Source organism: Aedes aegypti, chromosome 2, assembly GCF_002204515.2.
Source record: "Aedes aegypti strain LVP_AGWG chromosome 2, AaegL5.0 Primary Assembly, whole genome shotgun sequence".
Classification (NCBI taxonomy): domain Eukaryota; kingdom Metazoa; phylum Arthropoda; class Insecta; order Diptera; family Culicidae; genus Aedes; species Aedes aegypti.
This window is the reverse complement of record NC_035108.1, coordinates 252870740-252942828: the sequence shown is the minus strand read 5'-3', so window position 1 is coordinate 252942828 and position 72089 is coordinate 252870740. Positions and strand designations below refer to the sequence as shown.

Here is a 72089-nt window from a genome sequence, read left to right as displayed (position 1 = left end):
TTGACTCAACAAAGCTATTATCCAAATTAAACTTTACGCTCTCAATCGACAATTGCGTCAGAGAAATTTATTTACTTTAGATCGTTATCGTACAAACTACGCCAAATTTAGTCCTCTAAATCAAATGATATCTGTTTACAATGAGCACTGTGAAATGATTGATCTAAGTATGCCCCGGACCAAATTGAAATCATATTTTAACTCACTAGGAAATCTTAGAATATAAGAAACTGTGTAACCACAGACAAACAGACGTAACACTTAGAACAAATCTCGATCAAAATCATAGTCACGAGGACATTTGCGCCCAATGCTAAAATTACTGTATTTGGCCGACGAGCCAACAGATGGCGGTAGTGTGCAAACGTCAAACGCGAACAAAAACGATGCGAGCGCTGCGGGTGGTGGATTGACCAACTACCATATTTTTGAATCGATCGTTAAAAAGGTGGTCGTTGGACAATGATGAGAGTGTGACGTCTGTTTGTCTGTGGTGTAACTATGTAGTCTACAAATGATTGACGAAATAAATAAATAAATAAATAATCACAGTTCGAAGTGAATCCAAAGTGCCAAGCATAGCATACGGCTATGTGATGCGTGTATTTTTTCGTCACGCTGTAGAATTGCACCCCTTTGCAATGGATCATCAAAATAACCATAACGGCCGCTATGGAAAGCATAGATAGCGCCACCGTTGCCTTGTGTGTTTGACAGAACAGCAATTCTATCACAATGTTAAATCCCATATACAGTGGCGCCTTTGTTTTGATGAGGTGAGCACTGACAAAAACTACCTTCAATGATCCCTTGAATCGAACTAATTCGTTTTTTCATTTATTTATAGGTATTTCACTAAACAGCGGGAATATTTATTATCATTATGTAGGAATCTTTGAAAGATCAGCTGAAAATCTGTTAAAAACTGGAATTGGTGGAAATATGTCCAAAGAAAATCTAGAAACCGTACCCTGAACAAATTTTTTCCACCCTGTGGAAATTTTCGATTATGTATTTCGAATCAGAATTCACTGCGAAGAGAACGTAACTTAAGGTGAAGATGAATCGAAGTCATATTTCAAATTTTCAAGAGCACAAATCTGGAGAACTAAACTCCTGTTTAAGGTGAAAACTTAATCGATTGGCAACTAGCTGGTGGTGACCAATCGATTAAGTTTTCAGCTCAAAAGGCTGTTCGGTTCTCTTGTGCTCTTGAAAATTTGAGGTTTGGCTTCAATTCATCTTCACCTTAAGAGACTATTTTGGTTGAGAACGAGTCCCTATTTTTAGAGAGCTGCTCCAAGCTTTGCTTGCCCCTTCTTACCATAATTATAATAAATAATATTGTATAAAAAAAATCCAAAGGTAATCTGTACAATTTATAGCTTAATTTATTACAACTCTATTCGTTCTTAAACATAAATACGTACATAATCTGTTCGCAAACCTTACTCTGAAACAGCGCAGTATTTGATAACGAAGCTTTGCGAAGCTGGGTATCTTAAAGTCGAGCCATATGTTTTCCACAATTGTAATAATTTACATTATAAAATAAATTAAAACACCACAACCGTTAGGTATACCGTGAGTGTGACCCGCTCATGCTGTTCATCGTGGCCGACTGATTGTGTACGGACGAATTCTGGGTGAGACCCTTCTTGGCGTTTAGAATCCGCAGCAACATATCCATCGCGTGTGGCAAGAAAGGCCGAATGGTATTCAACTCGACTATCGTAATGTTGTCCAGCTTCACCATTTCGCCCTCGCCCTTGATGAACATGTCCGTCGTCGTCCGTAGCTTGGCGCACCGAATGTCCCAAATATCCTTGATTAGGGTTTTGATTTCATCCGACTGGGGAACGTCTTCCGGTGCTGTGTTGAGAACCAGTTTTGCCTCTACCATGTAGTGTTCACTGGGCATTTTTGTGAAATTTCTGCAATATAAGAGATCATTCTTCAATCGAGTATCTAACCGTTACATTTACCCAGTGTCGTAGCGTGCAGTTGGCCCCGCCAAGGGGCGCCAAAATTAGTGGATTAGGATTATTTGGAGGAGCACTTAAGTAGATGTTCGCCAAGTGCGCCATGAGTAAACGTTACGGATTTGCTAATACAATCTATTCATCAAACCTTGAGCGTTTTTCCTCCTCCTTGATGTCTTCCAGCAAATTGATGTCCATCCAAAGCGGAGGAACTATCCGGCACTTTTGCTGTTGCCTCAGATGTATCGCAAACCACAGCGGAATGTGCAAGGGTTGGCCTCCCCGGAATGGGCCAATGGCACCGGATATGAGGTAAATCGGATCGTGATTAAAGTTGGGTATCACTCCAATGGTTGTGTTTTCTCCGACAAATTCAAGTTCATCTGGTTCCATTGTTAAAAAATTAAAGTTGTTAAATTTATATATATAAAACTATCTAAACTGAAATTGACGATCTTTGTGAATAAACTTCGCGCCAGTTTGAGCCAGTCAAAACAATGAGCATAATTTCCATAAAATTGACAGCATTTTCAAGGGCCATTCAAATGTTGCGGTCATGGTCACTTCCACGCACAGTGGGCCAGACTAGGAGTATTTTTAAAGTTAAAGTCTGTGGAAGTTATATGGAAAGGAAAACATAATAAGGCAATCCATGAGACAGCTGCGATCAGCTGGTTTTTTTTTTGTTTACCATGTGCTTTTGACGTTTCGCGATCGGAGTGACTTTTCGATTACAAAGGAAAATGTGAAGCTCCGATAACACTCGCATGATTTGTTTACTCTTTCATTTCGGTTGCATTCACACTTTTAGCTGTCAGTCCTATCACGAAAATTCCTCATGGATAGCCTTATACCTGGTAAGTAGTGGAGGAAGTGTAGGGTAACGTATATAATTTGGACATGTATATTATTTGGACAGGCTGGTCGTTCTATGCTTTTTTCCTATGAGATGGTGAGTAGACCTATTCATATTTTTAAAAATGTCTTGAAACTCCCCAGTCAACCAATACTTTGATTTTCTTCTTTGAGCTTTAACAATTCATAACTACCGAACGAAACATCAAAATGTATCGGAAATACCTCTACATAGTAGTTTATCCAATTCTACGAACTTTTGTCGAACACGATTTTAATATTGGAGCAAGATTTAACATTGTTTGGTTGAGGTTTGTATCACAACTTTCTTGAAAATCTCTTTTTTCGGGAAGTGTTTTCAATGAAAAGCGTGCCTGTATGAAAATTTTGGATATTTAATTTCCAGTTACCATTTATCTTACGAAAATAAATTGTAAAAAATAGGCAATTATGAAGCAAATTTGGTCGGGGTTCTGCTAAACCGCACCAAGTGCCAAAATCTTTATTCCGAGATATTTTACTTTAAAGTTTTTTCATGTACTAGTTTATCGCGGATGGTAATTTTAATTTTTTTATCGCTCACATGCGATTAACAGTGTTCAATAAGTACACCGAGATTAAATATACTAGTAAATCATCAAAAATTAACGATGTAATTGGATTTCATTAAACAATATGAAGCACTCAGTTCACTCTGGCTGAACAAAAATAGAAAAATATGGTTCTTGGTCCGGTATGGTTGAATGTGTTTCATAGTTTTCAACAACACAAGTAAAATTGGAGACAAATTGACTCAAAGTTCTCACGTGTTCATACATAGATCCTAATGATCGAAGAAAACCATGAATTCGCTCTGCCAAAGCGCACCAAGTTGCTCCCATTTGGTGCACCTTTGCTGATCAAGTTCACAGTTCAATGCGTGAAGTGTTCACCAGGAATCACCATCTTTTCAGATGTACATTGACCTGCTGATGTTTTTCTGCAATATAAAAATAATCACAGAATCTAAAAGTTGTTTGATTTACATCACCATCGGATAGAACATCAGAAAAAAAGTTTCATCGGGATTCGAACTCTTGCCTTCTGAGTAGTAATCTAGTGTGCTACCACTAGGTCATCTTCACTTCTTAAAGGAATGGTGATAAACTTGAATCAAGTAATGTGCAGTTTTTCTGACGGGGTTTGATGGCGATAAAGCCATTTTCTGAACAACTAAAGCGCACCAAGTCCACCTGAGTTGTTCACACAGTATCAGATTAAATTAATTCGTTTTTTTTATTACGGCTTCTGTGTGATTTGATAAACATATTATATAACAAGCTAATGCAAGTATTTATTGCATGTAAATGCCTTTACTTCATGTCTAAATGTGATTTTCAGATAAACAGTACTTAGTGCGGTGTGGCTGGATAAAATTTGAAAGAAAATAGATCACCGGAGCAATATTTAATTTCAATTAATCAATTGCTGCCCAATTTCACTAGCCTCTATTTCTATGAGTTGCTTGGAATGGATAAATTGTAAAAATGTAGAAGGGAGTTGAAAAAAATATAGCTTTATATCTGAAAAATGAATGTCCTCTGATGACGTGCGTTGGTTTATGGTTCGCTCTGGCTGATCAAAATTACAGTTTTTCTTGTCCACCCAAAGAAAATTTTTGATCTAAGATTACAAGGGACTGTTCAAATTACTTGATATTTTTATGGTAGAAAGGTAATGATTATTTGAGTCCTCTGGTGTAAAAAAGTCAATTGGGGAAAAAATGGCACTTGGTGCCCGGATAAAAACGTATCATTCAGTGAATGGAATAAACCATTAATGTACAATATAACGTATTGGATACAATACAGCGTATTGTAATTGAATGTCGAAGCAATATTATTCTTGTTTGGATATACAATTCAAAAACAATATAATATATTGTAACAGAACATTGTATTGTTTTCAATTGGTTTTATACCTTACAATTTTTGTCAAATTCCTATTTTCGCGTAAAACAACTGTTGCTTTTTTCTATGTAGCTTCGCTGAAAGAAATAAACAAAACAAGTTAGTTAAATAACAAGAAATGTTAGGTGAAAAATATTCAAAAAGTAAAAATAAGTAGTTTTTTAGAAGTCACTTGACATTAGCTGTAACGACGAATGCAACCATGATACAGTTCGTTGAATTGTTTTTGTATTGTACAACAATACACGAATTGCTAATCAAGACAATACATGAACATTATATCGTATTGTATTTTCAAAATGTTTGTATGAGAAAATATCTATATTTGTATTGTTACGATACTTAACCACCCATACATTATATTGCAAAAATCTCATATACCATACAGTGAACTGTTCAAAACAATATATTGTACTGTAATTGTATTGTCATTTTACATATACTGTATTGTTTTTCCAATATATTGAATGGTACTGTTTCAATACGTTATATTGTTTTTGTATTGTATTTTTTATTCGGGTGCAGTTTAGCAGAACCCCGACCATTTGTAAATCCACTGTGGGTGAGCTAAGAGCAAGGGGGACGAACCTGGTGTAGTGGTTAGAACACACGCCTCTCACGCCGAGGACCTGGGATCGAATCCCATCCCCGAGATAGTCATTGACAAAAAAAAGTTGTAGTGACGACTTCCTTCGGAAGGGAAGTAAAGCCGTTGGTCCCGAGATGAACTAGCCCAGGGCTAAAAATCTTGTTAATAAAGATAAAAAAAAGCTAAGAGCACCACCGTGAGCTTTAACGATCAACGCTCCGTCATCGTAATCATCGTCATCATTGATACTACAAAAGCAGTTTTTCTGTTCAAAACTAAAAATTTTTCGATGAAAATTTATTCACTGTGTTTCAGTTGGAGAATAGAATACAGTGAACACATTTTCCTTTAAATTTAATTGATTTTGAACGAAAAAACTGCTTTTGAAAACTTCGAAATCAATTACGGATCCTGCCCTCTTCTTCTTCTTTCTGGCGTTACGTCCCCACTGGGACAGAGCCTGCTTCTCAGCTTAGTGTTCTTGTGAGCACTTCCACAGTTATTAACTGAGAGCTTACTATGCCAATGACCATTTTTGCATGCGTATATCGTGTGGCAGGTACGATGATACTTTATGCCCTGGGAAGTCGAGAAAATTTCCAACCCGAAAAGATCCTCGACCGGTGGGATTCGAACCCACGACCCTCAGCTTGGTCTAGCTGAATAGCTGCGCGTTTACCCCTACGGCTATCTGGGCCCCTCTTAAAGAACACAAAAAATGAACACGTTAGCACTGCCTTTTCTATGTCGATGATGATGATTGTTTTAAAATCATTCTTAATGATCAGTGAAATGCGATCAAAACAATCATCACTCCGAAAGAAAAAGCAATGCTAACTTGTTCAATTCATTCGTTTTCGGTACATGTGTCATGCATGATTTAACTATCATCAGGTTGCGATGTGGTGTTCGATCTTTGGGCATTTATTGTAATTCATTGCCTTAAACAACATGTAAGCTGTTGATATTCAATCAATTTATAAATGTATTATGTTTGATTCTCGTTGACTAGGGCCTGAAGAAATAATGCCAATGGGTGTTTTATATACCACGTATATTGAGAAAACTATAATTTCTGGGTACTGTGGAGAACAAATTTGGATCAAACAATGTTAAAACTCACGCCGTTCGACAAACTTTAACAAAATATAATTAGCTTTCACTTAGTGGTAATAGCAAGTGGTTTTGATTTTCCACATGCTAGTTATGATTTTTCCAAGGATTTTTCAAATCTTGAAATAAGCCCAAAAACACATTTGCAACTTGAAGCATGCTGAAATCTTTATCATATGAGGGCCCATTCACAAATTTCATAACGCTGAAGGTGGTGGGTGGGTGTTTTCGAAATGTTACAGCTCATACAAAGTTTGTAGAATTTCCATACAAAAGGTGTTACGAGGGGGTGGCTGGGTGTCAAATATGCCCATTTTTGGCGTTATGAAATTTGTGAATGAACCCTGAGCTGAAAATTTGACCAGACATTGTTCTTGACCGGTAGATTTCCAGACATTTTTTTAAATATGAACAGGTCTAATTGTGAGGAATACATGTACGGGAAATCATGTATTGCATTATTAATACACTATGCTACTTATTAATGATGACCATTTTCATAACAATTACAAATTGGCTTCAAAAATATAAAAATTGTAAATTGTATCTACAGAACATCTGTGAAACCTACGAATGCGCATTTCAAGAACATACATTAAATGCAATAAAAGCGCTCAGATTTAGAATTATAAAAAGTTTGAAAGTGGAAACATGATTAAATATGTCTAAAATTTGAGCTAAGTTCATCCAAAATCTTAACATGAGTGTATAAGCAATAAATCAGGTGATGTCCAAAATAGATTATGGTTTTTGTTCAGTTGATTTAATTTGGCCATCTGATGAAACACACTGGAATGTCGCATGCATGCATACTTGCAGGCGTTTTTCGTGGATCTGATGATATTTGCTTGCATTAAATGAAATTATTGATTTTCACTAATATACACATCCAATAAGCGAAAAAATGCACAAGTCACATGTAAACTCTTACAGTATTATGATATGATCATCTTTTCAAAAAACCATTGTATGGATATTGTGATAACGCCTCCGTCCAAATTATATTCACATGAGGGTGTCCAAAATGTATGTTACACTCAAAATAATCCACACGTCATTAGTACGTGGAAACATACGTGATTTTTTTCCATTCCACTTTTCACGTAGCACTTACGTGGATCATAGGTAACACAGAATGAACGCATGAACACTTCAACATCGTCACTTCCATCGAAGTTTCACGTAACAGCTACGTGAATTCTCCCGTATCTTTCACAAGCCGTGCTAGATGATGTTCTCGTAAAATCCATCATCAATTTCCATAGTAATTACTCTGCTTCATTTCAAATTTCATAAGGTTTATTTAAAAGGATTTAATTATTTGAAATAAAGTAATGTATTATATTAAATCAATGACATGGTGCTCAAATTCGATGCAGCCGTAGTACCTAGGTAGTTCTGACCGAGTTACTAGGTGCTTCGTTGGGTGGTGGTGCTCTGTTCAGTAGGTGTAAACGGCTATACAGTTTGGTACCCAGGTTGTCCGAAGATCCAGATTTACACAGCTCCTGCAGAATCACACAATGTCGGTACATTCGATAAAACAATGCAAAAAAAAACAGGGGGGGGGGGGGTTGTGTACAAGACACGACCGCATGACGTTAACTACGCCAAGTGATTTTTTGCTTTTGAATTTTAGTCGATTGCCATAGTCGATTGCCATGCAGCTTTCCTTTAGTTCAAACTCTAACATAATATCGTAACGGTCGCAACATTTTAGATTTTCAATTGACATCCAGTATATTGCCGTAAGACTGCTTTTATAGTGTGCTTTCCAACCCACGTGTTTGAACGTGTTTGGTTCCGTAAGAAAGGGGTCGACATTTTCACAATTTTCGACAGTCTATCGTCAAAAATCAAATGTTTTCTTAATTTAAGTAAAATGTTGTATAAATTTCCGTCCGATTGGTGGGAATATATTGAAAATCTACCGGTAAATGGCTGAATTATTAGTATTCAAAATCTTACATAATTTCGTGAGGGTCGCAACATTTTAGATTTTTAATTGACACCCAGTACACAGACAAACAGACGTAACACTTAGAACAAATGTCGATCAAAATCATAGTCACGAAGACATGTACGCCCAATGCTAAAATCGGTGTGTTTGGCCGATAGGCCAACAGATGGCGGTAGTGTGCAAACGTCAAACACGAACAAAAACGATGTGAGCGCTGCGGGTGGTGGATCGGCCACCTACCATATTTTTGAACCGACCGTTAAAAAGGTTGTCGATGGACAATGATGAGAGTGTGACGTTTGTTTGTCTGTGCCCAGTATATTGCCGTAAGACGTAGTTAACGTCAAAAGAAGAATGAGTGAAGAAGCAGAAATTGGTCTGCTTTTATAGTGTGCTCTCCAACCCACGTGTTTGGTTGCGTAAGAAAGGGGTCGACATTTTCACAATTTTCAACAGCCAATCGTCAAAAATCAAAAGTTTTCTTAATTTGAGTAAAATGTTGTATAAATTTCCGACCGATTGGTGGGAAAATATTGAAAATCTACCGGTAAATGGCTGAATCATTAGTATTCAAAATCTTACAAAATTTCGTGACGGTCGCAACATTTGGTGCCGCAACAGGTGCCGCAAAAACTCTCCGTTCCAATAATCTGGTGCTGATTGGAATGGCAATTTAGCTTTTTGCAAAAAAAGATTCGCTTCCAAGAATAACTTCATCTTCACCATCTCGAGCACAACAAATGATGAACGTAATATGAAATGTCAAATATCAAACCACAACACAGAATGAACTACCTATCGAAATGAATCTAAGTGGGGTACGTGATTTTCACTCCGATCATAAACAGTAAATATTACTGAAGTCTCATTTCATCCTTACCAACGGCTAGATGATTGTTACCGTTGTCAGGTAATTTAAGGAAAAGTTCATTTTATAGAGTTCTACGTGAATTTTCACGTAGCATTGACATGTGGATTTTTGTGAGTGTAGATGTCCGAAATGAATGGCAGACAGGCTACCAAAAAATGCTATTTTGGAAGCAAATACTACAGTTTGTAAGCTTTTTCTCCTCAGAAACTCAAGGTACAATGAGACATTAAGCATATAAGTAATATTGCGTAATAAAATATTTGTATTTAATGCAGTTAATCGATCGCTATTTCCAGACATATCCTTAGCATGTCCAAAATTCATAGTTTACCCTATCAGTGGGGTTATGGATATGGATAGCCTTGGTTAAAAATTGTAACCTTTTCACAACGGTCGGGCTCCATATAAAGAGGCGGCCAAAACCATCAATTTTTTTTTTGAGATTTTTATGGTTTTTATCATTTTAAAATATACGCCTCCAATCACAAAACGCAACATACTGTTAGCCATCTATACTTTGGTAGCACAACTAGTCAGTGGATGAGAGATTTGATTTTTCACGCATTCTACATTCGTTTGTGTCGTAAATTACGCTCCGAAAGACACGGAGCGTATAAGAACGCACACCCGCTTTCGCGCAAATTCGTTTCAAAACTGAAGATCGTGGATTTGACATGTTTTTGTGTCAATTTTTACACGCTTATTCTAATATACCTACTATAGCATGCTTATACACGATCAGAACATTATATAACTTTTTACGTTTTTTATTACCCATAATCTTCTATTCTCTACATTCACCTTCACCTCTACTCTCGGAGAATATTCGATTGCTGTCAAACATGTAATTTACGTGCGATGTAATAATTATTATTGTTCAAACTCTCACCATAAGCTCAATTTAACAATTTCCATTAATTGTAGTCCTGCTGTTTTGGATTGAGATTACCAGACTCAGAAGTATCCCATCAGCAACAAAATCAGAAACAATTTAACAACATCATCGAGACAATCCAAATAACATATTCTAACATACGACAAACTGCTCTGCCTGATTTTAGTTCTGCTGTTTTGGATTGAGCTTACCAGGCTCACAAATTTCCCATTAGCATCAAAATCAGAAACCATTTAACAACATCATGGAGACAATCCAAATTACACATTCTAACATACCACAAACTGCTCTGCCTGATTTTAGTTCTGCTGTTTTGGATTGAGTTTACCAGGCTCAGAAGTATCCCTTCAGCAACAAAATCAGAAACAATTTAACAACATCATCGAGACAATCCAAATTACATATTCTAACATAACACAAACTGCTCTGCCTGATTTCAGTTCTGCTGTTTTGGATTGAGCTTACCAGGCTCACAAATATCCCATTAGCATCAAAATCAAAAACCATTTAACAACATCATGGAGACAATACAAATTACACATTCTAACATACCACAAACTGCTCTACCTGATTTCAGTTCTGCTGTTTTGGATTGAGCTTACCAGGCTCACAAATATCCCATCAGCAACAAAATCAGAAGGTATTCAACAACATCATGGAGACAATCCAAATTACATATTCTAACATACCACAAACTGCTCTGCCTGATTTCAGTTCTGCTGTTTTGGATTGAGCTTACCAGGCTCACAAATATCCCATTAGCAACAAAATCAGAATATATTCAACAACATCATGGAGACAATCCCAATTACATATTCTAACATACCACAAACTGCTCTGCCTGATTTTAGTTCTGCTGTTTTGGATTGAGCTTACCAGGCTCACAAATATCCCATTAGCAACAAAATCAGAAGGTATTCAACAACATCATGGAGACAATCCAAATTACATATTCTAACATACCACAAACTGCTCTGCCTGATTTCAGTTCTGCTGTTTTGGATTGAGCTTACCAGGCTCACAAATATCCCATCAGCAACAAAATCAGAAGGTATTCAACAACATCATGGAGACAATCCAAATTACATATTCTAACATACCACAAGCTGCTATGCCTGATTTTAGTTCTGCTGTTTTGGATTGAGCTTACCAGGCTCACAAATATCCCATTAGCATCAAAATCAAAAACCATTTAACAACATCATGGAGACAATCCAAATTACACATTCTAACATACCACAAACTGCTCTGCCTGATTTTGGTTCTGCTGTTTTGGATTGAGCTTACCAGGCTCACAAATATCCCATTAGCATCAAAATCAGAAGATATTCAACAACATCATCGAGACAATCCAAATTACATATTCTAATGTACCACAAACTGCTCTGCCTGATTTTAGTTCTGCTGTTTTGGATTGAGCTTACCAGGCTCACAAATATCCCGTTAGCATCAAAATCAGAATATATTCAACAACATCATGGAGACAATCCAAATTACATATTCTAACATACCACAAACTGCTCTGCCTGATTTCAGTTCTGCTGTTTTGGATTGAGCTTACCAGGCTCACAAATATCCCATTAGCAACAAAATCAGAATATATTCAACAGCATCATGGAGACAATCCCAATTACATATTCTAACATACCACAAACTGCTCTGCCTGATTTTAGTTCTGCTGTTTTGGATTGAGCTTACCAGGCTCACAAATATCCCATTAGCAACAAAATCAGAAGGTATTCAACAACATCATGGAGACAATCCAAATTACAAATTCTAACATACCACAAACTGCTCTGCCTGATTTCAGTTCTGCTGTTTTGGATTGGAGCTTACCAGGCTCACAAATATCCCATCAGCAACAAAATCAGAAGGTATTCAACAACATCATGGAGACAATCCAAATTACATATTCTAACATACCACAAACTGCTCTGCCTGATTTCAGTTCTGCTGTTTTGGATTGAGCTTACCAGGCTCACAAATATCCCATCAGCAACAAAATCAGAAGGTATTCAACAACATCATGGAGACAATCCCAATTACATATTCTAACATACCACAAACTGCTCTGCCTGATTTTAGTTCTGCTGTTTTGGATTGAGCTTACCAGGCTCACAAATATCCCATTAGCAACAAAATCAGAAGGTATTCAACAACATCATGGAGACAATCCAAATTACATATTCTAACATACCACAAACTGCTCTGCCTGATTTCAGTTCTGCTGTTTTGGATTGAGCTTACCAGGCTCACAAATATCCCATTAGCAACAAAATCAGAAGGTATTCAACAACATCATGGAGACAATCCAAATTACATATTCTAACATACCACAAACTGCTCTGCCTGATTTCAGTTCTGCTGTTTTGGATTGAGCTTACCAGGCTCACAAATATCCCATTAGCAACAAAATCAAAAACCATTTAACAACATCATGGAGACAATCCAAATTACATATTCTAACATACCACAAACTGCTCTGCCTGATTTTAGTTCTGCTGTTTTGGATTGAGCTTACCAGGCTCACAAATATCCCATTAGCAACAAAATCAGAAGGTATTCAACAACATCATGGAGACAATACAAATTACACATTCTAACATACCACAAACTGCTCTGCCTGATTTCAGTCCTGCTGTTTTGGATTGAGCTTACCAGGCTCACAAATATCCCATTAGCAACAAAATCAGAAGATATTCAACAACATCATGGAGACAATCCCAATTACATATTCTAACATACCACAAACTGCTCTGCCTGATTTCAGTTCTGCTATTTTGGATTGAGCTTACCAGGCTCACAAATATCCCATTAGCAACAAAATCAGAAGGTATTCAACAACATCATGGAGACAATCCCAATTACATATTCTAACATACCACAAGCTGCTCTGCCTGATTTTAGTTCTGCTATTTTGGATTGAGCTTACCAGGCTCACAAATATCCCATTAGCATCAAAATCAGAAGATATTCAACAACATCATCGAGACAATCCTAATTACATATTCTAACATACCACAAACTGCTCTGCCTGATTTCAGTTCTGCTGTTTTGGATTGAGCTTACCAAGCTCACAAATATCCCGTTAGCATCAAAATCAGAAGATATTCAACAACATCATGGAGACAATCCAAATTACATATTCTAACATACCACAAACTGCTCTGCCTGATTTTAGTTCTGCTGTTTTGGATTGAGCTTACCAGGCTCACAAATATCCCATTAGCAACAAAATCAGAAGGTATTCAACAACATCGTGGAGACAATCCAAATTACATATTCTAACATACCACAAACTGCTCTGCCTGATTTTAGTTCTGCTGTTTTGGATTGAGCTTACCAGGCTCACAAATATCCCGTTAGCATCAAAATCAGAAGATATTCAACAACATCATGGAGACAATCCAAATTACATATTCTAACATACCACAAACTGCTCTGCCTGATTTCAGTTCTGCTGTTTTGGATTGAGCTTACCAGGCTCACAAATATCCCATTAGCATCAAAATCAAAAACCATTTAACAACATCATGGAGACAATCCAAATTACACATTCTAACATACCACAAACTGCTCTGCCTGATTTTGGTTCTGCTGTTTTGGATTGAGCTTACCAGGCTCACAAATATCCCATTAGCAACAAAATCAGAATATATTCAACAACATCATGGAGACAATCCCAATTACATATTCTAACATACCACAAGCTGCTCTGCCTGATTTTAGTTCTGCTGTTTTGGATTGAGCTTACCAGGCTCACAAATATCCCATTAGCATCAAAATCAGAAGATATTCAACAACATCATCGAGACAATCCAAATTACATATTCTAATGTACCACAAACTGCTCTGCCTGATTTTAGTTCTGCTGTTTTGGATTGAGCTTACCAGGCTCACAAATATCCCGTTAGCATCAAAATCAGAAGATATTCAACAACATCATGGAGACAATCAAAATTACACATTCTAACATAACACAAAATGCTCTGCCTGATTTCAGTTCTGCTGTTTTTGGATTGAGCTTACCAGGCTCACAAATATCCCATTAGCATCAAAATCAAAAACCATTTAACAACATCATGGAGACAATACAAATTACACATTCTAACATACCACAAACTGCTCTGCCTGATTTCAGTTCTGCTGTTTTGGATTGAGCTTACCAGGCTCACAAATATCCCGTCAGCAACAAAATCGGAAGATATTCAACAACATCATGGAGACAATCCAAATTACACATTCCAACATACCACAAACTGCTCTGCCTGATTTAGGTTCAGCTGTTTTGGATTGAGCTTACCAGGCTCACAAATATCCCATCAGCATCAAAATCAGAAGATATTCAACAACATCATGGAGACAATCCAAATTGCACAAACTCACTCCAAAATTGAATTTCAAATTTCTCTTGACCCGACTAGGTCCGATGGCATCTCAAATCCATCGACTAACTCACTCCCAAGTAGGATTTCAAATTTCTCTTGACCCGACTAGGTCCGATGGCTCCTCAAATCCATCGACCAACTCACTCCCAAGTTGGATTTCAAATTTCTCTTGACCCTACTAGGTTCGATGGCTCCTCAAATCCATCGACCAACTCACTCCCAAGTTGGATTTCAAATTTCTCTTGACCCGACTAGGTCCGATGGCATCTCAAATCCATCGACCAACTCACTCCCAAGTTGGATTTCAAATTTTTCTTGACCCGACTAGGTCCGATGGCTCCTTAAATCCATCGACCAACTCACTCCCAAGTTGGATTTCAAATTTCTCTTGACCCGACTAGGTCCGATGGCTCCTCAAATCCATCGACCAACTCACTCCCAAGTTGGATTTCAAATTTCTCTTGACCCGACTAGGTCCGATGGCTCCTCAAATCCATCGACCAACTCACTCCCAAGTTGGATTTCAAATTTCTCTTGACCCGACTAGGTCCGATGGCTCCTCAAATCCATCGACCAACTCACTCCCAAGTTGGATTTCAAATTTTTCTTGACCCGACTAGGTCCGATGGCTCCTCAAATCCATCGACCAACTCACTCCCAAGTTGGATTTCAAATTTCTCTTGACCCGACTAGGTCCGATGGCTCCTCAAATCCATCGACCAACTCACTCCCAAGTTGGATTTCAAATTTCTCTTGACCCGACTAGGTCCGATGGCTCCTTAAATCCATCGACCAACTCACTCCCAAGTTGGATTTCAAATTTCTCTTGACCCGACTAGGTCCGATGGCTCCTCAAATCCATCGACCAACTCACTCCCAAGTTGGATTTCAAATTTCTCTTGACCCTACTAGGTTCGATGGCTCCTCAAATCCATCGACCAACTCACTCCCAAGATGGATTTCAAATTTCTCTTGACCCGACTAGGTCCGATGGCTCCTTAAATCCATCGACCAACTCACTCCCAAGTTGGATTTCAAATTTCTCTTGACCCGACTAGGTCCGATGGCTCCTCAAATCCATCGACCAACTCACTCCCAAGTTGGATTTCAAACTTCTCTTTACCCGACTAGGTCCGATGGCATCTCAAAGCCATCGACCAATTAATTTCAAATTTTTGGTTTTTTTTTTTCGACTAAATCCGATTTCAATTTATCGCCATATTTCTGTTGAAAGTCAATATTAAATCAACAATCCGGTCTATTTGAAACTATTTGTGTCCTAGATCTAGACTTCTAAAAGATTAAATTCAAAGCACTTTCTAACATCGAATATGTACTAAATAAAAATGTAAAATATATCTTATCGTAGAAGTACGGTGTCCGAGCCTCTGGGTTTAATATCAATCGTTCTATACTGAACTCTATACACGTTTCAAGATGTTTATTGTGATCATTTATTTAAGGCTTACATTCATAAAGTAACAACACGAGTTCCCAAAGCAACATTTATCCCATAATTTATTGCGACATAAAAAAGATCATGCAAACTTCCTATCCAATCAAAATTTGAAAATATTTAACCTTTAAAGAAATCTCAATAAAATCCGTCAACTACACTACATCTACACTTATCATCTATTCATCTATTTTTTCTGCAAGAAAATATGTGCCCACACTGTTCTAGAGGTATGTTTTAAGTATGGCACAATCCATTGATTTTATGGGATCCTCTACAATGGTTACTGATGCACCACTATGAGTGCAAAGAAGCAAAATTGTCAAGCAAATTATTATTTTAAACAGCTTATGATTAATTTTGATGGATCATTCCTTGCTGTGCGCTTGAACAAGACAGTTCAGTCTTTGGCAGTCGGTAGTTTTTTTTTTTTTTTTGGTTTTTTCTCCCACCGCCCGAGTGGGTTTTTACCAGTGCAGTTTACTTCTGTAGTGCTATAGACCGCGCACCGTGAAGGAAGCGAATCAGATTGGCAAAGGTCAACTGGTATCGTGCCACCATTTGATTAATATTATCACCATCATCCCCCGGTGATTGGTTCCCCGCATACATCAGTGTAGCAGACCAGCAGCGGTCATCGAACGGGAACGGATAAGTATCAATTTGTATACCTACTCCACATCTATTGAATTGCTTTCGCATCTCCGAACAAACAGTGTTGAGTTCAAGGTTGTTTGTTGTTTCTCCTCTGTCTCTCTCCCGGTGCAATTTCGGCCGTATAGGGGAGTTGGGTACAAAATAGCCCACTGATTGGTTAAGTTTTTTTCTCGATTTTTATTTTTTTTTTGTTAATTTATTTTGCCTATTTAGGGGAGGTGTGTACAAAATAGTCCACTGATAGGTTATTTTTTTTTTCTGCATTTTTTTTTGTTTTTTTTTATTATTATTTTTTTTGTTTTATTTTTATTATTATTTTTTTTATTATTTGGTTGCGGTTGAATTCTTTTCCGCATGGACGAATCGGATGGAGGCGATACGCCTCCTAAAGATCTCGTTGCTCGAACGCGGTTTTATCAACCGTCTTCGGCTGGGCCTTGGGTTGTCTATTTCCGGCGCAAAAATAAGATTTTGAATGTGCTCTCGATCTCTAGAGAGCTGACGCGTAAATATCCTGGGACCGTTATTCACCAAGTGAAGCAATCCAAGCTGCGTGTAACTGCACCTAGTTACAAAGCAGCGAATGAGATTGCTCAGCATGAGGCTTTTACTGTGGAGTACTTTATCTACATACCCGCCAGAGAGGTCGAGGTGGAAGGGAAAATTATCGACGCGAGTCTGACATGTGAAGACATTAAGACTGGCAAAGGCATTTTTGAGAACCGGTCCATTCCTGATGTGGCTATACTGGATTGTAAACAATTGCAATCAGTTTCCATGGAAGGAAATAAGAAAGTGTTTTCGCCGTCAGCCTCGTTTCGTGTAACTTTTCCTGGTTCCGTTCTCCCGAAATTTGTTTGCATCGATAGTGTTTTTTACCCAGTGCGCCTATACGTGCCGAAGGTATTTAATTGTACCAACTGCAAACAGCTTGGTCATAGTGCTAGCTTTTGCGACAACAAGCCCCGTTGTGGCAAATGCAACCAAGCTCACTTGGAAGATGCTTGCACACAGGAAGCTGTAAAATGCAGCTACTGTCGTGAGGATCTTCATGACTTGCAGAAGTGCCCGGCATACAAAAGGCGCATTCGAAATGAGAGTCGCTCCATTGTGAAGCGCTCCAAGAAGACATATGCGGAAATGGTAAAATCTTTAAAAAAATCCGCAGAAGAGTCTTCATCAGCCATCCCAGTTGGTAACTCTTTTCAAGAGTTGTCTTCCGATGAAGCGAACGACGACGAAACCGATGGGGGAGATTCTTCGGAGGTACACGCACCCGGTAAAAGAAAGTCTCCATCTTCTCCGGGACTGCGCCGTAAGGTATTGAAATCTTCCCTCAGAAGTTTGCCTAATCCCAAAGGAGGTGGGGCAAATTTAAAAATCCCGAAGAAACAGGTCTTTGATGCTTCCGTTCCGTGTTGCAGCAAAGATCTGCCGCCCCCGCCTCCACCGACTAAATACACTTCGAAAAGAAGCTCTAGACAAGATAGCAAGAAAAAAGCTACTGAAGTCCCTCGCTCTTCCTCGAAAACCCCCCGGGCTAAGCGAGGACTGTTAACTTTTACGGCCCTTGTGGATCGCATATGTAATGCTCTCGGAGTTTCAGACTCATTCAGAGGCATACTCGACCTTTTTCTCCCCGCAATAGAAGAGTATCTCAGGGAATTAACTATTTCGTGGCCCCTCCTTGCTTCGATCATATCTTTCGATGGCTAATTCATCAAGTGAGGTACAAGATATGATAACTGTGCTACAGTGGAACTGTCATAGTCTAAAACCTAAATTAGACACATTTAAGTTTTTGCTTCACAATTCCGATTGTGATATATTTGCACTCTGTGAAACATGGCTTTCTTCTGAAGATGATTTTAACTTCTACGATTTTAACATTATACGCCAGGATCGAGATGATAATTACGGGGGTGTGCTTTTAGGGATCAAAAAGTGCCATTCATTCTACAGAATCCCCATCCCGACTCATCCAGGCATAGAAATCGTTGCTTGCCAAATAAACGTAAAGGGTAAAGATCTTTGCGTAGCTTCTGTTTACATTCCTCCAAGAGTTTCAATAAACCGCCGTCTTCTTTGGAATGCAGTCTCCATGCTCTCATCTCCAGTTTTAATACTGGGTGATATGAACTCACATGGTACTGGATGGGGCGAATCTTATGACGATTATAGAGCGGCTATTTTCTATGACTTATGCGACGATTTCAACTTGAACATTTTGAACACAGGTGAAGCGACACGTATTTCATCCGACGGCAAAGAAAGCCGCATTGACCTATCTTTGGGTTCAAGTTCACTATCATTCGATTGCATGTGGAAGGTGATTGATGACCCCCATGGTAGTGATCACTTGCCCATAATAACCTCTATCAGAAATAATCTTGAAAGGTCAGAACAGTCAATTCAGGTTCCTTTTGACCTCACTAGGAATATCGATTGGCAAAAATTTGCATCAGCGGTAACTTTCGGTATCGAATCATTCAACACTCTCCCACCGTTGGATGAGTATCGATTCCTAACAGAATTGATTTATAAAAGTGCATTAGAATCCCAAAAACAACGAGTTCCAAGTGCATCCTTCAAAAGACGACCAGGCACGCCTGGTTGGGATGATGAATGCACTCAGTTGTATCGAGAAAAATCTAATGCCTTCAAAGCTTTTCGTAGATATGGTACCTCAGAACTTTATTTAGAGTACTCGAAGCTCGAAAAAAGACTGAAGAATCTTATTAAAGCGAAGAAGCGTAGCTATTGGCGACGTTTTATCGATGGCCTCTCACGAGAAACTTCAATGACGACGCTTTGGAGAGTGGCTCGCAACATGCGAAACCGCTCATCCTCAAATGAGAGTGACGAATACTCCAACCGATGGATATTCAACTTCGCAAAAAAGGTCTGTCCTGACTCAGTTCCAGCTCATCCGCCTTTTTGGGAAACTCCAAGAGACGATTCTTTGGACAGACCATTCACTATGCTGGAATTTTCTATGGCTCTTCTTTCATCAAACAACTCCTCTCCGGGACGCGATATGATTAAGTTCAATCTTCTTAAAAATCTCCCCGATATCGCTAAAAGACGGTTACTTGACCTGTTCAACTCATTCATGGAGCACAACATTGTTCCACCGGAATGGAGACAGGTCAAAGTAATAGCAATTCAAAAGCCTGGGAAACCAGCGTCTGATCATAATTCATACCGCCCGATCGCTATGTTATCATGTTTAAGGAAATTGTTCGAAAAAATGATCCTATCGCGACTCGACCACTGGGTCGAATCAAACAACATGCTTTCCAGTACACAATTTGGCTTTCGCAAGGGCAAAGGAACAAACGATTGTCTAGCGTTGCTTTCATCAGATATTCAACTAGCCTTTGCGGACAAGGAGCAATTGGCTTCGGTTTTCTTGGATATTAAGGGCGCTTTTGATTCAGTTTCCATAGAAATATTGTCAGAAAATTTGCACAATAGTGGACTACCTGGAATATTGAATAATTTCTTGTACAATCTGTTGTCAGAAAAACACATGAGCTTCACTCTCGGTCAACTGACAACTTCCAGAATTAGCTATATGGGCCTTCCCCAAGGCTCATGTCTGAGTCCCTTGCTTTATAATTTTTATGTTAAAGATATTGACAACTGTTTGGAAGAACCATGCACGCTAAGACAACTTGCAGATGATGCTGTGGTTTCTATGAAGGGCCCACGAGCGGAAATCTTGCAAAGACCATTGCAAAATTCCCTTGATAATCTATCCACTTGGGCTAGAAATTTAGGGATCGAGTTTGCTCCGCAAAAAACTCAACTGGTCGTATTTTCAAGGAAGCGGAACCCTGCCCAACTAAAGCTTAAGCTTTTGGGATCAGACATCGACCAGTCTTTGACTTCAAAATACCTTGGGGTCTGGTTTGATTCAAAAGGCACTTGGCGAACTCATATTAGGTATTTAACGGAAAAATGTCAACAAAGGATCAATTTTCTACGAACAATTACCGGAACATGGTGGGGTGCTCACCCGGAAGACCTCATAAAACTTTATAAAACAACCATTCTCTCTGTTCTAGAGTATGGCTCTTTCTGTTTTCTCTCAGCAGCAAACTGCCACTTGATTAAATTGGAACGAATTCAATATCGTTGTTTGCGTATCGCCTTAGGGTGTATGCACTCAACACATAATGCGAGCCTAGAGGTTCTGGCAGGGGTTTTACCGCTACAGAACCGATTCTGGGAGCTCTCGCTAAGAATACTTATTAAGTGTGGAGTGAGCAACACACTCGTCATCGAAAACTTCGAAGAATTGCTCAAACTGAACACTCAGTCAAAATTCATGAGAGTTTATCTCTACTACATGTCATCTGACATTAGCCTTCCATGTTATAACCCTCCACGTGTACGCTTCGCCAATGACAGTTCCTCTGTTGAATATGATCTGTCCATGAAACAAGCTATTCATGGAATTCCAGATCAACTTCGATGTATAACTATTCCACGTATTTTCAACGCAAAGTTCCAGAATGTTGATTCCTACAGGAGATATTTCACTGACGGGTCTCGTATAAATGGATCCACTGGTTTCGGTGTCTTCAATGAAAATTCTTCCGCCTTCCGAAAACTTCAGGAACCTTGCACGGTTTATGTTGCTGAGCTGGCAGCAATCAACTTCGCTTTGGGGATGATCTCAAACATGCCCGCAGACCACTTCTTCATCTTTTCGGATAGTCTCAGTTCAATCGAGGCACTCCGATCGATGAAACCCGTAAAGCATGCATCTTACTTTCTTACAAAAATTAGAGAGCAGATGTGTGCTCTGGTCGAAAGATCATACAAGATTACCTTTGTATGGGTCCCCTCACATTGCCTAATTTATGGCAATGAGAAGGCGGACTCTCTCGCAAAGGTGGGCGCTGAGGAAGGTGAGATTTATGATAGACGAATTTCACACGATGAATTTTTTCATTTAGTACGTCAAAGTTCTCTTCGCGGTTGGCAAAGCGATTGGCTAAATGGCCAACTGGGACGGTGGTTACATTCCATAATTCCTAGAGTTTCCTTGCGAGCCTGGTGGAAAGGTTTGGACATAAGTCGAGATTTCATTCGCGTGATGTCAAGACTTATGTCCAACCATTACTCGCTAGATGCACATCTCCACAGGATTAACCTCGCGCTGAGCAATATTTGTAATAGGTGTGGTTCCGGTTATGATGACATCGATCACGTAGTTTGGCAGTGCCCGGATATGGACGCCTCCAGAGCGCAACTTTTGGATACCCTTGCGGCCCGAGGTAGACAACCCTATGTTCCAGTTAGAGATGTGTTGGGCACCCGCGATCTTATTTATATGGTCGCAATTTACGATTTTCTTCGCTCGTCTTGTATAAAAGTTTAATTCTCTTGTGTTCTCTTCCCCAGTTTTTTTTTTTTTGTGTTTTGTCCACTTTGTGTTGGATTGAGGATCCTGGCCATCCGGCAGTCGAATACCGGCAAGAAATCGCTACCAACGCCATGAAACGAGAATCAAGATGCCACGTTATACCTCCCGGATGAGCTGCTGAGAACCCTGATTCCAATCCCTACCAAGTCCTTCCTTCAAAAATTGTGACCACTAACCTCGAGCTGCCACGAGTACCCTGGCTCCATCCCATATTAATGTTGAAAAAGCCAATTAATTGTATGTAATAAAAATACAAAAAATGAATTTCGGCTCCGTAAAGCGTTAAACGCATTTGAGCCTCAAATAAACGAACTAGATAAAAAAAAAAAAAAAATTTTGATGGATATTATGATTGGTTGTATTATTTTCGCATCGTACATCATGGAATGATATCACATATTCATTAATAAGTGCGAACATGTCGAAACACACTACCTCCCCTATTGAAGGTCTCTGCTGTGGGAGCGTTTACCCTATGATAAACAAATACACATTGAGTGCATCTAGTACCAACACGTGACGATACAACATCAACACGGAACACCAGGTAATTTACTCCTGCATCCGATTTTTATCAACCCAGCATCAACTTGTTCTGTTCACTGTTCTGTTAGCAATAGTCTAGCTTCGGAGACATCAATTACACATTGATAAAAGGTAAAGCATCGTTCAAAGTGGTTTACATATCAACAGTATCAACATCATTAAACATCACGAGTTCATTTCATTTGTAGAATTGCCAGAAATAAGCACTAGCAGCACAACAGCCGTACACTCAACAATCCGGCGTAAAATTTATGTAAACCATGTAAACAGATCGGTATATCATGTATGTGTGTATGTAAAAGTGTGTGTGTGAGTACAATCCATCACCCACTGAACCGGTGTATGTAAAAGTGTGTATCAAAAACTGCGAAGCACCAAACCGATGTGAGGGAGAGCCGATTTTTTTTTTTTTTTGCCGATGAATGCTGTGTCAGAACTCTGCATGCACACAATTTTCCTCCATTTTTCTTCTCACCAAAATAACGTCACTACCCTTTACTCCTTTCCATAATTACAGTTAAATCAGTCCAAAAACAACACAACAACAAGATCAACTTGCTAAGAGCTATTTTGTATCGAACAGGCCCATGGCACGGGATGACTTCTAGCGTAGTCAACATCTCCATTTGTTTACCCATTTTCGGGTAAATTGAATCGAGAGTGCAATCAGGATGCGAAGTTTTGTTTAATGTTTATGATCCGTAATCGAGCAAATGTCGCAATAAAATAACTGATTGCTTGCTTGGAGGCTTGCAGGATGCCTTTCAATGTTTTCTCTCCTTCCAAAACTATCGAAATATTGCATGTGCTTCAACTTTTTGGCACATTATTAGCTGATTTAACAATATCAAAAACTGATAATCAAACCATAACAAACAATTAAACAAAACAATGGTCTTTGTTTTCACAGTTCTTACAAGTGACAGTGGGCGATATTCACTTATCGCCCGGGACATCCTGGCCACGAAGAACACAGTGTATCGATATATGGTTGTCAGGGGCCTGGTATCGAACAATAATTGCAAATTATAAAAAGGTCGCCGCTTACCTAACCGCACCCAACAATCAGCACCAGACCCTGGTTGCTTCCAGGTTATGCGAAATCATCAACAAACCAAAATTTTCGTGGCCGAACATCTTAAATATAAACCAAAAGCACTTCACAACCAAAACTTTAGTTAACCGAACCGATAAGGGAACGTTGAGTCCCCACCGACTGCGACATTGTCGTAAATTGCGCTCCGAAAGACACGGAGCGTATAAGAACGCACACCCGCTTTCGCGCAAATTCGTTTCAAAACTGAAGATCGTGGATTTGACATGTTTTTGTGTCAATTTTTACACGCTTATTCTAATATACCTACTATAGCATGCTTATACACGATCAGAACATTATATAACTTTTTACGTTTTTTATTACCCATAATCTTCTATTCTCTACAGTTTGTTTTTTATATTATTCTACTATTTGAATAAAAATTGAGATCCGGCCGGTAGGATCACTAGTTTGAGGTTGGAAACCCAAGATATGTGAGGTTAGTTTCATTGAAATATTCGCCTGAGCGATTTTTGCGCTAGAATAAAACACGTTTCGGGACATTCTCCGCTGCCTCTAAAATTACCATTGGGTAAATGAATTCTTTACTATTGTATCTCATACAATTTCATACATTACTTCACTTAGGCGGTGAAAATAAATATTTTGTTCCGAATGTTTTGAAACCATGAAAGGGTTTGATATTGCTCTCGGAAACCATAATCATGACAGCAGCACACCCCAGCGGACGAATTGTCGTTTTGGGAGCAAATGACAGCGCCACCATGATGTTGCTACTTGTGTTGCCATTTAAAATGACCATTAATTGTCTTACACAGTTTTACAATCGGACTTCAACGTCTGTTGGTGGAATCATGGTCCAATCCATCGGTGTACTAAATTCATTCGATCTGAGAATGGTCCAATCCACCGGTGTACTAAATTCACTCGGTCTGAGAATTGTGACACTTGAGCGGGGCACGCTCCCGTATGATCCCCACGTGATCTGGACCCGCTCTTGTGTCAAAATTCTTCGACCGAGTCAGTTTAGTACACCAGTGGATAAGACCATTGTGACACTTGAGCGGATGACAATTTCTTGACCGTTCTCTTGAGTTCGACTCTGTATTTATGCTGCAAGTGCTGTCAATTTTATGCTGCCCATTTTGACATCGACTTCTGTCAAGTATCGTGCGCGTAGTAAACATATGCGTTTGTTTTGTAACATCGTACTCGTACTGCCATCGCCGCAATTTTTGCAGAAAATCTTTGGAAAGCTAAAGTTTTCTTCTCTTAAACCGTAGCCAACTGAAGTGTAATGTACGTAGTGTAAACGATCTGTTAAAATAATTAATCACAATGTCAGAAACTAAAGAAATGCAAACCGATGAGCGCGAGGCGCTGGCTTCCATCTACGAGGGCGACAACTGTTTCAAACAAGTGAACGGGGAAACCTATCAATATAAGGTATTCAGTGAAACGACGACTAAAGTGGGATTTATGTATTAATAAATGAGAGTATTTCTTTCAGTATGGCGAAGAGGATGGAAATAAATCATTCCTGTTGGAAATATGCTGGCAAGAGAACTATCCCAACGAACTTCCGACGATCAACATGGACACATTTTACAATAGAAATCTGTAAGTATTAGGGCGCCCCAAAATTTTATTTTGTGATAAAACTTGGAGGCTCAACCTCCAAATGGTAGCTAAGGATGTCATAGTCATACTCTTGTATTAGGCAAACTCCACGGCATAAACAAGAACTAGTCAAAAAAATCAAGTCAGAATCGTTTTCTTATGGAATTCGTACGAAATTGTTAGCTCAGTGTTAGCTAACGTTTGGAGGTTGATCCCCCAAGTTTTCTGACAAAGTTAAATTTTGGTACACTCTAGTAATTATGTTAAATAGTTATGCCTACTATATACTTAATTTTGAATACCTTTCCTCAGGTCTCGTGCCCTAAAAGACAAAATAATATCGATACTGAAGGAGGAAGGAGAGCAGTGGTTAGGTTGCGGAATGACTTACACGCTATTCGAGTGCCTTAAGGATAAAGTTGAGGAATTGCTGTCGGACGAGAGTTTAACCGGTGGAACCGATCAGCAGGTGATAGGGACAAACCATCAGGAAGATGAACAGCGTAGCTCCGAGGAGGATGACGGAGACGAACGGGGGACTAAGGGTAGTGGGGCAGGAGCAGGTGGCGGCGCCCAGAAGAAGGAACATTTGACTAAGGCACAGAAGCGCAAGCAGTGGGATCGTGTAGACAACAAAGGAAATCGCCCCAGAGGCTGGGATTGGGTGGACATCATCAAGCACCTGTCACAGACCGGTGGCAAAGCGGAGTAACGTGATATTTGTGGATTAGGACTAGGTCAAAGCTCAACGGGACATTTGGCGTTGGAAGTTTGTGTGTGTTGACACGCAATGAAATAAAAGCATGTTGCTATTGCAAACAAAAAGAGCGTTAATCTGTATCGGGAAGTCTACCTTTACTAATCCCAGGACTGGTATCGAATGAGTGTCTTCAAATTAGGAACTTTAAGACCTTTGGCCTGGAAAGAGACCAAACAGGGGCCAAGAAAACAAAAAATAAACCTTACAGGAACCAAACGATAAGAGTTGGATTTGTTACAGGACATAGTGTAGCATTTTTTAGGTAATCGAATGTAAGCAGCAGATGCTGAAAGTATAGGTCCATTTTAGCAACATTCTATTTGGGATTTGTAAGATTAGTTCAAAATTTGGAGTACTCTTCCAATTTTTCAGCTTGATTTTAACTCAATATAGCAACAGTTCGTAAACTATTGAGAATTTTTTGATGCAGTCTTCCAACAAAATGCTTTGCACACCAAAAGGCACAACTTTTTTGAACATGTCGTGAGGATATACATATTTTTCGTAGCGTTTTAGTACAAAAACTTCAGAAAATGGCAGATTTTTTTCTTACCTCTTCAACTAGTGTTGCACAGATATTTACTTAGGTTAGATATTTAATTCTATGCTCATACGCATAGGGGTAGTCGGGGCGGTATGGTCAATGTGGTGGAATGAGAACTCCTTGAAAACTGCATAAATTCTTAAAATTTTAACTGAAATAACATGCAACTCCAAAGCTGATGTGGAAATGAAGCAATAGGCATGTTATAAGTCAGTGTTCAAAACTCAAAAAAACAAAAAGATGTTCGAAAAACCTGCCCATATTGCCCCAAATGGCTCTTTTAAAATTCATCATTTCAGAATGATGATGTTTGACTGTTAGAATATTTTAAAAAAATTATATCTTCTTGCATGGAGTGTTTATAAATACTAATTACTTTCAAGTGTAGTAACAACATAATTGAATTTTTAGATTATATGAGATTATTTTGCAATCAAAAATGGAGTGCTCATTAACCTGGAACACGGTTATATGAAAAATTTAGATTCTCGCTCCAGTCCACTTTTTGGATTGCATTTAGGTCCCATAACAACTGTGTAAAATTTCTGCTCGATCGGTGAAACTATATTTTAGCGCCAGCCGTTCAAAGTTTGTATGGGATTTACTATGGGAAAACTTACTTTTGCAAAGAAAAATCGCCAGAGGTCGCCCATTGACCTCTATAAAAATTCTGATCACAGATCTCGATAGGTATTTTTACGATGAACAACATTACCAAAAACCACAAAACAATCCGATGCTTGTGAAAAAAGTAGATAGCCGTAGCGGTAAACGCGCAGCTATTCAGCAAAACCAAGCTGAGGGTCGTTGGTTCGAATCCCACCGGTCGGGGATCTTTTCCGGGTTGAAAATTTTCTCGACTTCCCAAGGCATAGAGTATCTTCGAACCTGCCACACGATATACGCATGCAAAAATGGTCATTGGCACAGTAAGCTCTCAGTTAATAACTGTGGAAGTGCTCATAAGAACACTAAGCTGAGAAGCAGGCTCTGTCCCAGTGGGGACGTAATGCCACAAAGGAAGGAACTCCGTATTCCAGAAGGTTGCGAGCAAGAGCACAGTACAGAGATTTTAGTGCATAGATACCCTACAACGCGTTCGTGCTCCTTTTCAAAAATCCCAGCGTGGCGAATGCGTTGAACCGGACTTTGGAGTCAATGGTGATGCCCAAGTCTTTAACTGTATATAAACGGTGCAAATTGGTTTGTCAAATCATGTTGTCGAACTGAAGGCTGGCGCATATATAGCAGAACATGTCATGTTTGAATATTCATCTGCATATCATTCAATGAACACCACAGCTAAATACGATCGATATTCTCCTGGAGAGCACAATAATCAAGTCGAGACTCTATCACTCGATAACTTTTCAAGTCGTTGGCAAACAAGCTTAAACGAGGACAGAAGGTTACACACACGGAGAAAAAAAAAAGTAATTCCAACCAATTTTCGGTTGCTTTCAAACTAAACTTTAGGTTGAATTTTGCTCAAACAAATTATTCCCTCCCCTTGGTTATGCGACCTTGCCGCGATGGGAGGGCACAATCCATTAGCCCATTAGATGGACACCAAAGGCGTAACCTGTAGTGGTGGTATCACATTTTGGCATTTTTGCTTAAGGCCGCACGGGACGTCATCATAATCACCCTATCCATTTCAAGAAGCAAATCCCAAGAACCACTCAATATATCGATGCGAAAATGTATCACTATGATTCTATATATGTAGTGCACAACCCGATAAATTTTCAGCTTCATCGGTTCACTAAAGCTCGAGATTTGCTTCCACAAAGTTTTGATGATTATTGTTAGAGTGAGATGAAAGATAGGGAAAATAACACGGTCTCCCGTGTCTCCTTAAAGCCGCGTCATAATTTATATGACATAGACGCACTAATATCTCGGATTTGATCCAACGGTCATTCTGCGTGATTAATAGAATTGATGCCCATTTCAAACAATTAATCTATTCGAAGTGGACATTAATAGGGGGAAGTCCTCTATGCCCGGACACTTTTTTTTTTGGTAATATTTCAAAATCTACATTAGTTTTACTACGTTAATTTTCGTACAGTATGAAAAAAATCACATTATTTTAAGTAAAAAATCACATGAGAACAAAAATAAACCTTTACAATTCATTTTTATGATGCATTACATTATGTACCAAAAATGGTGTGTACTGAAATGTTTCCTCTATGGCCGGACACTATGATTTTCACCATCAAAGTTTACACCAAACCCACAGAAAGGCCAAGGAGTGCTTCGTATGTCAGCACATACCTTGTGGGTTCAATATTTGCATGATGTACAGCGTATGAAGCATTTTAGCGAGATCATAGGTCAGTTCCATAAACTCCTTCTTGATCAGCGCCATAGATCGATTCGCCGTATGTCGCCGTCTATGTTGCATAAACGGTTGTTCGTATACAGATGAAAATGTCTTCGAGAATTCAACGCGTTTATATTTCTTCACAATTTCTTTGTCAGCTCGAAGATTGAAGTGTGCTCTTAGGTACAGTCAACTCTCCCTTACTCGATCTCCGTATCTCAATATGTCTACTTAGAGAACCATAGTAAAATTTGGTGTTCATGGCTACCTCGATGGTCCCTTGAATCGCATATTTGCACTGTTTTAGTTTTCAGTAACACGATATCTCCCTAACTCGATGGTACCTTCATTATCGAATTATGGAGAGATGACTGTACACCATATCTTGTGGCTACTTCTCGTGCGCTCATTTGCTTTAAAAGCATCATGTTTACAGCAATTTATAATGCCTCCAAGGACCGAATGTTTTGTTGTTTATGCTTTATTTTTGTTGCTGTTTGTTTTTTGTACCCTACATTTATGAAAAAGCGAATTATAAATTATTAGGTTACAATTTTCACTGTCCGGTCATAGAGGACAAAAAGTGTCCGGCCATAGAGGACTTGCAATGGTCTACAAAAAAGGTTGCTTTTCTTTGAAATTCTACATTTTCTAATAAATTTTGCATTGTGATCGATGCAAAACTTAATGAAGTCAACGTACGGAGACAATTCAGCTTAAATTATAAGAAACATTTGTAGCTACACTTGTATGAAATTTTATCGTTTCACATTTTTTTTTTTTGGTTGATTGTATCAGAGTGAAACTTTCAACAGCTACTGTTTGTTTACATTTGGATATGAAACCATGACGTTATATACACTGCAAAAATGGGTTTTGGTATAATCCTGGAATACTAAAATCTTAATATCATTATTCGTTTTTGGAAAATTCAAACTGTCCGGCCATAGAGGACTTCCCCCTACTATTCGCGACGATCAGTTTGCCTTTTGCTAACCAGAATGATCCGTAACCACTCTTACTATTAGCTAGCTAGATACATCATTATCATATACGACGTAGGGAATATAACTCTGAGGAAAATGACTACCGGGTACCCCCGTTGGTATGACCACATTTAATCTGAACACTTTTTAATATGTACCCCGCTAATTTGCACATCGTTCAGATTAAAAATGGTTCAAACGTCATTTAGCTCATGGGACAGAGTAAAGTGAAATGGAACGCTGTGGAACGGAGCGCAGAATCAAAACAAAACAGTGAAAGAGGTAACCAGAAACACGTTTCTAGGGTGACTAGATGTTCAAATTAAAAACGAGCCCCGATGGTTTGCATAAGGTACCGTTCAAATTAGCGGGGGTGCACGGTAGTAGATTCACTGAGTAGAAATAAGTGGCGACAATCTTATTTTAATATGGTTTTTACATTGCCATAATAAGAAATACCTCTTTTGTAACAACGATATAAATAATCTAATTCCAGCTTCATTTTCGCAAAATTTACAAGTAGAAAGTAGGCATTGTAAAGCATTGCATTTGCCACCGAAAAGTGAATCTTGTAGGAGACTGTAATAGAAGCCTAAGGTTACTTTAATCTTAAATATTCATTATAAAAACGACAATGAAAAGTAAGACGCTGAGGTCGATTATAAGGCTACATTTGCTAGTTAGAAATTGTAGAACAGACAAGAAAAGTGACTTTTCTTTAAGGATATATGAACGTAATGACCAATAAATACTTTTAACAACCAAAAACTAAATCAACTAGAACTACTACTAAACAGCCTAATTTTGTTAAGACTTGACGACAATTGACATTTAAGATTCTAATCTTACGTAAAAGACAGGAGTAATCAAAATAGCACTTAAATGACAAATTATTCAAAACCATTTCGACTAGACAGTATTAGTAATGACACTACTACACTACTATTTCAAACAAATTCTGATAGAGCTGCTGATTTTTACAATGATATTTTGAAAATCACCGTCAGAGATGCGGTAATATTCTGCCCATAAACGCATGTCAGTCCCATGTTTGCTGGATTTCCTATTCATATGGGACAATTATGCGTTTATGGGAAATATAGGAGATAGGCAAATTGATTGAGATAGGGGTAGTCGGGGCGGTTTGGCCAATGGGGTCGAATGAGCACCCCTTGAAAACTGCATCAATTCTTGAAATTTCATCTGAAATAACATGCAACCCCAAAGCTGACAAGGAAATGAAGTAATATACATGCTACAAGTCAGTGTTTTAAACTCAGAGAAAAAGAAATAAATGAAGTTCGAAAAAACTGCCCATATTGCCCCGAATGGCTCTTGCAAATTTCATCATTTTAGAATGATGAAATTTGACTGTTAGAATGTTTTTTTATAATTCAATTTTTGATTATATGATATAATTTTACAATCAAAAATAGGGTGCTCATTTCATCCCATCGGTAAAAATCGACTCCAAAAACTACAGATTTTGAAAAATCTCTCATTTATTCGGGAATGTTATAAGACAGCGGAAATCATACAGATCTAGTGTATTGATCTAAGAATTGTTGGAAATCATGCAAAAATCCAAACTTTCCATAATATTGTCAGCACTTTTATCGACTTTTTCTTAAGGTGGCCAAACTGCCCCACTTTCCCCTAGGCAAAATTTTGCCTAAGCTCAAATGCTTACAACTTTTTGAAAAATTGATGAAATTTGATGCATCCAGAAGCAGTCGACGGTCTAGTTTTAGGAACTTGCTTGGCCATGCAAATTGGCCTTCGGACACTGAACATGTTCCGAATATTCCAAGATCATGTCCGAATGACATTTTTTTCTGTCGCTCATATTTTTGTGCGATGTGAAGTTGTAGCGGAATTTGGGGCAAGTGTGCCACCTTAAGCAAAATGTTCTCTAACTTTGCCTAAAGCTTACAAAATCCACCAATTTAGCCACATGATGTTAGTTTCACATCTTTTCATTACCACTGTGCCTTTTAAAAAGAAAATAATTACGAATAGTATTAGTTTTGGAGCTTTGCAAATATCATCCAAAACAACCTATTTTTCGAGACTGTGGGGCAAGTGTGCCACCCATATGGGGCAAGGCGGCCACCGAATGAACATCGCATGTGATTCTAGTTGTAATGAAATTTTATTTTTTTCCTATTAATATACTTACTTACAAAGCAGACGCTAATCGATAATTTAAAAAATAATTTTGAGTTTACCGTAGTAAGGGGATGCTTTATAACAAGGTTCAAAACATGCTTAACTCCCTATTACTCAATTCGAATAACTTAAATGATTATTTTTGTGTCCATTCAATACAATATATGTATTATTCTTATATTACGGCAAATATGTATAATATTAAACTAGATCAGCACTAAATAACGGTAAAATATTGATGTAGATATGTAAAACGGTACTTAATATGCCGAAAAACATATTATTATTGAATATTTTGAGAAAAAATCACTTTGGGGGCAAAAATGTCTGTTATTCCCCTACTATACTTCAGAAACTACTACTGGTGCCTCATTTTGGTTTACTATTATGATTTTGTTGATGATGTTTACATTTGTATAAATTTCACTCCAACAATTTCTCTTTACCAAATAGGTGGCACACTTTCCCCATTAGGTATACATTTTTACCAAACTGGATTTCGTTTGTAAAACTAAATACTTTTTTCGTTCAAATGCCACAATAACTTACATATTTCAATAGTTTCACGATGTACAGTACGTTATAAAAATCTGTTAATATTGTACCTTTCAGCATGCTAACTAGAAACAACGAAATCGAGTGCTTCGTGAAGCCCAAGCAGGACAGTTCGGTTTTGCGTCGTCCGATAGATTTTGCTCACGGTTTCGCGCGTGTTTTCGTCGCTGGAGATTTTGTTCATGTTTTGGAGCGTCTTGCTGGGTAGTGCTTCGTTAAGCCCAAGCGAAAGACTATACTATAAATAAACTATTGTTTTCTCTTTTGATTGCCGGCATTCAAAAGATTAAATTGAGAACACTTAAACAACAAATGTTTATGGTCTATCGCCAGCTTTCTAGGCGAATCCTGACAATATACCTTCTCCAACCTCCAACTCCGTAGCACTTATGAGGGTGTCGCTGAGTCGGTGGCTCTCATTAAGTAAGTGCTACATCAACATTTCCTTCCCCAATCCCAAGTTACGGTAAAGATGGGCGTGGCCGGGAATAGTGGTATTCATGCTTTTAGTATTCTTGTTTATGATTTGAACAAGGTATACTCCCCTGCCTTGTTCCTGAAAGTAGTCAGAATGAGATTATTAAAAAGGAACATGAATGTTGCTAGTATCCAATCTACGAAGTATACCGTAACTACGCTAACGCTAACTACGCTAACTAGAAACAACGAAATCTTATAAAAATCCACTCATATTTGGTTGTCTTTGCACAAGTAGATGTAAATACGTGAAAAAAAGAGCAATTTTCATCATATTTTGATCATTGTATAGTGAACTATAAGGGAACATATTGTTAAGCTCAAAGAGAAAATAGATATTGTAGTTTTTATAAAAAGCAGGGGTGGCACACTTGCCCCTATGGCACACTTGCCCCAAAGTCCGCTATAGATGTTTACATTTTTTCTTGAAACTAGAACTAATTGGAAGTTGAATGCCTGAGAACGCATTAAGATTCGTTAGAAATCTTCAGATATATGACCATTTCCATAAAACTGGTTCCGGAAAATATGTACAGTCATGTTTGTATTTCCAAACATGTAAGAATTATCCGGAATATATATATTCAAGTGGGCGTCAAACTTCAAAATTATGCTTTCGGCAGCACCGTTAGCTGCACAGACCACTGTATAGTAGGTTTAGGTGCCCTGGGGGAAGTGGCCAATTAGGAGCATATCTGGAACCATATCAAATATGGATGACAAACTTCAAGATTTTTGAATGTAAAGCTCCAGGGAACATTTTCAGAACCAGCGGCTGCTAGACCACTGTATAGCAGGTTACAAGTGCCCCGGGAATTCTTCTTCTTCATTACGTCCTCACTGGGACAGAAGCTTGCTTCTCAGCTTAGTGTTCTTATGAGCACTTCCACAGTTATTAGTTGAGAACTTTCTTTGCCAATGTCGCCATTTTCGCATACGTATATTGTGTGGCAGGTACGATGATACTCTATGCCCAGGAAAGTCAAGGAAATTTCCATTACGAAAAGATCCGACCGGGAATCGAACCCAGACACCTTCAGCATGGCTTTGCTTTGTAGCCGCGGACTCTAACCACTCGGCTAAGGAAGGTCCCTTGCTTCCGGAATGAACACTTTCAAAAATCTTTAAGTTCGATGTCCATATTTATAAGGTTCCAAATATGTTCCTAATTGGTCACTTCCCCCAGGTGCGTCTAATGTTTGATGTTGAAGTTTGATGCTCACTTGGAATAAAAAAAGACAAAAAAAATCGAATCACGGGTGTACGGATTTCGATCAAAGACAAGTGATTTTAATTTCTGTTTATTTAAGGTTTCTACTCTACTTCAGGCTCATTCTGGGATTAATTATGGATTAAAAGATGTAAAAGTGATAGAAAAAGAGCGATCAATTGCCTTTTACACATTCACATATTTTTAACGAAGGTCTTTATATGACTTAGTGCTGAGGTGTACGGATTTCGGTCCCACACGGTAACTTGATTTTCAATTGATCTAGTAAGCCAAAAATTAAAATTGTGCGCGCTTTCAAACTGCATAGCAAGTTTTTGAGGTTTTTCGCAATTAGATAGTAATAATTTGTTTTCCTCTTTCAATGCCGGTATTGGCTTCTGAGTTTTTTTTTTTTCAAAATTTAAGATAATTTTCAAAAGGGCTTAGAGCCAGAAAATTTTATTTTCAAAATTTTTGTTTCTTAATTGTGAAAAACGTTTCTTGATTTCTTTCTGCAAATCCAGTCATATAATTTTCATAGCAGGATCGCGAGTGCGTTGAAATTGCTTTCTCCTCTCGTTTTTAAGACGGATCAAGAGTTTAAGATCATCATCTATAATCACGAATTAAAATTTTACTTCATATTTTGGAATTGCAATGCTCCTGGCTTCAACAATGGAATTTGTTAAAGTTTCAAGAGCAATGTCAATATCAAGTTTAGTTTGTAATGAAATGTTAACATCAAGATTAGAGTCAACATACGTTTCATATATATAGTCGGTTAAGGTCAAATCAATCGTAGATGGATTTCTAGAAGAGGAAAAACATGTAGGGCTATCAGGGTACTGAATTGAGAAATATTCTGAAGTGCACTCATCAAATAAAATTCTGCCGTTGGAATTACTTTGTGAATTATTGCATGAGCGATGTTTGGCATTAAAGTCACCAATGACAGAAAATTTTGACTTATTGCGAGTCAATTTTCGCAAGTCAGTTTGGAGCAAATTAACTATAACCTAGGCAGCTATGAAAGTATATTTACCAAGCTGTGTTTCAACAGAAACACCTAATGTTTAAAAATTTAAGTTTCAAAAGACAACGTGTCGTTCTCACTCAAGTGACGACATGACTACTACAGAGAGGCAGTAACACTCTAATATAAATTGACACTTATATTGAGCTGTTCGGTAATCCAATCCGCATGGTTATTCAATTAATTAACTCATTACGCGTGGTAAAGATGGACAAGTTATGGGTGAAATTATGAAAAACATCCACGTGCTCGGCTGGGATTTGAACCCAGGACTCTTGTATGCTAGACGTGGATTTTTTTCATAATTTCACCCATAATTTGTCCATCTTTACCACGCGTAATGAGTTAATTAATTAATATTTAAATTATTATTTATTGGATCCATTAGAAAACCGTAATCCAATAACAATTTGATTAGTAAATTTTACGCCAACTTGGACTGCTTCAGTCATAGTGGTGACTTTGAACATTGCATCAATCATTAAATTCAATTGTTCAGTTAGAAAATTAAAATCAGAGGCAGACATATCACTTGAAGTGGGTACATTATCTGATGATTTTCCGTTAGAATTTTCGGTAGACGAAGAGGCGGAGTAGAAGTTTCCTGTGGCGGCAGGCTTTTTTCCATTTGATTTGAAACAATTAGAACGGGTACTCGTAGTATGAAAAGGGGAGGAGTTCAAATTGCCTGCTACGATATCGGCAAAGGATTTTCCTTGGGTAGATACATTCGCAATGGATCATTAAAATAACCAAAACGGCCGCTATGGAAATCATAGATACCCGAGCAGAAGAAAATAACTACTGAATACCAAATTGAGGTATTCCATACCAGATAATTTCCAATACTTACAACCTGAATGAGGTATGAATTAGCCCTGCATAAGAGGTAAAATACCTCAAATAATATCTCAAGCATATTCTACGAACACCAAACTGATAACTAGATCAGGTATTGTAATACCTCAATAATACTTGATGGATTTTCATATAAAAATGAAATTTTTCAATTGTAGTTCAATACCTACAGCAGACCTCAATAGCTGTTTAATACCTCAATGAAGTATTTTTAATTGTTTTAAAGATTTTTTTCAATACCATTATAATACCAAATTAAGGTATTGACAACTGAACAATACCTAATTTTGGTATGATACCAAAAAATGGTATGCATAAGTTATTGGGGAGTTATTTGTTCCTCCTCGGGTAGCCTTGGGTGTTTGACAGAACAGCAATGCTGTTACAATTTTAAATCCCATATACAGTGGCGCCTTTGTTTTGATGCGGTGAGCACTGACAAAACCTACATTCAATGATCCATTAAAAGATTCGAACTGCTACCCGACGTATTAACCCTCTAATACCCAAATTTTTATTTTCGATCTAAATTTCATTTTTCGTTATCTAAAATCGTTCTAAACACGTTTTGGGCAAAGATTTATTTTTATTCGTAAATTAATGAATTTTGGTTTTTGATTTTTATAATTTTCATTTTGAACATCCCTACGCTTTTTCATTTTTTCTCGAAGCCAGTCTTGGTTATTGATTTTTTGCAATAATAAAAATTTAAGTTTTTACGGAACTTTTGAAAATAATTAATTTTTATTTTTTTTCTGGAGCATATTTTATTTTCCATGTAACTAACGGAAAAACATTTTTGACATCATTTTAATACCACCAAGCTCTTTTTCGGTGATAGGTTGATCGTCGAAAAATATAAAAGGTACGATTTTTTATATTAAACGTTGAATGAACTCCAGGCATTTGTAGGTTATATAAGAATACAATTTTTAAAAAAAAATTCAAAAATACAAAAAGGTTACAAAAGTTATAAAAAACTTTCCTTACATGCGTGTTATGAACTGAGGTGTAAGCCAGAAATAAAATCATTTTAATTTCCGAGCTACGAAAAAATATACAAATTTCCAAAGTGTACCCTGTCTAAAGGCGGGGTTGGGTATTAGAGGGTTAAATTAGTTTGTGAATGAGCATGATTACGATCATTCCTATTGTTTTGATGATATCCCTGGAGAAATTCATGGGCGAATCTCTGTAGGCTTTTTTGAGGAATTCATGTAGCGATTTTCCTGAAGGAATCCCTGCGTTTATTCCTGAAGAAAACTATCAAGAAATCCCTATATGAATTCATAAAGTTATTTCTTGTAGAATCTGTTAATGAATTTCTAGTGAATTACTGGAGTAATCACAGAAGGCATTTCGGCAGAAACTCCTGGCGAAATTGATAAAAGAATCCCTGTAGAAATTTCCCTGCAAAAAAATCCCGGAATAGTCAATGGAGGAATGATTTGATTTGATTTTCTTTATTATAGAGGCTTTCAGCCTTAGGCGGGTTCACCTCTTAATGGAGGAATTCCTTGAGGAACGCCTGACAAAATTCCTGAACGAATTGATGAATGTATTTCTGGAGCCCTATCGGAACCGGTCTAAAGAATTTGGTAGCGAACAAAAGTTCTTCCTGGAGGAACCTCTGGCAAAACTGCTAGTAGAATTTCAGGAGAAATAGCTGTAGGGATTACGATGGAGATTATCTTGGAAGAATTTCTGGTAAAATCCTTGGAGGAATCTTCGAAAGAATTAGATGATAAACATGCTCTATCCCGGTTGGGACATAACGCCAGAAACAATAATTCCTGGTGTCAATTTATATCTGGGTGAAAAATCATTATTTTTAAGCGGTTCTCATGATGGCACTATACTGCCCATAAACGCATAATTGTCCCATGTGAATAGGAAATCCAGCAAACATGGGACTGACATGCATTTATTGGCAGTATATGATGGTCTGAAAATGTCGTTCCAGAGTCATAAGTCATTATTGACCATCAATGCATATTGCGTCATATTGTTTATAGCGCTGATTCTAGATGTCGCTGAAAGCTCTGAGCTTCTTTTAGCACAAAAACGGTCGTTTTCAAAAGTTAGGAAAAGTTAGAAAATTTCAGATTTCTATCGCTTTTTTCACAACTCTTTTACTGTGCCTATTAGCCAAAAATTACCCCAATGCACAAGGAAGGTTAAGCAGAAATCAGGCTGAAAAATTGAAAAGTGCATTCAATCTACCAAAACGAAGTACATGATTGCAGATAGAGATAGAGGTGCTTCAGTTTATTAACGTCATTTTGAACTAATTGGCGGAGCCCAGGGAAGATTGTACGTGACGGCCTTGGTGTTGCAAAAAATACTATATGAAAAAAATGGTTTCAAATTGATTAACAAACTGTAGTAATTGTCCTGGTATTGTTCTAATTTCATGTTGATAGAACATTCAACATGCCAGCTGCGTGAAAAATCTTCAAACTCGTTGCAGTCCTGCCCGGGATATTTTCTTTCCGTTCTATCGACAAATACACCGATTACTTAGCAATGCATTGCAAATTTATAAGCGACTCAGAGTGGAACAATTCTAAAACGAATGTGAGATCTTTAAACCAGACGAAAAGTTGCATCTTTTCCTTCCCGCAACTTCATATCTTTAAGGACATAATAAAACGTGCCTTCTCAAATGGAAAAGTAACGTTTGCTCTCAAGCGGTTTCCCAAAGCAAAAGCCTAAAATCTGCGATGTAAAAATAGGACGTTTCGAAAGTGCGGCGTGTTTAAAAACGTTTTGCTGTTCTCTACTACACTGTACTGTATTTTGTGATATGACTAAAATTTCACACGGACAGACGGACCCTTTCTTTATCTCGTTGGTATTGTAGGTAGTTAAAACCATTTGACTAGATCTATCGGATGTTAGAGGATCAATCTACGTACTATCAGAGACTACCAGAAGGCTTCCACGGGGGAAAGCCAATCCGTTCTCACTACATGTCGGATGTTGGAATGTGTAGAAAAATAGTTATTCTAGTAAAGTGTCGATTCTACTTTAACTCTAAATATAGATATTTCTGTAACTGCTGTTTTGAACGGTTTAATTCAAACGACCATTCGTTAAAACTGTTTGGTTGTAGAATCGAAATTTCTTAACATCTATAAAACCACGTTTCGATGTTTCAATTATTAGCGTCCCTTTGCGTTCGGTTAAAGATAAATTTGGATTTGAACTGCCTCCGGTTTGGTCCAAAATGCTCTCGGTAAGAAATATTAATTGAGACTAGATTGCTTCTTTGGCACCCTAACAGTCACACATTTTGTCGATCGTTTCAGAAAATGGAAGGTATTAAAGTGTTGTGTTTTTTCGTAATTGCGCAATTTTAACGTTAAAATCTTTCGCTTTATGTTGTCCTTAAGGGTGCTAGATTAAAAGTTCATCCGTCGAGGTGCCGCAAAAGTCGTTCGGGTTCTATCATTACCTTTTATATCCTCCAGTCCAGTCGGTACTCATCGGTTTTGAGTAGATGGGCCTGGATGTTCCATCCTTCGCACTGGGCCAGATTGAGGAACTCGTTCCACTTGTTCTGGATTTCCCAGTAGCGATCGCGCAGCTGATTCTTGTCCTGCAAGTAAGACGCCACGTAGAAGTACGACTTGATGATATCCAATGGCTTCGCGGTGAAGTGCAGATACACTCCAACGTAGTTCCGAGTTTCTGCGATCAGAAACTTGTCGCGGGAGTCGAAGCATGCCATCAGATTTTCCAGATCGTAACAAACCCGGTAGTATTGGGCAAGCTCTCGAGCAGAACAGCCTATCTTGACGCGGGCAGTCAATGTTACCGTTTGACCTATCGTAACCCGTTCCAGCTTATTGACCTGCTCTGGTGAGAGCATCGTTCCAGTTTTGAAGTATTCCTCCAGGGCAATCAGATAACGAGCTTCGTTAAATGTGCGCAAACAAACGGCTTTGACTGCTTTAATATTGGCGTAGATGTGCATCAGAGTAACAAATAGAAATAAGCCATATAAAACCCTGCAAAATACAAAAATTGAAACGTTACCACTGAAATCACATTTTAAAAATACCTTCGAGTTATGTAAAACCGTTATTAACGAATACATTACTACTTATTATGCACTCACCAATCGAAAGATATTGATATTCTTAAAATTTTGAATCTACTTAGAATTCATCTAAGCTTAACCACATATATTACGTCAGAGGTACATCAGGGATTTTTCTAAAAACGATCGATTGCCTCCAAGATTCTTAAGGTGAAGATGCATTGAAGCCAAAGCTTGAATTTTCAAGAGCTCAAATCTAGAGAATCGGACAACCGTTTGTACTGAAAGTTTAACTTACTGGTCACTGGTCACACGCTGGGGTCGACCGATTGATAAACATTTTCAGGGCGATCGGTTGTCAGGTTCTCTAGATTCGTGCTCTTGAAGATTCGAGGTTTGGCTGCATTTGCATCTGCATCATGCATCTTCACCTTAATCAAAACATCTTAACAATTCAATTAGTTATTTCTGCAGGGATTGCGAAATTATTGTTTGGGATTTTTCTCAAGATTTAAAGCAGGATTTTTTTTTCATGGTAACTCCAGTACTCCCTTGATTTTCAACGACAATCAAAACAAATGAGTACTAGTCAATAAATACTTTTTTGTCAGTAGCGATAGGGGTAGTACTGGGACTTTTAATCTGCCCTAAGCTTCTGCGCAACATTTGCTTTTATAAGCCTCTATTACATTCATCACACAGACGTTCCTATAAGCAATGTCGCTCGAATGGTTGCTGTGTACCCAATCAGTAATCAACCCTTGCCGTAGTTTTGCAGTCTAGTATTCCAGACCACTATGAAACTATGATAAGACCTGAAATGCTACTAAAGTGGCTGAAGTGAAGAAGGAAAGGTCCTCATTCCCCATTCCTCATTCATCAATCACTGTCACATAATTACCGTCAACGTACCATTACCCTCTAGTGCTCCACGCTTAAAGTTCAAAACGTAAGGTAATTTGAAAAAAATGTCCACAGTATGATTCAATTTGTCGATTTCAACCGTATAGTTTTCAAATTTGCTATGTGTAAACTTATCTTTTTTCAGTGTGCGCGGGCTACTGGAACATGAGCACTTTTGATTTCGACACTATAATTTATATAACCGATTATCACTCATTGACTTTCGTAATACACATCATATATGTATACTTTCCATTATATCGCTTCACTACTTTTATAATAATTCATTTTAATACCATTTATCGTTTGTCATTACTAAATACAGTCGACTCTCCACATCTCGATGTTTTACATCTCGATATTTCTCCCTATGTCGATGATTGCTTCGGTCCCTTCATTCTGCATACGATTTCTCTCTCCATATCTCGATATCCTCCTTATCTCGATATCTCCATATCTCGATGTGTTCCTGTTGATTTTTGTTCCCAATTTTCTCTCCATATGTCGATATGAACGTTATCAAAGGTCACTAGACCAGATTAAGTGATTCAGAACAATTTGAAAACTCGAAATGAAGTTTGTTTGTGTATTATTTTCCTAGTAACGGAGTGATTTTCAATCTAGTGTTCATTAAATCAATGTTCTTTGTCTCGATCTCTCCCTATCTCGATGGTTAAAAGATAATCAAACTACAATTTAGTACCTACTACGATTAAAAAATTTACAGTAGAAAAAAATTACTTTCAATTTTACTGCACTCGCTGTCATTATGAGCACTTTTATTATGAATTTGTTAAGAATTTGGCAATAGTTTTTATATTCAGAGAAATGATTGCAGAATATATTACCGTTTTGATTCGAAGTGTCCGGATGCTTCGAATCCCGGACACCAGCCTTAAATCACCCAAATTTTTTTTCCGACAACTTTCATGCATGGAGAATGTAAAAGACATCTTAGTTATGGATTCTAGAGGAAAAAAAAATCGGAATTCGGTACAAAAACACTGTAAAAAGGCCAGCGTCCGACAGTTCGAAGCAGCACGGTATTACTTTGAGCTCGAGCTTGAGCTTGATTGGCCGCCCGCGGATGCTACTCCAGTATCGCCAGATCAGCTGCACTTACACAAGGAACCAACCGAATGACTGTTTGGGACTAACAGGTATCCTCAGTGTATAAGTGCTGGTAAACTTCTATTTTTAGCGCCAATGGTGCCTGCCACGTCAGAATGCAGACCAATGTGGGGAAGGGGGAGGAATTGATGATGCATTATACTGGCTCCCACGTAGACCGTATATACCACTGCATCTAAGCCAGTTCATACGGGTGTGTATGGATTGGGGGAAAGGCATGGCACAGAGGTTTGCTTTTGTGGTTAGCAGACTGCCTATGTATCAGGCGTAAGGAAAGGCATGCGCGTGGATGAATGGAAGCGTTAGGGAAACGGTTTCTTGTCCGTCTCTGGTTCTAGCGTTTGTTATCAACGAATAATTTGAGTGTGATAGATTTAGAATGGAAGATAGAAGCAAATGAGAGATATAGAACTACAAAGTAAGAGGAAAGGGATGGATCTGGGATTGAACCCATGACCTTCTGCTTATGAAGCAGAAGCGGTAGCCATCAGACCACCAACCTCGTTATAAGCAGTACGGTATTATCATCTAGTTACCTTTGGTCGGTGATGCGATCCATGGATAAGGAGGAAAATACAACTTATACTTAAAGCTAGTTTTATACAGTGGCGATTCCCTAACCTCAAATCTACCTGTTCCACGATTAGAAATTCTTGAATTTCAGCAACAAATTTGCATGGAATGAGTAGAGATTTGTTGGAAAGGACGATTTTAATAATTAACTTTTAGACTTATAATCTAAATTTGCCAAAATAGTCATTTTTAGAGTCGTAGAACAGGTAGAAAGTGAGGTTACGAGTCGCCACTGGTTTTATATTTTTGTATCGAGAAGTTTTTGGTAGAAGATTTAAAAAAATACGTCAACATCTATAATGTTGAACCATTCAAAAGAAGTTTTTATTAATTACGAAAAGAGAAAAATATATGTATATATTTTTAATTATATGAATTAGGAATAATACCGACACTTGCAGTGACAAACCATACATTGTTTGTTTGAATATTACATAAAAGTACCGCTTTTATGAAAAAATGTGTTGTCATAAGCATGAAACGAGCTCATGACATAACACACCACGTTAAAACAACTCAAATGTGGGTTAATTAGACACGGAAAATAAAGTGGGTGTAAAATACACTCCACATAAAAATTACAGAAAATGCGGTAATTGTAACCACAGGTTACAAATACTAAGTAGTTTCTATCGTTTCCCACAAAAATTGTATGGCAAATTGATAAGCCGTTTCATTCAGTTACTTACGACGTTTTTGTACCAATGTAAAATCGACTCAAGTAGTGTTTTCTTTTGATTCGTGGTTAAGCCACTTTGTCTCTTCATACAACGGAGCGGTGAAAGTAATGGTTAGGTTGAAAATCTTACTTACGCCGTTTTGTAAATCCTGAAATTAAACGTTCTAAAAGTGAACAATCGAGTTGGTATAAATTAGAGCGTGTAGAATTCCGTCTGCGAAACACGTAGGGTTGAAAAAGTAAGTTTGTGTACTTTTCTGGCTTGAGTCTGTTTGAATAAGTTTTCGAAATTTGACGTTTGTCTCGTTACACGAACGAACCATGTAGCCGAAGGCGACATTAAACGGCTGTTAAATTTCCAGTGATCACGGTTCCTTTTATGTTTGCTCTTAGCAGTTTTCTACTTCGTCACTTCTGCCCACTTCAATATAGTTATGAGAGTAAATTTATAAAAGTTACAAATTTGGCAGATAAATCTATGAGATAATAACTGTGAAAGTGCTGATTGACCACTAAGCTGTGATGCAGGCTTTGTTCAAGTTGGGACGTAATACCACAAAAGAAGATGTTGAAGAAATGGTCAAAACAAAATTTGGTGGAATCAATGAGGAATCTCTACCATAGCATAGCATTAGCGATTTGTACCGTGGGTGGCTGAACAATGCACAAGTCTATTGACTTTACTGGAGAAATCTGTGGCAGAAGTGCGGAACCAGTGAAAGAAAAATCTTGGAATAGTGCCTAGGTTTTTAGAGTAGTCCCAGTAGAATTTACAGAAGGAGTTAGATTTCCTGGAGCAAATTTTATAAAAAATACTGTATACATCTCTGTGCATGGAAAATTCATGGAGGATTTTTTGGATGAATTTCAAGCAAATTTTGTAAGAAATTTCTAGGAGAATGCCTGTAAAAATAGAAACTAGAGACATGCATTAAAATAGTGACCAAGTCCTTAAAAAGAGACCGTCTACCGACCCAGAAACCTGATGATTATTCGATTTGTTTCGGAATTATGATACTTTAAGGCAATTATTCCAAACGTAAGAATCACTTCCAAAAAATAGGTGAAAATCTTCAAAGCACTATAACTTTCGTTTTACTCGACAGCATGGCATACAAAATTAACAAGACAGTCTCTTTACTAGTATAAACTTAAAATTTGATTGTGAACATGTGATGTCATTCCTATAGTAGCATATACTATTCGAACAACTAGATCATTTTTTTCACAAATTTGTTCGGGGTGGATAGGAATGACGTCGCCAAGCAGCTTTCAGGTTTCGGAATATGTCACCTGTCTAATACTGTACACCGTGCTCGAGAGGAAGCTAGGATGCCATATATGTCGAGTGGTAAGGGCAGAATTTGTGATATTTTTTTGTTTCGTTAATAACGGTTCGATTTTGAGACACACCCGTGACCTTACCTTTGATCCTGAACATGCGTCAGCAGAAAGAGACCAACGAACGAAGCTATTAAATTGACACACGTTTCCTGTGCACTATCCTTCGAGGCCACATCGGCCAGGTTGCCTCTGATGGCATGATGCTGCGTCAAAGCGGACCTCGTGGCCCCTCCCGCCACTCCGACGATGGCCTTCATCGTGGTCGTAGCACACAAAATGAACGTCGACGCCTTCGGGTAGTACGGTAACACGAACAGGTCGATACTCATTGCCAAGTCGTTCAAAACATCCGCTCGAATACGCCACTTTTTGGAATCGATATCCAGCTCCGTCCTAGAAAGTAATGCATTCGATTAAAATATCCTTCTGGACAAGGGTTACTACAAAACGTTACCCTTTCCACCAGGCGAAGATAATGCGCCCAAAGTGCCCCATTCCATCCTTGAGCACCCAAGTAATGGTGGCGGAGAGTGGATTGGCCACGTCACTTCCCACTCCGACTCCCTTCAATATCGCATGTGTGGTCAGCGTACCTTCAGGGAAGATTAATGAACATCATCATTGCCATAGCGCATCACCATCCCTTCGAGAACCACTTACCGCTAATCGTGCTACAGAATGCCTGCACCGTGTCCCACTTTTGGTACGCCAGATAATCGCCACTCACACTGTCCGGATAGCCAGCCGGCAGGAACAGATTTTGAAAAAACCGACGCAAGCTCAATCGCCTCCGCAGTTTTGGTTTCTCACCTTTAACATTCACCCGTACGACTGCATCTTGGTCTACAAGAAAGGAAGAAACATAAATATTTGATTAGGCTCATCGCAAATCATTCCGCAGTACGCGGCATTAAATATTAACGTCCATAAAACCACACTTCTCCCCTATAATAGAACACAAAACGTACAGTGACTCCAACTCACATTCGTACAGGACCAAGGGATTGCTAAGAGGATTCTTTTCTGTTGCCTCTTAGGGCCCATTCACAAATTTCATAACGCTGAAGTGGGTGGGTGGGTGTTCTAACGATGTTACGGTTCATACAAAAACAGAAAAATAATAATACAAAAAGCGTCACAAGGGGGTGGGTGGGTGTTCGAAACGACCAATTTTAGCGTTATGAAATATATGAACAAGCCCTTATGGCCCAAGTAAAAATTGTGCAAAAATCAAAACTGAAAAAGCAGTTTTCTCTTTTTAAATAGTCAAATCGAAGAAAATAAAAACAAACAGCTCTTTCATTTGCCAAATAAAAAGGGTGTGTGTTTTTATTTTCATCAATTTGTTGTTTTGAAAAGATAAAACTGCTTTTCAGTTCTGACTTTTGTGTAATTTCTTGCACCTTAAAAAACGATAGGGGAGCTCACCCATACGAATGAGCGCATCAACAAAGTAGCTAATGGTGCGAATGTGGCGAAATGAACCACGGTACACAAATTCAACGCATTACTTGCGTTTCATTCTACACTTCTCTTTTTGTCTGTTATCTATGGTTTGATTATCCGGAGAAACATTTGCATTTCTGCAGCTCATAACCATCATAAGCTTTTTTTTTGTTTTATTCCTTATGTTTTATTTGAAATGCACTCTGTGCTTATGGCCGCCACTGTGCCGGAATCATAGTTCTTCTTTATCGACACAGATTCTATTTTTTTAACTATTCTTTATTTACATCACTCTCTTCTACTCTTTTACTCTCACACTGAGCAGGTAGGAGAGTGCTATGCTGTTCGTCCAATCAATTTCCATATAATTCATAGTCCATTGCTCTTGCTGAGTCGTTTGTCGTTTGAGGCTAGCCGCCTTCGAATAGGGTTACTTTGTCTCAGTCATCATCTGATACTGACGGAGGATGGATGTGCTCCCCAAAGCACGGTCCTCCGTGCGGCGTCTCCTGGTAGCTGGACAGGTTTTTTTTTGTGGAGGAGCTGGGAATCGAATCCATGACCTTCCGCTTATGAAGCGAAATGCGTAACCTCACGGCTACGGACCCCTCTATCATCAGCTTTAGCAGATTTCGTTGCGCTTCATGCGTTTTGTACTGTTTTTTTCTCGTAGGAAAAGGTAAACATTCGAAAAATATAGGTGTGTGCGTGGAATTTGACTCTGGAGTATAAATTATGCTCCGGATAAGGAGGCACAGCTCAATCTGTCAAATTCCATAGTGAAAAAATAGGACGTCATCCCTCTGTACAGGACACTGTTTTCATATCAAGTTGATAAAAAACCATTAGGGATAGTACACAAATTATGTCACGCTAAATTTCAACTTTTCTGATCCCCTCGCCCCCTTTGTCACGTTTTTTGTATGAGTCCTCCAATTTTTTTGTAAGGCTTGTCACGCTTGGCTTGGCTAGATAATGTGCTATTATACTGCATGTTGTATATATATTTTCAAAATTTTTGGAAGATCATTGTTTAGAATGCAATAGTAATAAGTAGCTTTGAAACTTCTCATGTCTACAGCCGAACCTTTTTTGTCATCTATATTCTCGATGATGGAATTCATAGAAATACGTTTTACTATTGGCTGAATTCGCTTGATTCATTTGTAGTCATAATGTTTATAAGAAAACCAAATGGTTAAGCTATTAAGTAGGATTACCAACTTTATAACAAGATTCGAGATTTTGGGATCAATTATTGTCATTTAGAGTCTAAATGACAATAATTGATCCCAAAATCTAAATTTTAGACAAAGTTTTACGCTAATTGGCTGTTGAATAGAAAAGTAACTGCCTATCATGATACGTGGGGAATTACTTGTCTAAAATGGTCAAGAAAATCATTTGTTTTAATCGCAGTTCGCAGTTGAGAAGAAATGTAATTTCAAATGGAGCTCGCTGTAGAAAATTTGTTGACCCCTTTGGTCAAGGAATTTCTTTACTTTTCTTTTGGAAAACAGCACACTTTGCTCTACGGTTCGACTAAAAGCTAATTAGCATTGATTTGCAACTAGCAAAGTATCAGTTGGCTTCAATGATACCTTGGATACTTTCCTGAGGATTGCTGTTTGTTGCAATGAATTCAAAGCGTTCTCTTCCTCAAACATGAATGTTAGCTTCCATGATAAAATAATTTTCAATGTACAATGTTTTCTTCCTTTTCTTCTTATTGATCGCCAAGTGTAAAACCAGTTGAATCAGCTGAAGAAGTTTGGCGCTTAATATCGAAATCCTTAACATCTTATCGATTCTTATATCTATAGTTTTGTTGTTTAAAGCTATGTATGCTGTTCCGCTCAAGAAAAGTAAAGAAATTTCTTGACTAAATAAGTCAAGAAATTTCCTACAGAGAGCCCCATTTGAAATGACATTTCTTCTCAACTGCGTACTGCGATCAGAAAAATGTGATTTTCTGGACCATTTCTGGGAAGAAATTTCCCACGCATCGAGATAGGTGATTCCTTTTCTTGTCAGTAGCAAACCAGGCTTAAGCAATGATCTTGAATGATAATATGAATCATTATTACTGGAAAATGTTGTGTATAAGAATTTTATACAATTTATATCAATTCTGTTCAAATACTTGATTCAAACGAACTGTCTTATCATTACCGATAGTTCTGCATTTTTGTAAACTGCATGTTATTCAAAAACATGAAGTTATTTGAGAAAAAAAAGAGATAAAACTTGCTTCTATCGACAATGAGTTATCGATGATGTATAGGTTGGTAGAAATTTTTATCATTCATTTATCATCATTTTTATAATTATTTTTTAACACCACAATTTAGGTTGAAAACTCTCACATTTCTCTCTGTGCTTGTGATGCAAGTTTGAGAAAATCTTCAAAGACTAAATACAAAGAAAGTCTCAATAGTTTATGAAAAAATATACATGTTAAATCAATGAATAGTTAAAAATTGTTGTTGATTTCAAGCTCGATTCTTTTTTTTACCGAGTTCGGTTAAACTTGCGTAAAGTGAGACCTTCTACATCTTTTCTAGTTTGCTCAATCGTTATGTTTACTTCAAAATTAGTTTTTTTTTCGATTTTGTGTAGTAATTCATGTGTTATCATTTTATCAATAACACTATTATATTCATGAACAAGGTACCATCCGTCTTGCTTACTTCGAACAGCTGTAATCGTATGAATTTGAGGAGCTTTATTGAAAAAAAGCACATTTCAATCCTTCAATTTGATGATGGCCACGTAGACTTTAACTATAACAGAAAATTAATATTCAATCTTTTCCGTTAAGAAATTGGGATAAATTGAGATTAATCCACTAGTAAAACTATTATTAAACAATGAATTTACTATTGAAAATCACTTTATTTTTATTTTAAACTGATTTCGAAAAATCTGATCAGTTTTGAACATTGTTTGTTTAAGTACTCTCCATAAAAACACTTTTTTCGTAGAGAAATTGTCGATTAAAGTCGTGGGGAGAAAGGGTTAAAACTCTAGTTCAAACATAGTTAATGTGTAAAATGAATTCAAATTTTATTTTTATTTTAAATCATTGACTTCTATGCTACATCATCTGATTGTTTAAAAAAACTGTCTTGCAAATATACTTATTAAAAAAAAAGCGATTTCTGTTGTTCGTTGGGTAACCAGACCTTACATGAGGTAGTGTTCAATTCAGCGGGGTACGGTAACCATTAAATTTTAATTTAATGATTAAATTAGTTTATACCACTATTCACTGATAATTATTATAAATTGCATTTGAAACTGGACTCCCATAATAGCGGAATCATAGATAGGGGTGATCGGTCAATATGGGCCACCTAAGGAAAACGTCATGAAATGTATAAAAAAATAGCAAAAATTATCGTTTAAATACAAGTGACTTATTCTATAAACTATTTTCTTCCATGTTATGTCAATAAAATTAATGTTAATATAAACTTGAAAATTATTTTAGGAACGTTTTTGAAAACCATGTTTGTCTGCGTGTTCACCAACCATATGGGGCATTATGAGCCACCTCATTCAATCGTATGATTTTTATTTAAAACAATGTAGAGAAGAGCTAATGATTAACAGTAAATTATTGGAAAGGGAATTTAAGTAGCTTTGCTTGAAATTGTTAATTCTAGCGGCTTATTTTGAAAGATACATGACACATAGTAAACATACCATGTAATTGTAGTATTAAAATGCAACACTTGGTTCAACCTATTTTCTAGCTAATTGTTTCTCTTGTAATGGTGCACCAAGACGAATATACAGTAGAAAAAAACATAATTTAGTATACTTAGGCAATGCTATTTCATGTTCAACACACCGTTTTTTACCTAGGTGGCTCATTTGCCCCGCCATTTCACTTTTTAAATAATATTCTATTTTCCAATAATTTTGTTTACGAACAAATCTAATTTCGCGCACGAACTGTTCAGTATTATCAGAAGATTCAATGGATTGGTAAAATTTACACGAATAATGAATATAATTGTCTCAAAGCCTTAATTGAAAGCGGGCGCTGAATATTCCACAACGGCAACTACGGCACTACCCGTTCCTGGCCATACCGTACCACAGAACAAATCATGGACAGAATGCGTGTCTTCGTGTGTTTAACGTCAAAAGCAATGTATTGGATTTTAACTTATCCAAGAGTGTATTTCGTGGTAGAATTAGAGATAATATTTAAAATACGTAGTACAGTAATTCTCTGTCTGGGCCTTCCTTAGCCGAGCGGTTAGAGTCCGCGGCTACAAAGCAAAGCCATGCGGAAGGTGTCTTGGTTCGAATCCCGGTCGGTCCAGGATCTTTGCGTAAAGGAAATTTCCTTGACTTCCCTGGGCATAGAGTATCATCGTACCTACCTGCCACACGATATATGAATGCGAAAATGGCAACTTTGGCAAAGAAAGCTCTTAGTTAAGGCTAAGTAGCCCGTCATTAGTTTTGGCAACAATGATGACTTTTCAGCTTGCATTTCAAAGTGATAAAACTCAGTCTTAATAGTTTATATTGACTTGAAAATGTATCACTGCACGCGCTAACATGCATAAAGTATGCTGATACTTTTTCAGCTGTGTCAGTGCAAAACCAACTGATTTTCTTTGATTCGAAATAGTGAGATGAATTAGCAACAATCATCAACGGCGCGTACAAATTTCAATGACGGCCTACTTCGCCTTAATAACTGTGGAATTGCTCATAAGAACACTAATCTGAGAAGCAGGCTCTGTCCCAGTGAGGACGTTAATGCCAAGAAGAAGAATAAGAAGAAGAAGTACAGTAATTCAGTCTGTGTGACTTCATGTAAAAGACGGTGAAAATAAAATATTAATAATCAATAAGATTTAGTATGGTGGCTAATATTACCTTGTAGGGAGGAACATTTCGCCCCGTGTAATGTAAAATCACACACAAAATAGTGTTTTTCAAAAATGTCTCCAAGACAAATGTGGAATGAAGGAGATACTTCAAACTACAAATTAATCTTATGGGACGATTAAATTATATTGTGTTTCTATGCTTTCAAGAACTTTTGCTTAGGTGGACCATACTGCTACTATCGACCCTACCTATGCGAATATTGGATTGAATCAAAAATTGATTAAAGACACACACACACATTCAATATAACTCCAAAGCAAAGGAATTGCAATGGATACATTTCACAAACTGGAAGTGAAAACAGTGCCCCTTGTTACTTGGTTATCATCATCTGATAAGTCTTTTTCTCTTATTAGCAGGTGAAATCAACTCACCTGTAAAAAATCTGTACTGAAATGTAATATGTTGTTAACAAAATGTTAATAAAATCTTAGATTTGTTTTACCAAATTAGGATGATAGTGTTGTCTAATAACACAGAACACCTAGATAGAAGAAATAATGAATGTAATGTTTGGAATAATACTAATAAAGAAATTAAAAAAAAAATCATCTGATAAGATAACTGGGCTGAATTAACAGCCAACATAACATTTGTTTGTCTAATAATAAAGTAACAATAAATTCTGTTTCACTGAGTTCAAGTTGATAGCAAAATATGTATCATCATTTTTATCTTTTCAAGTGGGTATGTGTACCAGTTATGGACATAATGGTTCCCTATTTCGCCATACGTGATAGTTTGATTATTTTCATATTTTTCATCATTCTGTGTGTTTTAGTAGTTTGATATCAAATGAATCTTGATGTTAAAACATTCAAAAATATTCAAAATGTGAAAGTTTTCGAGCAAACCCATATGACCAAATAGGGAACCACTATAGCCATAACTGGTACACTTTCCCAAATCACAGAAAATTTTCTGGTTCTGGTTTAAACTTGGGCTTCAAACAATTTTTAAAAATGTTGTGTGATGGAAAGTCTACTTTGTCTATTAACACGCGCTTTATGAAAATGTCATGGAAAAGATGTGTGATAAGTTATCATATATTGTTATCAACCTGTTAACAAACATGTCTGTCACGGATACAACAGAAAAACAGAATATAAAAGTGATAACAGTGATAATGAAAGTTATCAATTTGATATCGTCCAGTTATCCGACTTTGCTTGGGTGTCCTGTACGAATATGAAATTGAGCCACTGTATTCACTTACTATCGGGAGTCACGTAAAGCACTTCCTCCCCCGTGGATCCGTACTGCTCACGGAAGTGGATCTTCATGGTGGTCCCCGGGAACCGTTTGCACCGTCGCACAGCTGTCGTTGGATACCGGTAATTCAGTTCGATTTGAGGCGTTTCAACGAGGAATAAAATCCGAAAAACATCGGCAAAACCAAACAGAAAAACTTTTTTTACGTGGAACCGACGACCGAACGAACGCGAATGAATGAAAAGATTGTTGATTTTTTATGCTTTGCTGCTGTCACTTTCATGTTTGTTTGTTGTGGCAACTGGATGGCTGCGTGCTGACCAAGACACTCTAATCAAAATCGAGTCAGGTCGATCCAAACACGGAAAATGCTGATCTAAACACGCTAAAGCTAAGTATGCTGTTTCGGTCAAAATAAGTAAAAATTTCTTTGAAAGACATGTTCAAAGAAATTTTCAACAGCGAGCTCCATTTAAAATTAAAAATGATTCCCCACGCATCAAATAAGGCGATAACTTTTATTTCCGGTTCGTAGTCCTCAGTTCTCTGATTCTACGCTGTAAGGAAGTAATAAGATACTACACTGAGATGAATCTGCCTGTTAAATTTATATGCATTGCACATATATTTTTGCAATCAAGCTTTGCACTTGTACTTTATTAGTCTTGCACATAAATTTGGGAATGTTGTCCATATTGGAATTTATGTGCAGCGCAAATACATAACAAATGCCTGTAAACTAGATTTTATTAGGTTTATTAATGCATTGTATTTGTGGGCATAATTAATCAATAACGCTGCAATTGTTACAAATAGTTTATTTAACACACTTGTTATTGAACTAATAAATAAATAATAGACTCCTAACCAACCACCACAATTTATTCCTGATACTCTTCATTTATTTACATTTACTAATATTCGACAAAGTATTTGATTTTCGATAATGGTCAAAGAACGAGGCACGTTGTTAAACGGTCTTTAAACTAAACCAACATATATTAAAAAATATAGTGAGTTCTTACAAAAACAATCTACGAAATGTCGGACGTTTGTGATAGGCTGTGATGGGTAACTAGATTATTAGTATCTGATCTGTCAATGCTCTGGGTCAGAACAGGAATATTTCATTTGAAATAATTCATTAATCTTTAACACAAATACAAAGTTTACGCAGCTTTAGTGAATACCTTTTATTAAGTGTGTAAAAAAACTTTATAATTATAATCGCATCTTGAGTTTTGCGGCTTTCGGTTCGTCGTCATCGGTTGTCGTTTCCAGTGCTCGAATCGGACGAAGAGTAGATGTGTGCTCCATCTCCACCTGCGGATGATGCACATCATGCGGAACGCGAGTTTTTCTTGGGGAGAATTCCCCCGTCGATTACTCCTATAAGGCCGGTTTGCTACTGACAAGAAAAGGAATCGCCTATCTCGAAGCGTGGAAAATTTCTCCCAAGAAATGGTCAAGAAAATCACTTTTTTCTGATCGCAGTACGCAGTTGAGAAGAAATGTCACTTCAAAGGGGGTTCTCTGTAGGAAATTTCTTGACCCTTTCAGTCAAGAAATTTCTTCACTTTTCTTGAGCGAAACAGCATACTTAGCTATACACGTAAAAGTTGATCGAAATTGACTAGAACTGCCATCGAATCCCGAATTTGGGGCACACGTGAGAGAATCACATTTCCCTAGACAAAAGTGGTGAATTAGTCGCTCAAGTTTGTTTGGAGTGGGTGGATAATTTTACTTACAGTTTCTTTTTTATAATCAGCAAGGTAGATATTCGGCTTTCGTTGATGTCTTTCCGGAAACGATTAGGATTGAAGGTTTGGGAGTGCAAACGTTACCGATCCTGTTTGTTTAATCCGCCATTCAAATATTTCATTATGTTTGTAATCACTAGGAAATTATGTGCGGAAGTTGATAATTCTCAACTATAGGTTTATACACTCGTAATTTATGTTCCACTTTAATAAGTTTCATAAATGTGTCATTGGAACTGTATTATAGTGCACATAAAAATCAAATGGTGCACATAAAATCGGGCGACAAGCTCCTGAAACAGTTTTATCTGTCTTGCGCACATAAAATATAATGGAGATTTAATTTCAGTGTATCAAATCTCGCATAATCTGGGATAACGCCCTAAAAGCCATTGGTAGCCACGTGTGTAGCTCGTTGTTGCCAGGGGACTGACACGGCTGCCCTAACCTTGCTCCTGATTTTCGAGTATACGGCGCATACGCTGCTAGTGCTAGATTCTGGCAATTAAACATATCGCATTGAATCGTCGTATTTGAAGACGCTTTTCATTAGTTCATCATTTTGTTTAATGTTTTACGCATCAGCGAGGTATCATTGATGTCTCCTACCCATAAAAACATATGTTTTGTCCCTCACAAAATAATCAAAACAAGAACACTGGACGCCATGTTGAATTGATGTTGGGTTGGTAAATGTTGGCTCATGCCACCCCCTGGTTGTTTCTGAGGAAATGAATGTATAAACATCCAATCCAATTCCACTGGCAGGTGGATAATGATCGTTTCTTCACCATAGAGTTGATAAAAAACGTGTTTATCCATTCAAATCATCAGAAACAACAAGCTACACACATGACTACTATTGGCTTTTTAGGCGAGATCATAAGTTATGCGAGAAATTATAAATTCAGGAAACATCGTATGATAAGCAGGCTTTGATAAATTTGAGTATATAAACCGAAAAACAAACATTCTGTGAGTTATGGACCTATGCACGTGTTCACTAATTTGACGTTTGAGCGGTGCCGAATTCACTGGTTGCCATGGTCACATAAATAACACGGCACCGCTAAAATGTCAAATAGTGAACCCGTGCAAAGGCCTGGTCTAATCTTGAATCGCATACACACTTCTCAATTTACTACAACAGCGTAGTTGGTAGAATTAAGGTAATGAAATTAAAATTTATAGAGTAAAAATGAACAGATTTCTGAGAGAGACAGAAATCTTATAAAAAGCTAGAACAGTAATCTCCGACGGACATGGGCGGAGATGAAATTCGACGATTTCTAATGGACAAAGGCAGAAATCCGCGGAACGTTAGGTCTCCGATGGACAAAGGCGGAGAACCGAAAAATGGATTCCGACGGAAATGGGCAGATATCCAAAGCAAAACTGGTCTCTGATAAGACAACATTTATCTATGGGTGAAAATACAAATTGTGTTTGAGCGATGGGAGAAGTTATAAGCAGGATCGATTGAAATAACTGGAATCGTGAGAGAAAAGAGTTTGAATTTGCTGATCGGCAAGCTGATGTATTTAAAATTTTAGCTTAATGAATCACTGAAATCATAAGTTCTAGCAACAAAAGTTATAGAAACGATCAGTGTGAATGCAGTTGTTTTGGATGATCGTGTTATAGTCCGTATTCCTGCACTATGCTTTAGTTGATACTCGGTAAACAACGAAAAGAGTCACACATTATTCTGAATGATTAAGCCAACCTTTAGTACGACTGCTCAAAATGAAAAGGAAGGCATTCAAACGCATGAAATGACATTCTACGCTAGAAAATGATGATGCAGTTGCGTACCTCCAAATTACGCCACTGAGACGCATCAAACTTATATTTAAAATGTTCAAAGGAACCAATACAGTTCGATTTCAATACATTTTGGAAGTTTATGTCCTAGAGAACGTAATATGGAGCGAGATGGAACTTTTCACTCATTTTTTTTAATATGTTCACCGAAATACAATCTCTTACGATATCGTGAGTGCAATAGGAAGTTGCATTTTATTTTTTTTTAAATATCAACTGATACTGTAGGTGAGGGTGTGCAAACTCGACTGCAGAGTAAATCTACTGGTCCTGATCAAGTATCAAATTTATTGCTCAATATGTTGAAAGCGTTGGAAGTTAGTCTCGTCTGCTGTACAAAGGATCAAAACCAACGTTGAAAACTATCGAGCTCTGTCTATACAGTTAGCGTCCGAAGTTTCATAATGTTCAGCACCCTGGAACCGTAGACAGACGTTCAAGTTAGACTCAGCATCTTGTGTAACAAATATGGCCACCACAAATCGCCAAGTGGCAATAGCATCTACGGATGAACCAAATGTCTTTTCATGTAGTTACGAGTCTCTGGCCTCGGCTCGCAGTATCGTAACTACTGAATCGATTCAATGGGCACTTAATAGTTTTGCTCCTTTCAAATCTCCAGGAGCGGATGGGATTTATCCTGTTCTGCTCCAAAAGGGATTTGAGTCTATCAAACATGTTTTGAAAAAGCTACTTGTAAGCAGTTTTGCTACCGGGTACATTCCCAAATCCTGGCGTGATATTACTGTAAAGTTTATCCCAAAAGGAGGACGTGCGTCGTATGAGGAAGCGAAGAGTTTTAGACCAATCAGTCTGACCTCTTTTCTTCTGAAATGTCTGGAACGCATTATCGATCATCACATCCGTGATGTTTATCTGGCAAACATGCCTCTTCATGTGAATCAACATGCTTACCAATCTGGAAAGTCCACTGTGACTCTTTTACACAAAGTTGTATACGATATCGAGAAAGCATTCGCTCAGAAGCAATCGTGCTTGGGTGTTTTCTTGGATATTGAGGGTGCCTTTGATAACGTGTCTTTCGATGCCATATTGGAAGCCGCACGAAACCATGGGCTACCTACAATGATTACCAATTGGATTCATCAAATGCTCAAAAACCGACATCTCTTCTCGACATTGCGTCAAGCAGCGATTCGAAAATTGAGTGTTTGCGGATGCCCCCAAGGGGGAGTCTTGTCACCACTTTTGTGGAATCTCGTAGCAGATACGCTATTGAGGCAACTCAATAATTGCGGTTTTCCAACTTATGGATTTGCCGACGACTATCTAGCTCTGATAGTTGGTATGTGCATAAGCACCCTATTCGACCTGATGCAAAGTGCTCTTCAGGTAGTCGAGAGTTGGTGTCGCCAATATGGCCTTTCGGTTAACCCGAATAAAACATCTATTGTTCTTTTTACGGAAAGACGAAACCGCGATGGAATTCGACCTTTACGTCTTTTTGGCACTGAGATTAATGTGACTGATCAAGTAAAGTATGTCGGAGTCATTCTAGATTCCAAACTTTTATGGACAGCTCACATTGATTTCAGAGTCAAAAAAGCTTGTATGGCCTTCGGTCAATGCCGGCGAACCTTTGGTAAAACTTGGGGCCTCAAACCCAAATATATCAAATGGATTTACACAACAGTTGTTCGACCAATATTGGCATATGGATGTCTTGTGTGGTGGCAAAAGGGCGAAGTGAGAACAATCCAATCAAAATTGGGCCATCTCCAAAGGATGTGCTTGATGGCGATGTCTGGTGCGTTCTCTACAACTCCCACAGCAGCACTCGAGGCCCTTTTCGACGTTGCGCCACTACACATATATCTTAAACAAGAAGCACTTTCTTGCTCTTACCGTTTATGGGTACTGGATCTACTGGAGAAAAATCCAGTGAATCGTAGATCTACACACACTTCGTTGTTTCCACTTTTGGTGAATTGGGACAAATTTGTCCTTGCTCCAAGTGATCTCACAATTGCTTGTAACTTTCCTTACAGGACATTTACCACACAATTCCCTTCACGGGAAGAGTGGACGTCTGGCTATTTGGAAAGAAGTATATCAAACAATATAGTATGTTACACTGATGGCTCCCTTCTTGAAGGTAGAGCTGGTGCAGGAGTATATTCTCGTGAGCTAAGGCTGAATCAGTTTTACTCACTTGGTAGAAACTGCACCGTTTTTCAGGCGGAAATATTTGCTCTTATGTGTGGAGTGCAATCAGCACTTCAACAGCGCGTAATGGGTAAAGTCATATACTTCTGTTCAGATAGTCAGGCTGCTATAAAAGCTCTCGCTTCGGCCAACTCAAGGTCGAAGCTTGTTATCGCATGTCGAACTCAAATTGAGGAACTGAATTCAGTCAACTCTGTAAACCTTGTATGGGTACCTGGCCATTCTTCCATCGCTGGAAATGAATTGGCTGATGAGCTAGCTCGCGATGGAGCATCGCATGACTTCATTGGCCCTGAGCCGGCTATTCCAATTTCGAAGTGCTGAGTGAAGCTTCAGATAAACTCTTGGGCGGCAACTCAGCACAAGCAATATTGGAATAGTTTGGAGTCGTGTCGTCAAACAAAATTGTATATTACTGAGCCATCTCCAAAGGTGGCGAAGTATTTAACAAATCTGTCAAAGCAGAATTGCAGTCTCTTGGTCAGAGCGTTGACAGGCCACTGCCGACTCAACTATCACATGGCAAATATTCAGCGTGCTGACTCATTTGTGTGTGATAGTTGTGACTCCGATTATGGAACTTCGTATCACCTGATATGTAACTGTCCAGTTTTTGCGCAAATGCGATTCCAATTACTTGGTAAACACTTATTAAGTGAAACTGAATACAGAAGCCTGAATCTTCAGGACATCCTGTTATTCTTAACCCTCTGTGGTAATGAGCTATAGGCTCTCTTTACGCTCATGCGTTTTGCAGTGCCCTTTTTAGGGCGCTGTTCGAACCCATTGTGGTATGGAGCTACATGCTCTCATTTCGCTTATGCGATCTTCCCTCTTCAAGGGACCCCATTCCTATTTCCTCCCATCTTTCCCTTCCCTTTCCTCTCCCATCGGGTAGATGATGAAATAGGCTCAAATATGGCGATGGCACAAATCTCCCAACTGGTGGGGAACGTGCCTTTGGAGCCGGCCTTCTGATACCTGAAGCCAACCTTTAGTACGACTGCTCAAAATGAAAAGGAAGGCATTCAAACGCATGAAATGACATTCTACGCTAGAAAATGATGATGCAGTTGCGTACCTCAAAATTACGCCACTGAGACGCATCAAACTTATATTTAAAATGTTCAAAGGAACCAATACAGTTCGATTTCAATACATTTTGGAAGTTTATGTCCTAGAGAACGTAATATGGAGCGAGATGGAACTTTTCACTCATTTTTTTTTAATATGTTCACCGAAATACAATCTCTTACGATATCGTGAGTGCAATAGGAAGTTGCATTTTATTTTTTTTTTAAATATCAACTGATACTGTAGGTGAGGGTGTGCAAACTCGACTGCAGAGTAAATCTACTGGTCCTGATCAAGTATCAAATTTATTGCTCAATATGTTGAAAGCGTTGGAAGTTAGTCTCGTCTGCTGTACAAAGGATCAAAACCAACGTTGAAAACTATCGAGCTCTGTCTATACAGTTAGCGTCCGAAGTTTCATAATGTTCAGCACCCTGGAACCGTAGACAGACGTTCAAGTTAGACTCAGCATCTTGTGTAACAAATATGGCCACCACAAATCGCCAAGTGGCAATAAGCTAACAGATGCCGTTAGTGGCGTATGCGTCCCGATATTGTAAACTGAAGGATACTGTACAATGTAAAGTTTGAAATTTTGGCTCCCTTATTAATTTGACTGTGCACACGCCACTTTAAGTTTATATGGAGATAACTATGGAAAACGCCAATCTTTTTTGTTCAGCCCTCTATCTTTTCGTCATAACAAACTCTTCTCATGTGAAATCCTTTCAGCTACAACTTTGCCCAATACCACATCTTGTTTGGACGTCAGGATAAATTGTTATTCATAAATCCGAAAATGGTAATTTTTGATACTCACCTACCCCCTCGTAACGATTTTTGTATGAACATTTTGGAAATTTTGTATGTGCTGTAACACTTGACAGACACCCACCCACCCCCTTCAGCGTTTGGGAATGGGCCTTTATATCATAAAGTGGGTTTGCATGTACCGTGGTGCATCAATACCCGGACGATTAAGGCGCCACAAATGTCTAAACTCTAATATAAGTTTGTTGTTTTAAAAAATCCTCAATGTAATATTGTGTCATAGATTGTTGAAAAACTTCCCAAAAGCTTAGTATTCCATTGTAATAATCAAAAGAGAGCGAGAGAAGAGAAAATCTCTCATTTGCACTTAGGGCCTTTAGTAACGTTCAACCAATATTAACATTGTTAGTTTATCTTTAAACTTCTTTGAGCAAAGTCTTTTAGCTCTATATGCATAACAAGTGGCCTATCATGCGTTATTGAATAATGTTTACATCCAAACAGGCTTAATAAAATATGTCCTATATTTGTTCCTGGTGATTCGGGGTGTAGTTGATAAGTGGGGAGAAGTTGATCATTTCCGTACCCACATGTAAAGACTGTGAAGAGAGCTTTGATCTGATTTCAATTACTGTAATCCGGGGTAACATTGATCAGCGGGGTAACATTGATCGGGATGACTCATCTTGTTAAACGTTCAAATAAAGATTTATTGATGAAACATTTTCGAACCATGAATGGTGCCTCTCTTTCGTATATTCATAAGCTAATGATAATTAGGGTTTTTGCCAAAATTGCGTTTAGTTCATGCGCAAATTTGTCAACTTTTTGAAACAATGATTTCTATCATTTTCACTGACACTACCGAAAATTCATGTCTCACATGAGTTCTGCAGACGATGTGATCAAGGAAAATGCGGTTCTTACTAAAAATGGCATCGCCGAAAACGATTCCGTTGTCAAATCTTTCATAAGTTTATTCAATTAGGCAACATTAACTAATTACTATTACGAATGTAGAATTTCCTAAGGAAATTGCCTACTTTTAGGGGTATTCCGCGGTTCACGGTGTTTTTAATTTTGAAATAACTCCAAAAGTAAATGACGTGTAAGAGTTTGGTCTTCATATTCGGCTTCAGGGCCCCTGATTTTAGTAAGTAACGACATTTCGAATATTAGCGAACGTTGTTTACTTGGGTGATCAATGTTACCCCATATCAGCTGAATCAAAAAATCACTTAAAACATTTATTTAAACATGTTTAAATCTTTCGAAAAACAAAATAAAGTACAAAGTTAGGAGCGGTGGGTGCCAGTACTTGTTTTAAAAATATGAAACTTGTAACATTTGTATTGTGAAATGAAAAATTTAAGAAAAACTAAAAAAAATGATCAATGTTACCCCGGATTACGGTGTCACAATTTCTGTGATGTCACATTATCTGACAGCTACTCTTGATATTTCTAAAATCGGGTTGACATTTGAAATAATTACACCATGGGAAAACAGATTTAAGGAAATGTTTGATGAACTGTTGAAGGGTTCTTCTCCAAACAATGGACTATTGCAAAGGCTGCATAAAGACACCATTTAAATGAACTGTTTCATGCTTTCCATATATGTACTGTAAACCCAGTTTTGAATTTGCATGGAGGATAAAAAATCATTTTCAGAGAAAAAAACAATGTATTTGTGAGAGGGTTGCTGATTTCAAACGAAATAGCTTATATAGCACATAGCATTTCAGGCGTTTAAAGTGGTGTATTCTGAAATTCACATCATTCAATTCTAAAATTGACCGAATTATCAACAAGTTGTAAGATTTTTGAGACTTGATTCAGAGACCCTAAATATAGTGAATAGCGGATCTCTCCATTTTTGGAAACCTATCGCAATAATTGATCAACTTCACCGGAAGATATCCGCAGATATTTTTCTTTTGAGTATTCTGGAATTTCTATTAAAATCTCATAATACCCTGATGCCAATTCTTAAGGAATACTTGAAAAAGTTGCAGATGTTTCATGCATTGCATACTGAAGACTGTCACGTTTGTACTCTACCACTCTTATTCCAACTACTTACGTAAAACTATTTTGGAAGCAATTTCTGCCCTATCGATAATCAAAATGACAAGACATGACAACTTCCTTGAAACATACTTGAAAAAAGGGCCAGCGACACACCACCTTACAGAGATAGTCTTGACTAAATTCAAAAGGAAAACTGAGAAAAAATTTCCCACGAGGAATATCTTGAGAAATTGAGGAATTCTTACATGGATGCTTGAAACAATTGTGATTGAAAATCCTTGGGTTTTTAAAACCTCTAATAATCTTTTGATAATGTCTAGAAATGGCTTATAAAAAGAAACTTTGGAAATCAGTGAAATATGTCATAGAATCTTCTCAGGAACACGTGAAGAATTTCTGAAAAAATCCTATTAGGAATATGTAGCTGGATGAATCTTTGGAGAAATTACGCAGGACGCCTTAGGAATTCTCGTACGAATGTTCGAAAATAGAATCAGATGAAACCCTTAAAATAGTTCAATAAAAATCTTAAAATATACTAGCAGGAGCATGAAAATCGTGCTTGTAAAAACTTGTGCAGAAATCATCTTATTGAAATCAGAAATCTCATAAAAACTGAAGAAATGTATTGAAATTTCCCAATAAAATGCATAGAAAAAATATGGCAGGGATTTTTAAAGTAGCTCCTTTAACAAATCTCTTTAAAAAATCCAGTTAATAAACTTTGGCATGATTCCTTAAGAAATAACTACGAATGTTGGGAGATTTTTTTATAGAAATATCTATTATGGTAATAAGCTCCAACGCGATTGGCATATGACCTTCGATGGAGCTTACCACCATTGGACTTGATATACGACTGATTGAGAATTACTCTAGGCATCTTTGAAAGAATCCATGTGTAAGATTCTTCTAGTTCTTTGCCATCAATATTGGGAAATTTTACGTGTGGCGTTATTTTTCTCATGCATTTGGACCACACCTTCGAAGATTTTTGATAAATTTGAATTTTTTTTATGGACCCTACACATAATTCTGATGACGTGCTAGAAAGAACTCCTACCATAATTCATAGTAAATTTCTTCATAATATCATCATAAACTTTCTTGAAAGAATTCTGGGAAAAAATACTATTAAAATTGAGCTCTGCAAGAAAAATGAACGGGGTGCGATTATCTGAAAATGTCGATATACCGTCGCACCAATTGTTTCATATTTGGCAAATTTGGAACATTCGCAAAAAATCCAAGTCTACTGGAATTTCGACGTAGCGTTTGAATTGCGCGCATATTACACAGCGCAACAAAAATGACATTTTTGCGTGTCTCAAGGATCAAATTATGTGTCTCCAGTAGATTTGGGGTTGCTGAATCTGATGCCGTTCTCAGAAATTTCCCAGCACGTCACAATTTTTAGCTACAGATCGCCAAAGTTGTATAAAACATTGATTTTATCGATGTTTACCTAAAATTTGAAATATATTTTATCAAACTTTTTTGTCTTCTTATCTATCTAGCATGCAAAAGAGGACTTAAACTTTCATTTTAGATGTATTTTGGTTGAAAATACACGATTAAATTTAGATTAAACCGATTTTTTCAATATGATAGTAGTCTCCATACTAAATTCTTCGTTTCTCTTATATGGCAAAATACAATACTTTTCTAAACCATCAAAAAATAACTTTTCCGGGTCAAAAGTATTACAAACTTTGTTGATAAGTATTGTTATACACATAAAGTTTGAATTCTGTGGCAAATTAAGTAAATAAATTGCATTACAAGGTGGCAAACTTGCATGCAAGTTGGCTGAAATAGTCAATTTTCGCATTTTCAACAGCCAATATCTCAAAAACTAGACGTGCTATGATATTTCTGTAAACGGCAATGGATTCAGCAACCCTTTATTAAGTAAATAGAGGTATTTTGATGCTGGAAACAAAAACGTGTTCCGCAGTGTTATCTGCGCGTTACCGCCGCCAATGGATGTGAATTTAAAAATGAGCGCCGCAATACGACGAAGTTAAGGTGAAGATGAATCGAAGCCAAAGTTCAAATTTTCAAGAGCACGGATCTGGAGAACCAATCATCCGTTTAAGCTGAAAACTTAATCGATTGGTCACTAGCTGGTGGTGACCAATCGATTAGATTTTCAGCTCAATCGGGTGTTTGGTTCTCCAGATCCGTGCTCTTGAAAATTTGAACTTTGGCTTCGATTCACCTTCACCTTAATAGACATATTCATTCAAAAAATATGGAACGCTCCTAAAGCGTTTTAAAAGGGTCAATGCATGGTAGGAGTCTAGAAAAAAAATTCTATTCAGAATGCCTGGAGAAATCTGTGAATGAATACCTGAATGATGTGGTGTACTTCGCGATTCAAGGTGTTTTCATTTTTTAAATAACTCAAAAAGTTAATATTTGGTAAGAGTCTAATCTTCATATTCGGCTTCAGGGCCCATGATTTACGGCAACCTATGTCAAATTAATTTTTGTGAGAATGTCTTGAAAAAAATCGCAGAATGTACTCTTTGAGTTTTGTTTTTAGTGATTTCTGGATGAATCCCTAGAGACACGAATGGAGTAATCCCTGGAGGTTTGCATGTAGAAAATCCTAGAGATACTTTAGAAGTAATCCCTGAAGATTGTTCTCCCACGTTTCTGAGATAATTCTTACAAATTTCGCATGGGGAAATCTATGAATAAATTCCAGGTATAATTACTGGATTATTTTTCAACAAAAATTGCTGGAGGAGAAATTCATGGAGGAATACAAAGCATAATACATGAAGGGTTATTCGAAAAAAATATATACATGCCGTTTTTTTTTTTTGGAAAAAAAATCTTGGATTCCTGGAAACTTATAGACAAATACTTCAACAGCTTTATGTAGGAAATTTTAGAGGAACCGCTATAATAAATCTCGTGAAATTCATCGAGGAATGCTAGAAAAACTCGCATTACAGAATGAATCCACATTCAAAGATGAATTCCTATAGAAACTCCAGAAGGTCCTCAGAAGAATCTCTGAAATGATAATTGATGGGATTCGTTGAAGAATTCCTGAAGGATTCACTGGATAATTTTCTGGAGAGATTTTTGGAGAAATACCTTGACGCATTTAGGACTTCGTGACTTCATTTCTGAAGCAGCACTCAATTATTACGTTGGGCATTTCTTTGAATAAGGACTGTTCATTTCATAAAGTGGACACCTTGTACATGCAATATCTTTTTAATTTATCAATGAAATCGCAATCGGTTTTCTGTACGTCGTTCGACTAATATTGAACAATATTGCGATATTAAAAACCCACCAAAATAATTAAATATCACACTAATAAGGAACAACGTGTAGAATAGTCGATTTTTGGAGTTTATAAAAAACAAATATTATTAGAAATTGGCTTGAAAATTCGACAACCTATATTTTTTCTTTTTAAATAAGGCCTGTTTTTTTAAAGCATCATCAATCAGAAGCCTGCTGAAAAATATCAAGTAATTTTTGGAGCAACAACTTTCCAGATATCATAAAATCAGTGTTTATCGATTTCTTTAGAGTAAAATATTTTAAATTTAAATGAAACTGATATGAGTAGAATTTTTTAGGTTTCAAGTTCGTCTTGACGGAAGTATTAATTTAAAATTAATATGAACAATAACCTACGCCTTCATAAAGTTGCTTATATGGTCCCCACATCACATTTAAAGCACAACAGAAAAAACAAATGATTTACTTCCAGAAGACCTCCCAAAGCACAATGTCAATCATCAAAGTTGGGAACACTGCTGTGATGAAATCGAATTTATTTTATTGTATTATTTTCATAATATGTCATTTTGAGATTACCTATGAAAACATTCGGAGAAAAAGGCTTAAAATTTGCTCTAGGTCGATAAACATTTGTACAAGATTTTAAAAGTATGAGATTTTTCAATAAAACGACAATAAAGAAAAAAAAAATAAACCTAAAAAAGCGGTAAAAGCTCAAGTTTTCGCTCTGTTTTATACAATTATAATTTGTTTAGTAATCTAAACCAGTTTTTAACACGCATTTAACTTTCCTTTTTTGCTGGGAGTAAAAGGATGATGTTTTAGCAATTTTGGTCATAAGGGATAAATCTTTAGAGTGATCTAGTGTCAGAGAATGGTGAAATATTATTGACTCTTTTAAAGCTCTACATTTAGTAGAATAGTAAAGGATAGCAACATACAATTTGTTCATAAAAATGAGGAAATTTTTTACGCGGAAAATTATGCTTAACTTTGACAAACGGTTTTTCTTATGAGTTTTTGGTAAACATATTTAGATCTTCAACTAAAAGTATTTTGTGAGATTTTGTATTTTCATAACATTGTAGAATAATTGTTCAACGATGCACAGAAGACCTATTACGATTTTATCAATAAATAAAAAAGATATAGCATAAACAAAGTGTCCACTTTATAAAATGAACAGTACTTATGGTCGAAACTTTGGAGCTGCAATTAAATGGATCGGCGGTACTCAGGTCTAACCTGAACATTGTTTTATGTTACCTAACACCTAAATTTAAAATGTAATGTTTGAAAGACTTCCTTATCCTAGTGGTCAAGTGCACCACTACAAAGTAAAGCCATGGTGAAGGGGTGAAGGTGTCTGGGTTCAATTCCCGGTCGGTCCAGAATCTTTTCCCAATGTATGGAATTATACTAATAAAGAAATCGTGTGCTTAGATTTATTTATAGTTTTCCAAATCATTTTATCTCTTACCAATCTAGAATCAATGCCAATCGTACCTACAAATGCCTCTATAGATATTCTTCGAATCAAAATCAATTTGATTATTTCCCATGCTTTGACCAGCTTATTGACCCCTTGTCCGTTTTATGATTTTTGCAAGAACAAATATTTGATGTTTCTTGATTTCAATCATGACGCTCGGCACTTTTGTTAGTACCGCTCCACTGAGTTTAGTGCACGTTGTTCCAATCGAACAATGTTTTCCCGCTGAGTGACATTCCAAATCCAAATCCATAGCATACCATTGTAGAGTCTTACCTACAAGATGTCTCGTTGCTAACGAATTGTTCTATGTGCCGCGGCCTCTGGGAGACACGTTTTCGAGCAGGTTTCTCCGATCGGACGTAAAAATGAAGAGTAATGTTCCAATCTAATGTTCCATCGCAGAAAGAAGAACATTTTATTATACCGAAACAAATGGATTGTCTAACTCGCACACGGCTTGTTAGAGCAGTGACACCGAATAGAGACTGTGGTCATGATTCAAATTTACCCAGCTCTATGAAGTTAGGATACAAATTCTTCGTATGAGACGGTGTATTTACTTAGGCGATAGGAGATTAATTGCTATGTCTTCAGACAGAGGTAATTGAATTGAGCAATCTTTTGAGACATCAGTTCATCCTATTTCTTGAAACTTTAGAAATTTCAAAAGTACCGTTTTGCATCGAAATCCGGACTCCTAAGCACCAGAAGAATATAAAAATCAATGCTTTAAATATGTTTATGAAACAAATCCTACTTATCAGTTGCTTGTGCTTAGAAATCCGGACACTCATCTATCACTGCTTCGAAATCCGGACGTTTTGCTTCGAATTCCGGATAATGCTATTTCTTGGGTGGCATAAGTAATATCGTCAAGTTTATTTTCCGTTTATTATGTTGTTTCCAACTTTTTGGCCATTTCTACATTAGGCAATAAAGGCGAATATTCCGTAGAAGGTTAATATGCAATTATTCATGTTGAGTGCTCGAAAATCCAAACGTTTTGGAGAGCAAAATAAAGTACATCTGGCCCTAAACTGTTACTAGACTAAACTTCAGAAACCAAATTATATGAGCAATGATACTTTTTTCGAAAATCAAAGTAAAAATTAAGGAGCATTTTAGGCATATTTTGGTTTCTTAAATAATAAAAACACATAATTAATTATCTCCTTCTTCATGTAAACTATCCATACATATCCTCTTTTGGTGTTTATTTTCCTTAACAACGAAAAAGTTAACACATGATCCAGTGGATCTTTCAATTATTTATTTTCATTAAAAATAAATATACGATCTTGAGATAAAGGGGCACAGTGTTATTCTTAGTAACAAGAGATAACAGTTTTTATGATATTTATACTTGCATAATGTTTATTTTTGTTATTTCTGATCTAGTATGATACAAAGATTCAGTGCTTACTTTGGTCTCTAATTTAGTTTTATTCTATTTAAACAATCATACGAGTTTAAAAACTACGAAATTATAACTAGTTAACATGAAGAAAGTGTTGAACAATACAAAATTTGTATGATAATAATGCGAAGGTGAACCATAAATTAAATTGTTTACTCTGTTTCTATATGCTGATCAGTTTTATCGATGTCGATACTTTTAATTGACTTTTTCTTGAAAGTTTTTCGTGCAGTTCCAATTTTTTCTGTCATATTCTTCTTCTGTCTTAATTCTCTCTTGTTTTGCCTTTTCTTTCTCAATCTTTTCTCTCTTCTCCTTTTCGTATAGTTGCAACCTTTCATCGCTAGTTGCAACTGCAGGAAATTGACGTTTGTTAGCTTTTCTTTCGGTTGAGTTTCTAAAGAAAAATAAAAAGTTTATATAAAGACTATGATCTTTGCAAACGTTCTTTAATTACGTTATGGTTTCAGGATGATGGGAGCTTGGAGAAAAATGTCGATATCTCCAAACAAAAAGTGTGTCATAGGGCGGGCGAAGAGATTGTCGAAAATCATCAAGTTTTGCGTGACGTAATTAATGGATGTATGTTAAGCGATATTATTACCTTGAAAAGGAGCTTTATCTTCTGAATTGAGCGATTCACGATTCGTTTAATCAATTTCAAGACAGTTTTATTTAAGCTTGTCTTGCAGACCTGTGATTTACATTATGTATTGAAAACGGGTAAGTTTTATTAAGCCTTAATATGTAGGTACCTTGGTCGATGTATACAATTTCCAATACATTCTCTCTAACGGTAGGAAGGGTTGACTCCACGTTAGAAGAGCTATTGACACTTTCATCGGAATGAGTTATCAATGCAGCAGGTTCAGAATCCAGAATGCCTTTGTTCAAATGGGACGCTGTTGGAAATATATGGATATCAAATGTAATATGAATAAATAAATCAAGAATATTAGCACACCCAAATTCATTGAACTTCCAGGAGCAATGTCCTAATAAGGGGAATCCAATATCAAGTACAATGGAGGACCTTCTACTTCATCCATTAGTTTTCTCCAAAAAAGGAAGAGACTTCTATCCCCCTCAGTTCCTGGCCATATCAACTTATTACGGTGTTGTTTGAATAATTTCAACTGTTCTGAAGGCAACCTGCTGTTGGATGCGTTTAGTAATACCGATCCATCGATTTAATGATGACGATTCGCTTCGATGTTTGACGCTTCCACTGGCTCAATGACGGGTTCAATAATTTTGAAATTAAGTTCATTCGGTACGTTTATTATTTGTGGATCTAGCCGTGCGGTTAGTGTCACCAGGCATTTAGCCGCATCGTGCTAGGGAGTGTGGGTTCGATTCCCGCCTCAGGCCGGTAAACTTTTCGTGAGGACTGTTTTCCGACTGTGCCACTGGGCGTTGCATGCTAGTCCGTTGTCTAGTGTGGTGCTTCCTTCAAAGGGCATAAATGCCCACTGGAAGCATTAACGTGTCAGTGTCATCTGATAGGTTTACTATGCGTGGTTCTTCTAGACCGGAAGCATCACTCATATGATCTAAAGCGGGTTGAGTCTCTTTCGGTTTTGGGAGAGACTCGTAATCGAGAGCTTCCGGGAAAAACGGCACCAATCCACACAATCTGAAACCATTGATGATTGCAATATCTTTCTGTGGCATTCGATCCAGTGCAATTTCCAATAGTGGAGCGAATTCCGAACGAGTTATCAAATCTCCATTGTTTCAATACTTCTTCCCAGATTTTCTAAGATTTCTTCATGAGCGAGAAGAAACTCACGTCGAGTGGTTGTGTAAAATGTGTAGAGTTTGGTAGAATCGAAATCAGTACTATTTCATGCTTTCTACAGAACTCAACCGTTTCGGAAGAAGCATGAGAGGTGTGTCCATCAACAAATAACAGGACTGGAAAAGTTCTCTTGTGTTTGACAAGCCAAGGATAGAATACTTTCGATATGTACATATGAAACAGAATTTATCCATCCCGACTCTGTTTTTCCAACTTCTCAGTCTCGTGGGACACTCCTAACAACGTCTGAAGGTAATCGAGATTTGTAAGGGAACAATATTAGCGGTGGTGCAAGTTCTCTATTTGCAGATGCTGCCATGAGTACAGTGTATAATTTTCACGTTCACTGTTTGCCGATATGGATTGGACGTTTTTCATACCCTTCGGAGCGAGAACCCGTTGCTTCTTAGGAACTAATGCAAATGCACTTTCGTCCATGTTGAACACTCTTTCTGTATCATTTAAAATTCGTAAATTGCCTGTTTCTGTGAGATATTGTTCAATTTCTCGAACTAATTGCTCACATTTTCTTCCGTTACATTTCTCGTTTCAGAAAAGTAAGAGGTTGTTTCCGAGATACAACCGCCAAGTTGACGTTGGATAACGTTAGCTTCTTCTATTTCCTGGCATGAGACCGTCACGAACTTATGAAAGATTTCTACTAAGAAATATCTAATCAATTTTCATACTTTTGGTTCTGTTAACACTTCAACACCGATAGACTCGGTCGATGGAAGAGAAGCATGAGCGGTAACTCTTGATCCCCAAACAAATATTCCGGTTGAACGTAAGGTCCACGCATGATCCACTAAAATTGGTTGTTTTAGTCGGTTCCGAAGCCAGTTGAGGTTGAGGTCTTTCTCCATGAAGTCCGCGAACTCCATGTTCTCCTCTTTGCTCAAATTGATGTTAAAGTTGCCAGTCACGATGATTAGCATGATCTCCTTTCGATACTCGAAGAATTTCCGCACAATGAAGACCTTCTTCTGCTTCGTCGTGGTATCCGGGAAAATGTAGAGGCAAATCTGCGATTCCAGAGCTCGGCCGTCATGGGCCTGCAGGAAAACTTCTAAACTGGTACCAATTTCATACCTACGGTTGAAATAGTTAAATTTCTGTTAGATATCAGGGACTTTCTTAGGGATTATTGAAAACAGACGAGAAAAACCATGAAAAATGATCAATTTCACCAGAAATTACGGTACGTACATGTAAACTTCAAAACATCAAAACCTTATAACATCAAGAAAAAAGGGCTTTTCTATGGAGAATAAGACATGCCTCGATATTTACCCATTCATCAATAGTTTAGTCATGAAAATCAATAGTTTTCATTATTGGAAACGATTCGTAGAAAGATTTCCAGTCGATTGGTGCAAAAATCTCTAAAATCTATCTGGGCGTTAGCATGTTATTAACAGTCAAAATCTAACCACTTTTCGTGACGCGAGCGATTTTCGTTTTTCGAAATTGTACCCCAGTATGTTGCCGTAAGACGTTATCCAACGTCAAAAAAAGAAGATAACTTTTGCGTCTGCTAAGAAGAAATTGCATCTGGCGGTACTGAGGAAAATTTTATCTTGGCTTTGGCAATGACGGCGCATCACAACGGAGATTGGAAAACATGCGAACGCAGTGACGACATCAGGCCTTATCGTTCAAATATATCGTTCCGTCACAGGGGGAGGGAGAGGGTCTTCCATAGTGTTACAGCCCTTATACACAATTTAAATCTTCCATACAAAAGTTGTTACGTGGGGAAGGAGGGGGTCTAGAACTGGCACATTTTGGGTTATGTAATATTTGAATCATTCCTTAACAATAGAAAATATATTTATTGCATTCCGACAGCACGACTCGGAAACATTCTCGATTTGTCGTTTTGTCAATTATTCATAACTA

At 37.5% G+C, this 72089-nt stretch overlaps 3 protein-coding genes across 3 annotated transcripts; 1 reads left to right on the top strand and 2 right to left on the bottom strand.

Annotated features, from left to right (window-relative positions):
- Positions 1-1366: 1366 nt before the first annotated feature.
- LOC5568225 (probable DNA replication complex GINS protein PSF2) lies at positions 1367-2487 on the bottom strand. The gene is made up of 2 exons (XM_001652107.2): positions 2131-2487; positions 1367-1934 (listed from the first exon to the last, which is right to left on the bottom strand). The coding sequence occupies exons 1-2, from the start codon at positions 2373-2375 to the stop codon at positions 1574-1576; spliced, it is 606 nt and encodes a 201-aa protein (XP_001652157.1). The 5' UTR covers positions 2376-2487; the 3' UTR covers positions 1367-1573.
- A 22427-nt stretch (positions 2488-24914) lies between these two features.
- On the top strand, positions 24915-26209 carry LOC5568224 (RWD domain-containing protein 4). Its single transcript, XM_001652106.2, has 3 exons — positions 24915-25201; positions 25266-25375; positions 25688-26209. The coding sequence occupies exons 1-3, from the start codon at positions 25094-25096 to the stop codon at positions 26085-26087; spliced, it is 618 nt and encodes a 205-aa protein (XP_001652156.1). The 5' UTR covers positions 24915-25093; the 3' UTR covers positions 26088-26209.
- Positions 26210-38815: 12606 nt separating this feature from the next.
- LOC5568223 (RUS1 family protein C16orf58 homolog) lies at positions 38816-52813 on the bottom strand. The gene is made up of 5 exons (XM_001652105.2): positions 52554-52813; positions 45635-45817; positions 45429-45567; positions 45056-45367; positions 38816-40312 (listed from the first exon to the last, which is right to left on the bottom strand). The coding sequence occupies exons 1-5, from the start codon at positions 52618-52620 to the stop codon at positions 39760-39762; spliced, it is 1254 nt and encodes a 417-aa protein (XP_001652155.2). The 5' UTR covers positions 52621-52813; the 3' UTR covers positions 38816-39759.
- Positions 52814-72089: the final 19276 nt, after the last annotated feature.

Excerpts from the sequence above, each read along its gene's own strand:
- LOC5568225 (XM_001652107.2), bottom strand. The coding sequence starts at position 2,375 with ATGGAACCAGATGAACTTGAATTTGTCGGAGAAAACACAACCATTGGA. Across the intron at positions 1,935-2,130 it reads GAGGAGGAAAAACGCTCAAG|AAATTTCACAAAAATGCCCA; the intron begins GTTTGATGAATA and ends CTTATATTGCAG.
- LOC5568224 (XM_001652106.2), top strand. The coding sequence starts at position 25,094 with ATGTCAGAAACTAAAGAAATGCAAACCGATGAGCGCGAGGCGCTGGCT. Across the intron at positions 25,202-25,265 it reads GGGAAACCTATCAATATAAG|TATGGCGAAGAGGATGGAAA; the intron begins GTATTCAGTGAA and ends TATTTCTTTCAG. Across the intron at positions 25,376-25,687 it reads ACATTTTACAATAGAAATCT|GTCTCGTGCCCTAAAAGACA; the intron begins GTAAGTATTAGG and ends ACCTTTCCTCAG.
- LOC5568223 (XM_001652105.2), bottom strand. The coding sequence starts at position 52,620 with ATGAAGATCCACTTCCGTGAGCAGTACGGATCCACGGGGGAGGAAGTG. Across the intron at positions 45,568-45,634 it reads ATTCTGTAGCACGATTAGCG|GTACGCTGACCACACATGCG; the intron begins GTAAGTGGTTCT and ends TCTTCCCTGAAG. Across the intron at positions 40,313-45,055 it reads ACGCATGTTCAGGATCAAAG|GGTTTTATATGGCTTATTTC; the intron begins GTAAGGTCACGG and ends TGTATTTTGCAG.